The following is a 64,772-nucleotide window of genomic DNA, read 5'->3' as shown; positions in this document are numbered from 1 at the left end:
TTGAAAATCTTATGAGGGATGCAACATTTGACTTGTTTCATTCATGAATGACTGATATGAACGAGACATATTTTTGAGTAATAAGGACATAGTTTGTAAGCTGATGCTTTAATTTCAATGATGGTATAGAAGTTAAACAGCAGTGCAATGCAACCTTTTTGGCTTTAAGGAGAAAAAAAAAGTCTCACTTATTCTATAGACAAACTAATTAAACAGTTATTCATGGAATAAATCTACAGATTAATCGATGGAATCATCATGTTGCCTCTTGATTTGGCAGCATCATCAAATTAGGAAAGCTTTGCCAACCTGTCAGTGAGAGTAATAAAACATAAGTAATTTATTAAATTAACAAAGATAAATTAAAGTAGGTTATTTCCCCTTTTGATTTCCTTCCACTTTTGCAAGTTTCATGAGCCAAAATAGACCAGACGAAGCTTTTAGTTTTTGGAATTCACACATAATTCGGTACATTCCCGGTTATTTATGTCTTAATTTATAGATGCAAATAAATGTAAAGAAGCAGATATTTTGTGGGGGGGAAAGACAGTAGATTCCAGCTGGCAGCCAGTCAAACATCGTAAATAACAAAATTAATCGTGTTTCTTCAGACAAATTTTCTTCTTCTTCTTGAAATGTTGCCGTCTTCCGTCAAAGTGAAAATCTTGTTAGGAAGCCTGCCTTCCTGTTTTCTTATATCTGTTTAAGACAATTTGTACTTAAGCTTTACCACAATCCGTGAACAAAGACACCGCGCTCATCATGGAAGTGGATCCCGAACCACGGCGGTTGTACTACCATAGAAAGGGGAAATGCAGGGGCCAACAACAACAGCAGCGTGACTTTACAACTGTTCACTAACTAACATTAGCAAACAGACAAAACAGGTTTTTCTTTTCTCTGAATTCTGTGCCAGACTTTTTCTTAGCAAGTCACATAACATGCAAATAAATAGATGATCTCAGTTGTGTTTGTTCAGTTTGGTTTGCAGGTGTTGATATTTCTGAGTTGTGGTCTGGTGCTGCTAGATACGCTGGCTTCCTGTTAATGAGAGGCTACTGTCTTGAGCACTCAAGAGCTACAAGATTCTGATCGGTATTTAGAGAACACACAAGAATATGTGTTTGTGAGTTCACCTCAGACCAGCTGGTGAAAAAAAAAAAAAAAACAGGAAGTGATTGTGCAGAAGAGAAACTGTTTGGCCAGATCGGCAGACTGAAAGCATGAATGCTTCCCACCCTTTGCCCCGAACTATTTTTCAACTACGAGCCAGAAAAACCCCTCGACAGTAAACAAGCTGCAGAGTTGAATCTCGTAGCTGCCTGATAAATGCGCTATTCATCTCGTTTCTGATGGCAACTCAAGATTAAACTCAAATTAAGAAAGGATTAGAGTTACAGTTTCGATAAAACTGAAAGTATAGCCGTTAATCAAGCAGTCCAACACATGGCATAATAAAAAAACAAAAACCCAGTAACAAAGTTTAGACAGGAACCTTTTACAGTCATCATATAAACACATGCGAGCGCTGTAGTTTGATCACGTGATGTTCAGACGTGTGTGCCTTGTTTACCGTCTTTAAGCTTACCCACAGTTCTGTGGTGCATCAGGAAAAGGGTCTTGACTTCCTCTCTGTGCGTTCTTAAGAGCTCGTGCTTCTTTTTTTTATTCATAAGCTTTTGCTCTTATTGTCCCTCGACTTTCTTTCTTAATGGATTGTGTAATATACGACAGAGCAAGGTGGCTTGTCAATACTATCAGGTCCCCATTTCTGTGGTTCAGAGAAAGCCGCTGTTTAACATCGGTTTTGGCTCATTTATGCAGAAATCCCCACCAGTTTCACATTCAGGTAGAAAATGAAAGTTTTCTTCTTTTTTTTCAATCCACTAGAGAAGTCTATCACCTAGGTGTGATTAAAATGTAATGCTATGTGCTGAAAAGGAGTCGTGTTTTCCAGCTGGCATAATTTAGCACATTTGGTTTTGAGTTCACCCACGTTAAAGCACTTTGTTCGCCGTCTAGTCACGATACTCAGAGCTTCTTTGCATCACTTTGACTCATAAGATTCCCCAAATGGATCTGTCTTATTCTGTTTCACAGTCTGCAGCCAAAACTCTGCTGCTGCCCTTAAAGATCATCTCACGTGAGATCAGACACAGATGAAAAGAGATTTGAATGCTACCTGTGAGTTTCAAAGACTTCTCCAGACACCCAATGTAGTTTTTGTGGAACTAAAATTGAGTAAGAGATGAGAAGAGGTTTGAAGATGAGCCCAGTTTGGTTGCAATAGTTGAGTAAAACATTTTAAATAGAAGCGTAAAGAAGAGGAAACCTTACATTAAAGGTGTTGTATTTTGTATTTTGTATATACATTTTCATTTAATTGATTTATTTAAAGGGAACAGTGCATATTAATTAACAACAGGCCACTTTTCATCTGCAATCAGTGCCAGGTCAGAGCAAAACAATAAATAAGAAAGTTAACACAACATCAGACAATGTACAGCAGTATGGTTCAGACAGCAATACGTAAAATTACAACCTGAAAATTCACAGTACAAGAAGAAAACACATAACAACAAATAAATATAAAAACACAGAGCATCAAAGATGACACATAACAGTATAAAATTAATGGTAACAGATCTGATTCCTCTTTAGCCGATTCACTTGTTACAGCAGCACAAGGCACAGGAAGAAAAGGTTAATTACAGATATATTAGAAAAATAGAAGTAGAAAAAAAGACAGAAAAAAAGCCAAAATATTATATTATGTGCAGATGGTTACTATATCTAGTAATACATTATTTTATTACTGCTGGAATTTTATTCCAAATATTATAATAATAAACATTATTTGGGGGTAGGGAATAGGTGAGAGATTCTGATTAGTAAATAACTGGACATGAATCACTTATTATAGCTTATTATAGAATATACTACAGTTTATTAGGCAGATATATAAGCAGCTCGTTCTCTTTGTCATGACAGCACTTTCTTTAAAGATAAAACATTTTGTGGTGAACTTAAAAGAAAGACAGAGGTAAAATGTAACAGTGCGCTCAGAGGTCAATGTGACATGATGTGTGTCTGCATAAATGTGATACTTATAATCTCCATATAGCAATATCATTTTCTAAATGCTGCAAGTACAAACAAAGGCAGCATAGCTCATGATAGCACTTTTTTCAGTTATTAGGAATAAAACAGGATCCAAATTGGATTGAAATAAATAAAGGTAAGCACAATAGCATCAGGAAGCTCATCTTCTTGTTCTTTGGATGCAAACATATCTATTCGGTTTAGTTTAATTTAGTATTTTTCACTTGGCTGGCCCCACCTGCAGTTTCAAGGGGGCTTTTGATGCATGTATTTCACACCCTTTGCCGTGAAATTCATGCAGTGTGTCTGAATGATCTGAAAAAGAGGAAGCGTGCTGTGAAAGGATTGGACTTAAGTTTAATCTTTGAGGGAGTGCACAGGGGATTCCAGCAAAGAGGATGAGAAACTGCTCTTGCTGACTGAAAATGTTCTGTCAGGCACTGTAGGGTGGACCCACAGACCCCAACAGACAATCGGCGTGTCATTTATAGGACAGCTGCACAGCCAGTCCGGTGCTTTGCAATTAATATAAGTCCAGAGAAGTGCTGCGTCACGGGAGAAAAACAGCAGCATTAGTAACTAAAATTAGCTTTTAGTAATTTACAGAAGTTTCATTTCCTAAATCTACAAAATGTCTTAATATAATTCCAGTGACTCAAAGAGGGGTACTGTTGAAATGCATTTATTTCTAAAAGTGTCTGATCTAATGCAACCAGTCAGATTCTACCACACTGCTCTAGATGGAAAAGCTAAACATCTTAGCTCCAAGTGGAAGAACTGGCAATGACACTGTTGTACAGACATTTGAGTCGTCTGTTTCCCAGATAATTAATCTTACTAACCGCAGCAATCACCTGATTCTTCATCTCAGCTGGTGAAAATATTTCACTCTTCCAAAAATATTCAAAAACTGAAGATGCAATGCGATTCCCATCACCTCCACCTTACTTAAACTGCAGTGCTGCTTCTCATTTTAAGCATCATATCTGCAGAACATCAGCACATAATTAGTGCTCAAGTCAGCACAACAAACTTCTAGTGTTTCACAGTTGAAATATGTTGACTTGCTTCTGTATATAGCTTTTGATTGGATTTAAAATGATGAAGTCAGCTCAGTTAAAAAATATATTACTTTCATTCATGTTTTGCATGGAATAGGAAAGCATAACTTACAAATGGTGAATTGAAATAAAATTTTGTGGGTAGTTTTGTGTTTGTTTAAAAAAAAGTGAACATAGACTGTAATGCTGGGAGGTTAAACTCCTTTCATATCACGGGTCATATATGACGCACTTTGAGATATGTTATTTAGAAAATGAAGTGCTATTACAACACAAAGATATCTGTCAACACATCTCTTTGGGCTTAAATTTTAAGAAGTAAATGTTTAAAATGACAGAAATTTATAACTTATTTATTTTGGTGTAGTAGAACTGGTCACTGGGCCATCTTTATTAGTAGGAGAAGCTGTAAAACCTATGAAAATACAATTAAAAGTGCAAATTTTCTGTTCTCTCTCACATTTACTGAAGACGTCTGAATTGGAGTCTCTGCTTTAGAGGTTTCATGTCAGTTGCTTTCCTCTCATTTGTTCAATAAGTAGAGTGAAAATGTACTTCTGAGTGATGCCAACTTCACTGAAAAATGGTTGAAGTTAATAAAAAAATATTTAATTTATAAAACTCAAAAAGGAGAAAATATCACTTAAAACATTTGAAACAAGTTTGCACAATTTAATCTGTTTGATTAATTCAGCATTCAGGTTTGTAGAGTCATGGTTTTTACAGAGGGTGCAATAAGCAAGTTCTAAAAACAATCCTTTGCACATCTCGAACATGTTTTGCTGATGAACGCGAAGTGAAAAAAAAGTCACGCTTTTCTAGATTCGTTTACATTTGCCATATTTCATCATTTATTCTAAACAATGACTCAGTGTTAAGCTTAGGCTCCCTTCCTTAAGATAATAATGCGACTAATGAAGATTAAATGTGAGATGATGTGCAGAGAGGAAAAAACAAAAGAACTTATCTGACGTGAATGCCGAATGGGTCGTCCCTTCTCTGGAAAAAGAAAAAGGAAGAACCAAAAATAACATCAAAACTTAACTCGCAATGAAAGTGGAGGAAAAAAAAGTGGAGGAGTACAGCTCAGGGCTTAAAGGGAAGGAAATAAAGCCTTACGCAGAACTGATGAATAATAAGATATGAAGATGGCTATTTCTGAACTTTGGACAAGAAAACAACACATTAAGGTCAGAGTGCAAACATAATTCACGTTGTTATTATGTGTAAGTTATTTTAGAAAGAGTCATAAAGTTACCCATGATAGGTCAGAAAGATATAATGGCATGAATTATTGTATTATTTGGTCATAAACGATTGTTTTTATACCTAAAACCTTTTTAGAACTAATAAAAAGAAAATGTTCTGATGAAAAGAAGTATATAGTGGCTCTATAATAAAAGGGTACACACATTCACCCAAAAAACAAAAGATGCCAATCTGACCCATGGAGGAGACCCATCATGGTTATAGTGCAGTGAATTTGTGGCTATAAAATCGAAGTTTCCCTCCTACAAGACTCTTTCCTTCACCCTTGACCGCTTTGTCTGCCTGCAGTCCACTTACAGTTAATCTCTCGTCAGCTGTGTAAATTCAGCTTTTCATTGCCATAGCAACCCTTTAAACATATGATTATCTTTAACGATTCAGTGCAAGCTTCAGTTTGCTGAGGCGGGCCAGAGATCAGAATATTTAAAGACTCAGACAATGCCTAACAGTGCCAGAAGGGGGCGAGCTTAAGGTAGGCTAAGGCACAACATTTGGAAGCACACTGAACACAAGTGTTTCAATCACTTCCATGGCCACACGTGTATAAAATGAAGCACCTAGGTATGCAGAATATTTTCTCAAACTGTGGAAAGGTTTAGAGATGCCCCTTCCTCTTTCAACATGACCGCCATCACTGCACAAAGCAAGGTCTATAAAGACACAGATGAGCAAGTTTGGTGGAAGAACTTGACTGGCCTGCACAGAGTCCTGACCCCAACCCGAAACAACACCTTTGAGATGAACTGGAGTCAAGGCTGCGAGCGTGGCTTTCTCATCAAACGTCAAAAATTCCTATAAAACACTCCTAAACTTTATGGAAAGCTTTGCTTATGGATTAAGAATGGCATGCCACTCAAGTTCATGTGTGTGTGTGAAGGCAGATGAGCTAATATCTTTTGGCAATATTCTGTAACATGTGTTTTGATAGAGCAGGTGTAATTACACAGAGGTAATTAGGGAAAGAATTTTGTTTATTTATTTAAAAAAAGAAAAGAAAAGCACAGGTCCACATGAAACCACTGTTGTTCCACAATTACAGATCAAACGTGTTGCTTAGTACAAGGGCATAACAACCCATCAAACAGACAGTGAGAAAAAAACACATCATACTTCTTGTGAAAGAGTTTGAACTAGACAACCTCTGATTTTAAAAACTGATGATGCAGGCTGCAAAACAAAACAGTTAAATTCAAATACATGTTCAAACAAACTGACTTTCAAGTGAATAAAAATAATGATAGCTTGTCCATTCCAGAAAAAATTAACCGGGATTTAAGAAAGCATCAAGATTTTAGCACATTTCATGCTTTTTCAATGAATGAGTCGATTCAGAGACAGAAAAAAAAAAAAAAAAAAAGCACAAACATCTGCATACAACACTGAATGATTAAAATGACCACCACAAATCATTAGAAAGCTGTCCATTGATAGTTTTCTACAACTATTGCCAGACAAATGTAATAATCTATAACTTTGGTTCAAAGTAACTTTGCACAAACCAATAAGTAAACTTAATATTGCAACAAAGTCAAATTACTCACTTAATAATTCAATAATCACCTAAACAGAACAAAATCTTTCCAAATTTCATACGAGTTTTGTTTTGCATCACATGCAAAAGAAACACAAACCTGTTTAAATGCAGCTCGCGAGTCTAAAAACGTACAAGTTTCCGAGAATCAGCTGATTAACATGCACACAAATAACAACCAAACATCCGTCAATTTCAAACAATTTTTAAATCACGTTAAGTAGAACACGTCCGCCAATTCAGAAAAACAAGTGCAAAAATATTTCCAATCTGTAATAACGTACATGCTTGACTATGAGTAATAACAAAAGTAACGTATAAATTAGTTCACAGCTGAGTTGGCAGGAAAACTTCCCTCTCTGCGGCTTGCTTGTGCAGACTGAGAGAGACAGCAAACACGATTTCTTCCATATACTGGAAATGTTTTATTTTTATTTTTAAACCACACTTGACCTTAGGAGCCGTCACACTTACAAACTTGCTTATGAATAGCTTTACAGTAAGAAAGAATCGAAACTGAATCGCTTTGGTGAGAACCCTTTGTGTAGTGAACTGCTGAGAAATGTTTATGAGATGGAAATGTTAGGAATTATTTTGACCCTAAATAGGCCAACAATAACAGAGCACCACTTTTTACTTTCCTCCGCTGACATGTAATGGCATCAGTACAAATGCCAATAAAACAAAAACTGTAAACCACAAGAAAACATGTCGCTTAACGTTTACCAGTTTCTGGCTGCTGTAGAGATCCAGCGATGTTCAGTTGAGGGAGGTAATGCACTCGGTCAGTGTAAGTAGGCAAGACGCGACTTTGTGCCCAAGCAGCGTCGACTGAACAGTACATGTTTATTGCACAATTCACAGCGCGGGTTTTAAAAAGCCATCAGTGCAATTTCATCTTTTTTTGTTTTTTCCCCCCTTCTTATCATTTGCACCTGTCTTTGTGTAAGAGGAGCAGTGATCAAAAGGCAAAAACAAAACCCATTTCACGTTTGAGCACTAATGACTCACAAATATACGATCTGATTTCACTGCACAGTTCTTCTGACATCTGCAATTTGCACCGGCAAACAGTAGGTAAAGCACCAGAGAGGTGATATTTTCTTGCACTGCTGTATGTCCTCTCGTTGCACAGGAACAACAGGTTAGTCAACGGGCCAGAGGCACACTTGCTTTGTACGGGGCACGAGAGAGAGCAGCAGCTCTGTCGACATTCATCTCCAGTTGTTGTACAAGTAGAGGCAGCCGAAGAACAGGTTGGCAGTCAGGCTTGCAAACAAAAGCCCCGGCCATATGAGACGCTTCGCAAAATCTAGAGAGAAAAGGCAAACGTGAGCCATGACCACTATCATCAAACATCCTCATCTGGTTTTACATTTTGTGTCTGCGTCACAAAAGACTCCCCCCCCCCCCCCCCCCCCCCTTTAAATCAGAACAAATAGAGAAGAAGTTACAGAAACTACAATCAAGTTCATTGAATTGATTTTAATGAAGGAAAGACCCCCAGGTAGCAGTGTGTTAGCAGTGTGTGTTAGCAGTGTTCTTAATATTCTGTCCCTCATATATGGAGTGCTGCATTAGTTCCCGTCACTTAAACTGAAATTGCTTTAAGAGGGAATCTGTTTGCAGTCACTGTAGATATCTACAGAGATCAAAAGCAGCTTCAAATGATACACGCAGACATTCTGATGTATCAGCCCAAGCAGACAGATCTTTTAAAACCCAGTTAGCCAGCAGGCATGATACAAATATTAAATTTTCTGACATAGATACATCCATCTCCCTGCAGGGTTTAAATCAAACTGCTTACCTTTTGGAGAACGTCTGCCCTCTGGACACTGAGTTGTAGTACCGACCAGGCAAGCAGATGATCCCGAGGAGCTGCTTCGCTTCTCTTCCTCTTCAATAACACTACCGTCTCTTAACAAGGAGCTCAAATCTGCAAGGCCAATCAGGTAAAATCATTAAACCACAGACCAAACCATCTAAACATGTTCACAAGTTGATTTGTTTCAATGTGTGGTGGTTTTGACCCCCCAAAAAGTTTATATTGCCACCTGGTGGTAGTTTCAGGAATAACAGACAAACAAAATAAATATTGCCACAAGTCTTCCTATAACAGTCAGCCTTATGTATACTTGCCGTTTTGACTTTGAAAGGGTGACACGTCGGGTGAAAAGCAGCCGCTGTAAACCGAAGGGGTCGGCTCAGACAGGAAATGTGATGGAGACGCAGGTGGGAACATGAGTGTGGGTTCTGGCTCTGCTGAGAAAAGCCGGAGTCTCTGGCCACCAATGTTGAGACGAGCGGGGCTGATGAGGGGACGCCGTTGTCTGGCAGAACCTGAACTGGATGTAACAGAACCAGCTACCGAAGGAGTTGGGGAGGGACCCGGGGATGATGGGCGGCTCCCAGACTTGAGCGAAAAGTAGTCTGTGCCAAAAAAGAGAGCGGTGAAAAATGTTTTCACTAAGCAACGTCTTAGTGAAAAAAGCACTGAGCTGTTGCTTACAATGAAAAACTGAACAGAGGTCACAGCATCGCCAGGACTTTCAATACCTGAAGATTGTGAATCTTTGTACTGTGAGGCTGGTCTGCTTCCACTGAACAGGTAACCAGAATCTGAAAATTAAAAAATAAATAAATAAAACCTGTAGAGTCACACTTTTCACCACAACCACAAACTGATGTTTTTACTTAAACCTGTATCAGCCATCAGCATTTCTCATAAACCTAAAACTACACAACTTCATGCTGAGGCTCAGGTTTTAGTTTATCACATTCAAAGAAAAATCAATAGTCTTCACACTAAAAATCCACAATACTAGTAAATAGTGACAAATCTGTCAGATTAAGCAGCTGCAAATGGGCCACCTACTGTAGGACCACGACTGCTCCTAAAAACATACGCTTTTCACTGCAAACACGCATTTTTTAATTTTTGGATTTGAAATAAAATAAAACAGTTGTGCCAGAGATTTCTGAAATATCCTGTTAGAAATTGTCTCCATTGCATAGTGTCTAAAAATAATGTATATTTATGCAAACACTTCAGCATAAACGACCTAAATGACCTCTTGGTAAGAAATGCAGATACTTTAGATACGTTTGTGTCTGTAAACAGAGGCAATATTTCAGGTGATATTCCATAAAAACGGAGCTACGTAATTCTAAACCTCATGAGCATGCCAAGTGCTACAGTGTAACTAACTGTACAAACAAATAATTCCAAATAGTAAACCCAACCTACACCTGAAGCTACTTGATTAATTTGCACAAATGTGTCGGTTCCCTTTGCTGAAATGTTCCTTTTTAGCCGTTAGACCACAGATAAACGTCAACAAGCCATTAGAAGGATTACACAGAAATATCTGTCAGCATGAGCACAAACTGAAAGGGAAAACATCCCGCGCTACCTGTCCTGGTGAGGGAGGGCATGGTGCCGAGGCACAGGGCTCTGTTGAGACGCCCGGGCAGAGAGGAGGGGGAAGCCTTGCGCTCGTGACGACCGTGGTGGCGGTTGATGAGCTGGGAGAGGTTAGGGGGTGGAGTGGGGATGAAAGTGTCCGCCACATCTGTGGAGCTCAAAGGAGGGACTGTGGAGCTTCCTGCAAGGTATCTGCAACACAAGAGCAACGGAATGGTCTACTACCTGAAATTAAAGTTGTAACACAGCAGCAAAAACATACAAATACTTAACATACAGAATGTCTAACATAATACTTCTCAGGAGGGGAAATTGGGTACTGATAGAGCAAATTGTGTAAACACAATAAAGAATTTTACCTGCTTACTACCAATTAAACATATGCTGATTTAAAGACCAAGTACGAGAAGAAAACAGGGGACAAACTTAGAAATGAGCTGCTCTGACAACCCCTTAATGTCAGCACTAATGGAGGCAGGCTACGACAAGGCTCTCGCTGAAACGCTGCAGCAGCTGTGTGACAGCACGCAGCAGCTGACACACACACTCATGGGTCCCACGCAGAGCAGCGACATAAAGCTTCTTTGTATAATCAGGTCACTTCTGATTATTTCCACTGCCTCCAAAGTTGAGTAACAAAGTTATTATTTTACAGACTGGAAAGAGACATTCAGAAGGAGACAGGATGCTGGTGGAAAAACAAACAGAAGACATTTCCTTTTATCAGTTGTTTATTATATTCCATGTACAGCAAGCATTACCACAAAGCCTCCTAAATGGAGCCCATCATTAAAAGCAAGATACCCAAATGAACCATTTAAGCACCCAAAACGCAAAGTGTTTCATCGAGCATGTTGCAGGAAACCTTTTAGCAGGGATGGAGCTCCTTTCTGAGGCTGTTACAGAATATATAAACACATCGTCGGTGATCAAACTGTGATAAACTGTAAAAAAAGTATCAAGCATTAGCATAACAATGGGTCCTTTTTTTTTTTTTTTTAAAGTATCAAGTGTTTCTCCAACAGACGCTACTAAAATATTTAGATAAACATACTTGGGATAAATAGTAACAGTAGTATAATAATGAAGTACAATAATTTGTCACATATAGTAGCTTAAACCTACAGCTAACAGTTTGAACATAGTGCTAGACACTTGGCACAAAGAAGTCTACAGTCATACAGCTCATCAGGGAGAAACAGGAGTTCTCCAAAAAAAATAAAAAAATAAAGTAGAAATACTCAAACCAGACATTATGCAAATATCATTTAAAAAACATGCAAACTGTGGCTTAAAAGCAAACAAACTTTTGGATAGAGTATGTAAAACTTTGGCAGAAACAACACATTTTAAAGCTGTACCTTACAAACCAAAAGGTAAAAATACAATTACTCAGATATCTTTTTCTCTTACCCTTAGTACACACGATGGGTCCAAATACAGGGTGTAGCAAGACGAATCATTCACTTTCAAAAGGATTTATTTATTTATTTGTTCATTGTTTTAAACATTGGACATAAAAGCTTGAAGTAAATTTTAAACTCCATGGCTGAATATAAAAGGTTTTACATACAATGTGTTCCTCAATGTGTCCCCCTCTGGACGCATTGCACATGTCCAAACGATAGTCAAACTTGTCCCATGTTTTTGTGAGCATGTCTGGGGCCACTGCAGCTACTGGTGCTACCAGCGACCGCATTAAAACCGACAACCCTCGTCTTTTTAACGGTATGCGTTTTGGCCGTTATCCGTGAACGGCTGCAGGATTAAAGCGCCTTTGAATTCGGAATGGTTCTTTTGATACACCCTGTATGTCACACAACTCTAACCAATACAGCTAGTTTTGTTCTGTGATGAACGTTACTTTTGAGTTTAAGATGCAGTTTGTCACATGCGGAAGTTTAAAAAAAGCCTTCAAGTCATTAGCAATTAATGTCACAGTATAAACAGCCAGTATGACTTTTTTTTTTAAAAACTGTGGCACTATACAGCATTGCGTTGTGCTTTTTTGATGTTTATCAGGTGTGAAAAGTCACACAGGTTCAAAACTTGATCAATCATCTACTATCTTAGACTCAAAGCATGTGAAGTCTACTACACCACAGGCGATGGTTTGAGAACAGAAATCTCTCGACAGAACAGCGCAACAGTTTAAACCCACAGTTACAACACTACAAAACGGAAAACAAAACTTTGTAACACCTTATCACACTAGAGTAAAATAAATACCCCCTACATCCAACACAATCCAACAAAAGTAAAACAAAACTATGAAACTCAAATAAACAAGTTAGATGAAATGTTAGCACGTGCACTTAATACGGTCATTAGTGTTTATCACATATCAACTTGTTAAAATACTGGCAAAGGTAGCATTAGTTATAATGGAAGCTAATACAGTTGTGAGTGCTATAAGGTCGTCATTTTAGCTGTAAATCGCCTCATTTGAAGTTTGCGCAGGACAATTTAGGATTAATCCTGAGAAAAAACTCCAAGATGTTGCTGAGTGGAGCGCTTAATGTTCTGAAAAAAAAGCACCAATTAAAAATGAAAAGAAAAAAAAAAGGCCACCAGGAACTGATGCTTACACAAGATACCTCGAATGCTGAAACAAGCCAAGTACCTGTCAGGTAGTCACCTACAGGCTATTTTGAACTTGAGTTTTGAGCCCAAAGCTAAAAGCATCAAAATATGACACAAAGAAGTACACATAAATACTCTCCAAAACCTTTGAACACTTTGCATGTGCAGATCTTTATCATGCTGCACCATCAGAGAGGCCACTGACGGGCTCTGATCATTCCTCAATGTCACAAAGAGCCCAAACATACAGCCGGATACACTTTGTTAGACACACCTGTTCAACGGTCTGGGTATTTCAGAAACTGCTAATATACTGGAATTTTCCGAAATGACCATCTCTAGGGTTTACAGAGAATGGTGTGAAAAGAGAAAATGCCCAGTGAGCGCCAGGTCTCTGGGTGAAAAAGCTTTGTTGGACTCCAGAAATCAGAGATGAACAACCATAATGCTTCAAGCTGATAGGAAGGCAGCAGTGACTAAAACAACAATTTGTTACAACCAAGGTATAAGAAGAGCATCTCTAAATGCAAAACCCATTGAACCTTGAAGCAGATGGGCTACAGCATCTCTGATCTCCGTCAGCTAAGAACCGTAAACTGAAGCTACGATTCACATGGGCTCACTTTTTTTAGTACCTACTTGACCAGTATTCCAAGCGACCAGGGTTCTGAGGCGATTTGAAAATGTGATGTCAACAGACTGCATACCATTGATTAGCTAGTCAGTGGTGTCACATGATGAGTCATGAGAGCATCTCCTTCACTAAATTCAAAACCGCCATTTTTGAAACCCAAAAACATGGGAAACAGCTGCAAAGAAACAACACCGTGGTCCCAGAGTCTGACGAAAAGCCACAGGCCAAGCAGGTATCACATTGCCTCGACGTCCACCTTTGTTATGTCGCATTTAAATGATGTCATGGGATGTTCCACCGCATTGCTATAACGACCTCACCCATATTAGCTGGTACTCTTTAGTAATGGAAAACAAGTCGTGCCGAGTTGAGGAGGAAGTAATGGAAAAAGGCCTAATACTAAATGTGTTTATGATCTGCATGTTTGATTTGGCCAAGATTTTATGCTGGATGTCAATCCCTTTATGACCACAGTGCCGCCATCTTAACGGACCATGTCACAAAGTTCAAATAACCTCAAACTTGTTTCTTGAACATGACGGCGAGTTCACTGCACTCAAATCACCTCTGCAGTCACCAGATCTCAATCCAGTAGAGCACCTTTGGGATGAGGTGAAACGGGAGATTGTGTGATGTTATCATATCACTATGGACCAAAATCTCTGAGGAAAGTTTCCAGCACCTCTTAAATCTGTTTTGAAGAATTAACATGGTTCTGAAGGCAAAAGGGGGTCCAACTGGTACTAGCAAGCTGTAAGTAATGAAGTGACCAGTAAGAGTAACTAAAACTCAAGACAATGCAAGGAGCCCTGCTGATGAACGAATAAGCACCGGAGAGCACTGATTTCAATACTGGACTCAGTGTTAAGTGAGACAAGTAACAAAGGGAATCTACAGAAGAACTGATACAAGTTCTCAAAGAAGCTTTAAAAAAAACAAACAACCTATCTGCCAAGTACACTGAAAAACTTCGTGCTACTGTCTCAAGGTGAACTAATGCCATTGCAAGGCCAAATATTGGCCAATTCTGCATGATACTGTTCAAAGAAAATGTGTATTTGCAAAGATTGCTTACAGTCAAGATCATGCAACTTTAGATGAATACTGAATGTTCTAAAAGTAAATCAAAAGGGTACAAGGTCACAACAATAATGGAGACAGGAGAAAAACTGCAGAATTTGGGAATAACAAACTCGGGCAGCTAAATACTTAAACCGGTCCATTGTAAAATAAATAAATAAATGAATAAATAAATAAACTACAATAGTAAATGTCGATTAAAATTTGCAGATTTTGCAGGCATGCAAATTTTCTGTCAGCTAACATCACTACACATCATGCTCCACGTCACCTCCTAGTGCTGTCAAAGACACGAGGTAAAGACACCGGAACAGGCTGCATTAGAAAATATCCAATGCCAATAAAATTTGTAGGTGATGCGAAGCGATAGAGAAAGAGTGTGATTACGCAAATACCACATCTTATGTGTGGTATAAAGTGTTTACACAAATTAGTATTTCATGCAGTGAGTTGTAGTTAGAAACCCCACAGCTTTAACAGTGTTAAACAAGTACATTCAAAACACCTTCAAACAGTCTAGTAAAGTGTAAAGTAGCTAAAACCTAAAATGTTAACAACCCAATATACTGGTTGCAAAAATGAGCTTATTTAAACATCATTTTGTTCACATATATGGTGCAGTAATAAAGATGCTAAATAACTAATCAGTCAATTGAATAGAGAACACTAATAGTTTGAAATGTCAGAAGGTCCTGTAAAGTTTACTTGTTAACCTTCTTAGGACTTTATAACTGATAATAATTAGAGTGAGCTTATAAATAATACCTTTATGACATTTATGATTACTGAAATGTTTCCTCATTGCTTCTCTCAGTGAATAGATAAAAAACAATGACAATAACAATTATTCAAAGCAGAAGAACAAAGCACTACCATGAGGTAACAATATTATCTGATGCAAAATTGTTTTAACTGCCAAAAATTGATGCATCAAGCACTTGCTCAGCACATGACTGTGTGGCTGAAGGTGGGGTTTGGTAAGGAGAAGGGACTAGCTTCAGGCTGTGTGCCATATCTGGAGATTATCATTCAGATGTCAAAACATCACAGTCATTCTCACACAGAGCTGGAAGATTGAAGGTTTAAAACGGACAGTGACAGAAAAGAAATGACAACATTAAAAATACACCAATAACACTTGTTAGATTGATGCTTTTTGATCCGATGCTTGTGAATGGAAAGCATTCATGGAAAGACATGTTTTTGTATAATCCACGGTTTCAAATACAATGTGAACATTACTGCTCAGGTTCTGACCTTCGGTATCTGGCTCTCCGTGCGCCCAGCGGTTTACGAGTTGCCACGGCAGCAGCAAAGCTGACGAGGCAACAGAGGGAGATGCCAACAAGCTTCGTCGTGTACATCCAGCTCAAGGCATCAGTCATGTAGCTCTCAGCCATGTAGAGGCACAGGATGAAGAACCACAGGACAGAGGCTACAGCATCAATTCTCCTCAACCTGAAATGCAGCAAGATTTGTTTTTTTGTTTTAATTAAACTGGGAACTACGAACACCCCACCCAAAGGGAAACAAAATGGTGGCTGCTTACCTTGCAGCTCCTGCTAAGAAGATACCAGTGAGACAAGTTAACAGGCCAACAGAGACTACAGCCAGCTGGTTGTCCTTCCCATGCTGCCACGCAAGCTCGGCATTTTCTATGGCCTTATCTGGGATCAGCTCCAGCAGACTCTGCCACACAGGCAACACTCTGCTGCTGTTATCAGTGGGGGCAGACTCATTGTGGACTTGAGGCTTTGGAGGAGCAACCCCACCACTTAATGTCTGCGAGCCATCAGGTGACGAAGGCTGGTCTGGCAATTCACAGAAAATTGTGGCAGCAAGGAAAGCACATATTAGGAAGGCAAGGGCCCGCAAGAGTACGACTCCCATGGGAGAGGACAGGGACTGGGCACTCTGCAGGAGGAAAAAACAAACAAACAAACAAACAAACAAACAAAACAGGCCCTTATTGTGACATTTTCACAGCATATTGAGATTAATAGCATACAATGTCAACATAGTGTTAATAAAGTCTACAACAGGGGTCTGAATGCCAATTAAACAAATTGAAAGCACTGTTAGCTATAGTTCAGTGTTTTACCAAGAAACGGGTAACAGGACTGCACCACATTAATGAATCACTAGTGTGAATAGGAAAGTCAAAGTTTTATCCGTTCCATTAAAGCCACAGCAGTGGTTAAATATCATTCACTCGTATCCTCACACAACCTGAAATCAGACATGACGTCTAACGTCACAGATCACACTGGCGCAGAAGCGGAAACAATTCATTAATCACTTTAAATGCTGAAAAGTAGGACTTGATTGTGTCAAAGCGCTAATCCTTATCAGCAGACCCATGAAAATAAGAAACCTGTGGATCGCTTCACTGTTTGAACACTTGACTATTTTGTTTGAGTAGGTCAAAGAGGATCCGAATGCACATTAAACAGCTACTGATAAGGCATTATGTCATTAGGTGTAACGACAAAAAGCAAAAGGCTGAAAGTTTCCCTCTTACATTTCAAGATTAACAAATTATGTTAAACATGAAAAAGCAACAAGATGGTATCACAGAAAAAAAGTTAAAATTAAGGCAGTTTCCTTCTTGTCTCAGCTAAAATGATCATGTTATTTGGTAACTGGCTAAAGGTCAAACACCCTGCATGCTACAGCATTTGGTGATTTGGTGTCTTTTATGTGTGATTTTTTTTATTAAATAATTCACAATATTTGCCTGACTGGGTGAGATCCGGGACTCTGGGTTGCACTGACCTTTACAAAGCCCATGTCTGACTCCCGGGTGCGCCGCAGCTGATTATTAAGAAGCACCGTACGAAGCTGGCGGTTCTGATATTTAATGTAGTACTCCACTGCTGTCTGACATGGCCTGCATAACTTATAAGTCTGCTCCAGGTGATGCTTGTAGGCTTCAATTTCCTCATCGTAGTTCTCCTACAGGAGAAAGAAAGAAACGGCATTTGGTGTTATTTTTCAGAACAGCATGTTGGGCAATATTATGTGACAGAAACAAAATACATACATCATCCCTCGGGATATACGAGGCTAACTGTTTGATCTTTGCAGACTGGTTGTTATTACACTTCCGACAAAGCAGCATCTGACAGTTGACCCACTGCAGAGTCTTAGGTGTCTCCGATGAAGGAAGGCTTCCAGATATGCCATGATTTAGATGCTCCATGTACTGAGCAGGAATGGGCTTGTTGTAGTCCCCATTCTAAAAACACAGACAGTTTAAAAAATGTATATGCGTTAGAGAAAAAGAATGACCACAGTTAACAAACAAGTTTTTAAAAAACTGTTACATAGTGTATAATACTTACCTCCTGGAAGCCATTGTACTGGTCGCAATTGGGGCAATCCCAGCAGTTCCTGTTCCCATAGGGCACAACTGTGTTCTGATTACAGAACCAGCAGTTAACACTTGCATGGGTGGGCTTCTTTCTGTAAACAACAAGCGACAAGGTAAATCCAGCGTGTTATTCATGGCAACCGCTGCTGTTCAGTTATGCAAAAATACTTAACCCAGCCTGAGACATCTGAATATGGCCACTGTACTGATGTCACGTGATATTATAAATACTAACTGTAAACATCAAACAGGGTTAGCTAAAGCTGGACTCACAAAACTGCAAAGCATCAAGTTAGTTAGCGGAACAGCTGCTCTTAAAGTGAGCGCCCGGGCTAGCGTAAATACACCAATCACTCCAGAGGAGCAATAGGAGCGGGACAGGAAGCACTATTTCTTTAATATCACAATTAAAAATCAACTGGTGTGCTTCTTTTATTCCACACACATTAACTTGTGCTAGCGTGAATGTAGCGTTAGCTACAAACACACCGCCGCGGTGCCAGAAGTCGGAGAAGTTACCTTGTGGCAATTTTATATATGAGCGCTCCGCCGGCGACAAACGCCGTAGCTCCGACTCCGCTGTACATCAATTCAGGGTATTCCAGCAAAAGCTTGCTAAGCGTCTCCATCTTTTTTCGCAAAAATATTAAACGTAGTGTTTTAAGATCGCAAAACACGGCGCGAGCGCGCACGCGGCAAACGATTCCTTTTGTTCACGCCCCTGTAACGGAAACGGAAAGTACGTAAACACCTGGACGCGTTCCAATAGGGTTCATTAAATCCTTGCTGTCCACTCTAACGCTTACGATGCTGCTTTTCATTTGTGCAAAATAACACATTTTGGTGGCGGTGTTTATTAAAGTAAACCAAATTAAACGTGAAAGAAACCAAGCATGTTTTTCCTCGACAGTAAGTAAAAAGCTGTGCAGAGGATAAATACTATGATAGTGTTGGAATGCAGGACAGGGTATTAACCCAGATTAAAAAGCCTCTTCGGGACATAAAACTTTATTAACTGTTATTATTATTGGAACAGGAACAGCTGTCGCACTTTAAAATTCCTTTAATGTTAAAGCATTAATCTGTCTTTCATTAGTGGTATAAAAAACCGCTTCCGAACTTGTCTTAGAAATATCAGGTTTTCCTATATTTCCTCAGTATCAAAGTACTTCTGCTTGTAAAAGTTTCAATCACTTTACACAAGTAAAAACCTTCAATACTTAGAAACAGTTTAAATAAAGCATACAGGTCTATTAAATATTACAGCTACTATCCATTTTAAAACCATTTTAAAAGCATTTTCAGGTAGCCTCGCTTAAAATGTATGAAGTGTTCTACAATAATAATAATACTATTCATCATCATCATCATCATCATCATTAATAAATGAAAAATAATGATAATAAACAGGAGAGGGTGAAGTTTCTGATGCAAAAATAACTTTATTTGAACAAACGTGATGTATTTTACATCAAACAAACATTCACAATCGAGTGAGAAAACGGGTCAGTGCTTCAATGTCATTCATCTTTTATAGCAGCTCACACATTTGGATAAATCCGGAGAAAACAAATAAATAACGTTACAGCAAACGTACAGGCCTATTCAAAATTATATACCAATATAAAAAAAGAGAAAAAAAGAACAAATGTTTGCTTATTTGTAAGCCTATAACCCGCAGTAAAAAAATTACAAAAATAAAAATGCAAACCTCAAACCTCAGACTTGAAGTAAAATGACATGGTATACGGTAGACCTGCCGACTGTAATTTTTACAAAAAAAAAAAAAAAAACTTTATAAAAACTGTACAAAATCTATACAAACAAAATCGTCAACAGCATTATTTAATAACAGTCATGTGAAACTACCAAACTAAACCCAGTACCTGACAAACCAGTGACAGCCGAACTGAAATGGTGAAAGAGGCGAACTCAGATGTGAACTTGCCATCAAAGCACAGAATAACTCAAAAGTCCTACTGGTCCATTAAATAAGCCAGGGCTGGGTCCGCTGGCCTGCCGTAGGAGGTGAACTGCTGGTAGCTGCAAGCCACGGAAACGGTGCCTCCATCCGGGCTCATCGGTTGGGTCACCCCGCCGTAAGGATACCCGTTGTGGGGGACCAGCACGGGCGGGTGGCGGTGGTAAGCTCCGTAGTGAGGATGGTGAAAGTGGGGAGGAGGGGTGCAGTAGGAGGTCATGGAGGTGCCCGGGACACGCTGCGGCTGTGTCCCGTGATGACCGGAGCTGACGGATAACCTGTAGGCTGGGTCGAGCCGGGCTGGCACACGCTCCAGGAGCTGCTCACGTAAGGCTGCAGGTAGAGCGACTCAGAGTACTCCACGGGATTCCCGCCCAGGTAAGGCACACTCGGGGGTCTGTAGGGTCTCCGCACCCTCCTCCGCCGTCGGTAGTTTCCCTTCTCAAACATGTCCTTAAATGCGGGGTCCAGCATCCAGTAGTTGCCCTTTCTGTCCCCTCCGCTGTCCCTGGGCACCTTGACGAAGCACTCGTTGAGAGACAAATTGTGCCTTATGCTGTTTTGCCAGCCTTTCTTGTTCCTCTCGTAGTAGGGGAACTTGGACACTATATACTGATAGATCCCGCTCAGAGTCTGTCTCTTGTTCTCGCTGTCCTTGATGGCCATGGCGATGAGAGCCACGTATGAATACGGCGGTTTCTCTAGCTCCTGCGCACCTTTAGGCTCACAAGGGGGCGAGTTTGAGCCGATGTCCAGAATCTGCGCACCTTGGCCGCCGGGGGACTTCTCCTCTGCATCCATGACTCAGGTAAGCTGTCGGTTTGTTTGTGGGTCCGGCTGGGACTGCTATCTGCCCGGTAAGCAAGGCAGCTCTATGATTGTGTCTGCAGGTGCACACGGATACATACACACACTCCTCCCACAGGTACCGCGCAGCTGTTGTTGCCAGCTTTGATCTCACCGGGTTTCTCACACTGTTTATGCCATTGTGTGTGAAACCGTGGAGGTTGTTTAGGTTGAAGCAGGGGTCAAGAGACTGTGTGTTAACTGCAGTCAAAAATATTCCCCCCCTTTGAAGCAGGGCGATCAAAGACTTATTTAGGAGTACTGAGTTTATGTGAGTGACAAGTAATGTTCTAACACACAGCAATCCTAAAATCTTATCTACATCTGATCTCCACGACCTTAGGAAAGGCAACAGGTGGGAAAAACATATGTAATATTAAACTGCAGATTTGATCTTCCCTAAACTAACAACCCAAGAAAGCTGTTTATATATGACAATTTGCTAAAAGCAATGCTCTTCATATAGTTTTAACATTTTATTTTAAGGTGTGGAAGACGTCAAAGCATGCTGTGAAATATCACACATGTGCACCCACATTTATGCCAAAATGTACCAATAAAATAAGTCTTAGCAGCAGCACAAACGTGCACACATTTGCATTGATCTATAATCTGTTACAGGCAGCTGCCTTTTTACAGTTTTACACATTGTTTCAGCTCTGAGACACGTGGTGGTTGGGGTTTTCCAGCTCCTAATGTTGCTACAGGCACAGAGGTACTAGCAGCACAGGTATCAGAGCTCAGCATACCACCCACATACAGTGAGGCATGAACAGCAGGCCTGTCTGTCCGCTGAGGACAGTAGATAATGATCACCTGCTCTCACCAGACAGTCTGTCTCCCCTGAACTGATAGGGAAACACTGATCTCAATAGGAGAGCAACCAGTGGAAAGAAAACTAGTATGTGTTTGCAGAGGATTTGAGGGTATTTGAGTTGGCTTCTGTTGTTACTGTAAATCTATTAATATTTAATGAATGGTGCTTTCACCATTATATTTGTTTAATAAAGTTAAGTACACTCCTCATATGATATTTTGATTATTTATACTGTCTAAAATGTGCTTTTAACTCTCATAGTGCATATAAACACGACACATCTGAAGTTTTCTATTAAAAGTTATGAAAATATGTGTTACACTGAGCGACACTGAACGACATTTTGCACCACTAGATAGTTTGCCTGTATGTGATCGAATATGAGTGCAATCGATTATTAGTCAGTTAATCAATTAATACTTTACTTGGAAAATGTTAAATAGGTGCAGTGGTTTGTGCCTTTACTGCAGTGGCAGTGACTTTGGGATAATTTCCGGGCTGAAATATGAGGTCGATGTCGATCAGAGGCTTTCCAGATAGTACTGCACGGTGCATCAAAATCTGACTTTTCTTCATTTATATTTTCATCAGTTTTGACATGACCCCCAAAACCACTGACAGAGCCTCCACCCTGTTTTAAAGATGCCTTTAGACACTTGCTGTTGTACCTCTCTCCTGACCTCCAGGTGTTTGCTAGGCCTTTTTTTTAAGCTGTTAAGGACATGACTTTCAGATACTGTTAATCTGCTGTAGATAGTTTTTTTTTTAGGCCTGCCACTGGAGAACTATTGCTTAAAAAATTACAACAGTCTGGATCCCCAGAAGCAAAATATAAAAAAATGATGGGTAGTTCAAGTCCTTCATACTGTACATCAAACTTTACAGAAATAATTCTGTCAAATCTATGTACAAAATATTTGCCAAATAAATTGCAAGTGTTGATTGTTTACCTAATAACATACCCAAAAACTTTTACATGTTTAAAGATGTAAAATATGGTCAAAATCTTCCCCACTGTTTCCGTATTCACATAAATAATGCCTAGAAATAGTTTTTGGAGGTAAAAAAAAAAAAAAAAGGTAATACAATTACAATTAGCACTACTACTACCACTTCCATTAATAATAATAATAATAATAATAATTATAATAATAATATGTGTGAGTTCTTGAGTTATGATCATGTGTTTTGTGTGGTCATAATGAATTTGATGTTTAACCACTAATTTCTAACTCACCAGCCAAACACATGAACTTCTTGCAATTCAGGAAAAATCAGCTTGGAATATTCTACACCGTTATCAGTTTTTCTCCATTTTTCCCACACCTGGAAGTAATGTTTTTCAGATGCATTCTCAGTGTTGGAAATACTCCTTGTGTTTTAGGCAAGGTAGCTGGATGGATATATTGCGGAGGAGATAGCAGGCATGACTCACAAGGAGTGAATAAACCAGAATGTTAGCTGCTTGCTGCTCAGTTTGAACGTAGATTTAATCTGACATCACACAGACTTTCATTATTGCATACGCCGTCTTCAGAGACGTGTAGAAAAATTTAGGGCTGTGTGAAAATAGTTCAATCATATATTTTTTGACAAAATTAAAGAAATCCCCCAAAGGCAATTCTGAGGTGTTGACAGAATGGAGTTATGGAAAACATAATTATTGTGCCCAGGGCAGAGATGTAAAAACGACAAAGGGAAATTAGATTGCCTACTGTGCATTTTCTTAGAGAAAAAGATAGATTTACTTCCCGATGTTACATGAGCGAAGACAGGCGCCAGGCTAAACACAATCTGTGTACCTGAAACTATCTGAGACTAAAGAAGAATGCAAGAAAACTGCCAAAAACAAAGATCATGAACACTACTCTCAGTTCTGACCCAGAACAATAACAAAGGCAAAAATGGTTTAAGCCTGCACCAGAGAACTGCAACCATGTTTGCAAGTGTTAAACAGCCTTCAGATATAAAGTAGTATGCTTAAGTTGACTTTAAAATGAGATTGTTGCAGTCCGTTCCAACCGTAATTCTTCATTTAAAGCAACAAGTGTTGGTGTTTCACAATAGTTTATGATCCCTGTGCAGAGTACTTTCACTTTTTCACAATTCAGCTCTCTGAAAGATACAAATAGATATTAAGAGTTTGTTGGGGTATTAGATAACGTCTTGCTGTAAGCCAATTCAGCAACTTTTAATATGATGACTTTCTAATAAACAATAAATACATACATCAGTCAACAAAGTAGTAACAGCTATAAAAACATACACATGTAATAAATAATACTATCATTAATGTACCATTCACGTACGGGTGCGGAAGCATTACTTTAGGATGGAAAGCAACTAAGCAGATTTAATGAAGTGCAAAAGAAATTTTTTAAATTTTTTTATTATTATGTTTTCCTACGGTCTATTTATTTCATCTAACCCACGACAGAATTTCTTTAAATATGTGAGAAATGAAATCGAGGATGAACTGGTTTGAATTTAGTGGTAATAGATGAAGGTCACTGTGACCACCATGAAACACATTTCCGTTCTACGTGCAGCATGGTGGTGTAGTAGTTAGCACTGTTGCCTGAACGCAAGAAGGTCCTGGGTTCAAATCTACTAACTGTCTGGGGTTTTTCTGTGGGGAGTTTCCATGTTCTCTCCAGGAACTCCAGCTTTTTCCCACAGTTAGCGTGAGTTAAACTCTAAATTGACTCCAGATATGAACGTGTGCAATGGTGGCACTTAGTACTCTTGCCCTGTGGGATTGGTTCAAGCTATGTGCTGCTAATTATGTCCAAATTCCACACGAATGTCTAATAGGATAAAGTGACTAGCTATATTCCAAAGGCAAATTTAATTGTGACATAATAATTTTAGGAACAGAAGGACAGACGGATTATATTTCACATTTGGCTGGATGTATGGCCCTTCCCAAAGCCTCAGCGTCACTTCTGTTTAAAATTTGCCTAAAAGCAGAGTCCGTGCCAACAAACCAACTAATTTAAATCAACTCTACCAATTATTTCAAGAAGAATAGTCAAACATCAAGCGAGCATTATACGAGAAGCTTGTTGATGGGTGCCAAAAGTTTCATAGTCAATGTGTAATTTACTAAGGAACATTTAACCCAGTATTAGTATACTTTTGATCCTGTGTGGATTAGAGAAAATCCAAAATAAATTCAAAACCTTTTCACCCAGTTCTTGTGTTCTAAAGTCACTAAAGTTGTATTATGTACAATCTTTCCACTCTCATAAAAGAAGCGTTCAATTAAATTATTAAAACCTACAAATCACTATAAAATTCATGCCCATGATGACTGTCTGAAAACTTCTGACCTGTAACTGTATATGAGTCCAGACCAATATGGATGTAAACTGTAATTTGATTGATTAGTCTGTAAGCTTACTGAGAGGAGTTAAAGTTTTGTAATATAAAAAAGATGCATATTTTAACAATCTGAGAAAAGCTGGTCTTTCTCATTTGTGCTTGAAATTTCTTTCCTGGAGATCAGCAATGCAACAATAAAGAAAAGCCAAAGTCAAAGCAGTAAAGTGGTCGGAGCACTTTTGCATCGAAGCATTGCTCTGTAGAATGCTTCTGCCTGCACCGGTTTTTGGCAAGCTACTGTACCAGCAGCCAGGACAAGCACTTGAAAGAAAAACAGAGACTTTTCACCTTGCTACAATCAGGAACTCCCCTGCAGTCATACCATGAATACCTTTTATGCATAGACAGTGGCTACAGAGCTGCACTAGTCCAGAAAACCAAACTCTCATAACAGATCAGGTGGCTCAACACCTTTCCTCCTGTTCTTCCTGCATGCTGACATGGGTATAAAGATTGATTGACACATGGTACAACGCTGTACGTGCTAAGAGGCTAAAAAAGGTCTGAACCTGCTCAGGTTTGTGAAACACGATACTCTGAAGTTTATAAGTGAGATGAGTGATGTTCAGTTACCCACGTTTTCCCACCACTACACTTCTCATGCTGCCATCACTATTCATTCATTTTTACATACTTTAACCATCAATGCACGAGAATTGCTTTGGGCTATGGACTGTCTAGATAACCCTGCACAGCAGACCCCTTTTTCACACCTGATATTTTTGGTTTGCAGGAAAAACACAGACTCGCATTAGCGATCGCTCTGGGTGTCAGTACTGACAGAGTGACAGTGAGCCCTGAAACTAATTCATTAATTCACACTTGTGCTTTTTCTTTTCTAATTATTACCTGTCACCCTGAGAAAAGACAAAATTTTAAATGTGTAAACTGATGCTCTTCAGATTTGACAGGCTGTATATGATTTCATTACAAAAATGAGAATAGCTTTAGTTTCCATTAATAACTGACTTGTGACTAATTCATAACCATAAGACGGCACAAGGGGCTGACCACTAAACTGTGTGGAGAAAATAATGAGTGTTACGCGTGTCTATATTTGAGTACAGTGGGAAGAGCAGTTTGGAAGTGACTTGTCATTGGGGCACCTGCAAAGGTGCACCAGTGATGAAAGGAAATAACTGCATGTGTTGAGGCTTCTGTCTGAACACAAGCACATATGGTAGACCACAGCCTGCTCATTTACCTACAGTAGTCATTTCAGGCACCACTCCCAGACCTTCCTAATCCGCGGATTACAAGATGCCTGACTTTGCTCTGGTAGTGACAGACCAGACAATGTTGGCTCTCAAACGGACCAAAAAGTCAACATTTTTTTCAAAACTAATCAGATTCAGCAGTGCTAAATCAAATGCTAAATCACAAATGTAATACCACGTGAAACACTGATAATCCTCTGTGTTTAGAAAATGACTGTATGTGTCGTATGACAAGTGATAATTACCATCATGTCTTTCGCTCGTCTGCCATTGCTTTTTGGCTACATTCTCACACTAGGAGTGGCGTGCACTCAGACGGGTTACACCACTTCCCCGTTCAGTTCACACTACCACTGACCTGTACCACCTCCCAGAGTACATTGCTCTGCGGGGTTCTACATGACTGCCCGACAGCCAGCCCTGTGCCAGTCTGGTCCTGCAGCCCACATCTCCAGCAAACCACTCCCAACTCCAACCAACACTACTGAGTTATAAGTGAATGCCAGTGTTCTTGGTTGGTAAACACATACATATAGTTAAATCCATGATTTACTCTGGCAAGTATACTGGCAAATTTCTTTTACATTTTCTTTGTATCCCTTGGCTTCAGGTCTACAGCTAAATTAACCCCATTGAACCCTCCTGTCAGATATTACAATAAGAACTCTGCCAAGACAAAGTCAACATGAATACCTCAATGACAGATTGAAAGTAGAAACTCCTTTGTCACTGGGATGAGGCTAAAAGCCTCAGTGTAGCATTAAATAGTCTTACAGTCATATAGTTAGTGTTCAGCTTGCACTTGACTTTTCAAACCACTGAATTTCAAACTGAGATCGCATCAGCCATCTACAGGAACTTGTTAGTATCGGACCTAAAAAGTACTGGACTAAATCAAACTGACAACTGTCCTGTTTGACTTGTTTTCTTTCTTCTTTTCCAGATTAGCCTGCTGCCACATGTGCACTCTTGGTTTGAAGCTGTTTTTGCTATAGTACACTCACCTTTATTTTCCTTTTTTTTTTTTTACTTTCCACAGAAGAGCTACGACTACATAAGGCTACAAAATAAAAGCGAAGATTATGACATCTCACTGACAAATGATTTCTGCCTAACTCGGAGCCCTTCTTCGTTGGCATGAGATGAGTGATTGAAGTAAGATCTCACTTATGTGATAAGGACACTGCCAAATTCTAGCCATGGTTGAATGAACACTAAGCATGTTCCCACATGAAAATACTTTGTCATTTTTCCCTGTGCTTCAGTCCTCTTAGTGCTCTTGTGCATTACCTTAGTTGTCCTTTTTTGCAATTAAAATTTGTTCTCTTCTTCTTCTTCTTCCTTATTTTTGCTCAATTTCACTGCAAAAATAATTTGAGTATATGAAGAAAAATGAAAATGCTCTGAAATGTTAGTTATAAACATGCAATATGCTACCGTAAGTCTCCCAAGATGCAAACATCCACGAAAAAAAAGCAGCATATGTATACACAGTCAACAATAACAAAAAATGTATATCTCTACCTGCTGTACAAACAGGAGATCAACTTAAGATAGTACATTCCTCAACAATTAACACACATTCCTAAAGACAGGACTGCAGCACGTACAGGTAATGTAATACAAATGACCATTCAGCTTTTTTTTTTTTTTTTTACATAAATTTTAAACACATATTTGAAAAAGAAAGAAGAGTAAATCTCCATGCCTCAGTTCGGTTGGATGTGCACATGATCCACGTTTTCTGCTTTAAAAACCTTTAAAAAGCTTTAAAAACCTGGTCCTGGCACACACCAACAGGCATTCATTATCCTTTTTTTACTCTCCTTCGCCATCGTGTGGACAGATTACTGTAAGCAAGCTGAGGCAGATTTTTTTCACATTTTGGGTTATTTTGCTTTTTGCCTTTTTGCTTTGATTGCTTGTTCGGTATAAAAGAGAACTAAAAACAAGGGAGTAAACTATTATTGAAGTGTCAGGCAAGACTTAACTCATGAAGGATGCATTTACGTGGCATACCATGTAACCAGTTGACTACCAAACAGCTGACTTCTCATTTGTCTTTAAAATTGCAGAATGGAAATGTAAGGTCTGCTTAAACCCGCATTTAAGTTGGGTGAACTAAAGAGGAAACAACATGATCAAAATAATATGTAAAATTACTTACCCCAGAACCTACCTTTCCTTCTGAAAAAAAGCTTTTAATTTATTTTAAAATCTTTTAGCATTATCTATTGAATTTCAATTAAGACAAAGAAAGAAAAAGGTGGACATTTGTTCCAGTTTGGCCTTATATGTTAAACTGGTTTCAGTTAAACGTAAAGTAAAATGTCACACACTCTCTTTTATGCGTATTGGCTGTGAATACAGATATATATAACAAACACCAGACTGCACGTAAGCCTGTACTCATACCTCATCCAGGACAGTTTGGTATCATCCCTTCCACACTGTCCTTCAGTGGAAAGTGGAAAGTGAGACTGATACCTCTGTTTCAAGTGAGCTGGATCTTTTTAAGGTCTTTTTGAAGCACTAAACTTAATCAAGAATTGACTGTTTAATTGTACTCTCTGTTTATAAAAATAAGCACACATTGTAGTGTAAAAGCCTCAACTTATAATATCTAGATCAAACTCTTGGTTTGTGCAGAAACACAGTCAATCACAAAAATGTTCATTGACTAGCTGAATTTTGGGACACAGATATGTGCTAACCCTATCCCTCTGAGGGTTAGCACATGAGCAGATAGCTTCGAAAGTTCAGAGTTGTACCTTGTAGCTAAAATACAAATGTAGTCCCTGTCTGGATTACGTACGTACAGTGCACACATGACACCTAAAAAGATACGGACTCTAAAAATCCTTGTCTTATCCATAACCATTACAGCTACTTTCACTGATAAGTGCAGCTTTTTCACTGAACGGCTGAAAAGGAGAAGACAAATTATACCAAATTACAGCAGAGGTGGGATAAACGTGCTTGCCCTAACATAAATGAGTGGGACAATTTTCTATCGCCATCACCCAAAAGTCACCATACTCAGAGTTTGGGTCACTTTACAGAAGAGTACTATCATGCCTCCTTGGAACATGTTATAATAATAACCATGATATAATAAATAATAAAGTTTACGCAAAAAAAAAAATGTATTTCCATCTTTAGAAAGTGTTTACTGATCCACAGGATGGAAATTATAAAAATAGAACAGTATTAAATTAAAACCCCAATTCCAAGAAAGTCGGGACTGTGGAAAAGTAAGTTGTTTTAAAAAAGAAATAACTGGGGGAAAAATTTGCAAATAATTAGGTTAACTGGCAACAGGTCAGTAACATGACTGGATATAAAAAGACCTTCTGAGTTTCCCAGAAGTAAAGATGGGCAGAGCATCATTTTGCAAAAAGCTGTCTCTACAAATAGTGAAACAATTTCAGAATAATGTTCAAATAATGGAAAATTATTAAGACCTTGAATATGTCAATATCTGCTGTGCATAGTGTCATCAAAAGATTCAGAAAATCTGGAGAAATTTCTGTGTGCAAAGGGTTACGTCCAGAAATCAATATTGTATGCCTGTGATCTTCAGGCCTGCAGGCAACTCTGTATTATAAACAGTCATGATTCTGTCATAGAAATCACTGCACAGGCTCAGGAAGACTTCCAGAAATAATTCTGTGAACACAGTTCACTGTGACATCCACAAATGCAGACCAAGCTGTGTTCAAAGAATAAGCCGTATGTGGACATGATCAAGAAATGCAGCTTCTGGGCCACCAGCCTGAATGATTACCGCCCTGTGGCCCTCATGCCGGTAATCATGAAATGCTTTGAGAAACTAGTCCATCAGCACATCAAGGATTACCTCCCCCCAGAATTCGACCCCTACCAGTTTGCATACCGCGCAAACAGATCCACAGAAGACGCCATTGCCACAGCCCTCCACGCTGTGCTGAGTCACCTAGAGCAGCGGCAGAGCTACGTCTGAATGCTCTTCGTGGACTACAGCTCAGCCTTTAATACAATCATCCCGGACATCCTCATCACCAAACTGGTAACTCTTGGCCTCCCTCCTCTCACGTGTGCCTCGATAAAGGACTTTCTCACAAACCAGCCCCAGACTGTAAGACTCGGCCCTCATCTCTCCTCCACTCACACACTAAGCACCGGCTCCCCACAGGGCTGTGTGCTGAGCCCCCTCCTGTATTCTCTCTATACCCACGACTGCAGTTCAACCCACAACAACACTCTCATCATCAAGTTTGCTGATGACACCACGGTAGTCGGACTCATCTCAAAGGGAGACAAGGCAGCCGACAGAGAGGAAGTCCTGAAGCTGGCAGCATGGTGTTCAGAAAACAACCTGGCACTGAACACTAAGAAAACCAAAGAGCTCATTGTCGACTTCAGGAGACACAGCACTTACTTAGCCCCCCTTTACATCAACGGGGAGCGTGTGGAGAGGGTCCACACCTTCCGGTTCCTTGGTGTCCTCATCTCTGCTGACATCTCCTGGACAGACAACATCTCAGCGGTCGTCAAGAAGGCCCAACAGCGGCTGCACTTCCTGAGAGTCCTCAGGAAGTACAAGCTGAACTCCAACCTGCTGCTGACCTTCTACCGCTCGTCCATTGAGAGCCTGCTAACCTACTGCATCACGGTATGGTATGGCAGCTGCATATGTCAGACTAATGTGGGGAGGAACATCCAGATGTTTATTTTGGACGGTGTCTTGCTTATTTCAGCAAGATAATGTTAAAACACATACTGCTTCTATCACAACAACATGGCTTCATGGAAGAGTCCAGGTGCTGAACTGACCTGCTTGCATTCATGAGAATCAAATTATAAATCATGAAACAAAAGATGCAAAAAAGAAAACCCAGGACTGTTGAACAGCTAGGATTCTATATGAGACAAAACTGGGACAACATTCCTCTCCCAGAAGTCCAGCAGCTGGTCCACAGTTCCCAGATGTTTATGGGCTGTTGTTAAAAGAAAAGAGGATGTTACATAGTGGTAAACATGGCACTGCCCCAGCAGTCTTCTAAAAATGTTACATTTTCTCACTTTAAACACTTAATACGCTTTTTATGTACTTTCTGAAGAAAAGATGGGTTTATGAGATATGGAAATAATTGCATTCTGGTTTTTTTTTTTATATTTTAGCTAAAATCACAGCATTTTTGGAGTTATGGTTGTAAATAACCAAATAAATAAGTTGCAAAGAAAAAAAAATGCAAATCCTAACAATAAATAGGTAAACGTGCCATTAATCCAGAAGATTGTAGATGTACACCTGTATATAAGTTACGGCAAAGCCTGTAATGTAGATACTGATACATGACATAAAAAAATATCCGCCTCCACTGTTCTTCTAAACTCTGACAGCAGGGGGCAGCAGAGTGACGCTTTCAAGCCTGCAACGTGAAACTGGAACGTGACACCTCCCAGTACTTAAGGATAATGAATGTGCGGATGCTTTTACACTGTGAACTGGTTTATATATGTTAAACTGAGCCAAAAACTACTAATGCCATATAATATCTTATGCTTACCTACACAGCCTCTTAAAATAAAATCACAAAATATTACATTAAACAGCAGACTAAGATAAACAGAGAAATAATGCTGGAATATATCTTCACAGGCTTCAAACAAGTGACTGCAGCATAAGCTGATGCATTTTCAGGTTTATGAAAATACTAACTTCAGTCATCAAAAATAAAGATGTAGACGGGATGGAGCTTTATGCATGGATTGACTGTAGGTATAACTCTTCAGAAAGTTCATTAAAACAAAATGTCAAAGTCTGATTGCTTGAAATTTGTTTAGTTTAGTTTGCAGTCAGTTTAAATGCTCTTTGACACGGTAAGAAGTTTGGTAAGCAGCATCGAGCATTTGGACCTGTTGACCTCTCAGTTTCTTCATTCCAACACGTCCCGTTCCAAATAACTTTGAAGGCAAAGACAAAAAGAGGAAAATGTATCCCTGGGGTTTTTGGAATTCATGTGAGGAACCACAAAAACAACACTTCATCAGGGGCACCATTCAGACTGGTGATCAGCAATATATGGGGAAATTCAAATGAGAACCATTGTGTGGAGGGAAAGCCAAAGAGATTTGTCTCGTCCCTGGCCCCCTACTCCTTTTCTTTCTTTTATTTTTTTAACCATCTTCTCACGACTGACTTTGATGTAGATGTAGACAAGATGACTGAGAAACAAAGCAGCTCAATTCCACTGCGAGAATCGGTTAGTCAGATGAGTGGGTGGGAAGGCGAAGCAAACAGAGGAATGCAGTTTCATATGAGACACACAAGAAAATTACATTTCAGCCAGTGTATCAATCTGCTGAGGAGCGGGAGGGAGGAGACACGGAGCAGGGCAAAGTGAGCTGGGTGTGAGAAAAGGAGCTCCAGTTGATCTCTCTTTAGAAACCCCCCCAACTCTCCTGCTGGGTAGTGCTCAGCTCTTGTCCTCATGGTACAATGCTGGTGGAACGGCAGCCCCCCCAACCACCACACACACAACCTCACAACACCCCCAACAGCCCTCCATGTGCTGGAGCTACGCTGACAGCCTGGACCCCAGACCCTAGCATATGGAGGCCAGACCAAGCGGCCTGCTCTCCAATGCGCTCCACAGCTGGGTCTCTGCTGGAGTGGGCAGCAGTCTAATGCGACTACACGCTCTATAGTGAAGTTTAACCTGCAGAGTTAAACTTTTTGATGAACACAGACAAGTTGCTAACTGGCAGACTCATAAGGTCAGCTCATCCAGATTATTCCAAAACAAAAACAAACAATCAAAAAAGAAAACTTATTGTTTTATTTAAGATAAAATAAGATAACTTACTTACTTTTAGTGATATCAGGCCATGCTTTTGCTTAAACCGATTTTGAATCTGTCAGATTTCTGTCACATCTCCAATACAGAAGGTCTTTCTTAGAGCTCTTACTTTAGGATAAAGCACAGAAGGGAGACCACAGGGTGTACTTATAATAATAACGGCTGCGCTGTTGTATTCACGTGTATGCACAAAAATCTGAAAATAAGTAGGATAAATTCATAACCTGTTTGATTTACATCTGTTCTTCTATTCTATGACATATCAAATGTGGAAATGCCCATCAGAGGGAAGAGTTATTTAAAACAACACCAAGATCATTTGGACCCAAAGAGCTACAAGAAATGGTCAAGAAGTTCTAAATGTTTCTAGAGCCACCGATTTGTGTGCTATCGAGGGCAACGTTTGAAATCCGAACTTCATCCATTCATTTTCTTTGGCTCGTCCAGTTCGGGGCTGCATGGAGCTGAAGCCCATCCCAGCTGTCATAGAGTGAGAGGCAGGATACACCCAGCATAGAAAAAGCCAGGCAACCCTTCACATTCATACCTATGGCAGATTTAGCATTGCCAATTAGTCTAACATGTCTTTTGATTATGGTTGGGCAGCCGGAGTACCCAGAGTGTGCGGGGTAGGGGGCCAGCTGGTGGACTCAAACCCAGGACTATTCACCACACCATCGTGCTGTCCTTTTTTAAAGCCTTTTGGGGCAATTCTTTGTAAGCAAAATTAAAGACAAAACTATTTCATCCAAAAAGAGCTGGTATGTGGTATGCGTATTGGATGGCGGTGCAGTCTATTCTAGATCTTTCCCCCATAAAGACAACATTTGACGACCTCCCCTGTACCCTTAAGGACAGGTTTTGACAGTATGTAGCAATAAAGACTTGGTTTGATGACCATTAGAATAGTTTCCGGATTCTTCCAAGAGTAAAGCGCACTCAGTCATTTTGTTCTCTAAGCAGGCCTGAGATATTACAGAAATCACTCAGTCCAGAAAAGGATTTCGAGGGTTGCTCCTGGTCGGCTTTCAAGCAGTAAAGAGCTGGAGAAGCATGGATGCCTTGCTTGCCTTTAGCATTTTCCAGTAGAGTGTGTTTTACTTGGCTGAAGCTACTCAACAGGCCTTCATGTTGAATGCTTAACCTGTAAAATGTTTAGAAAATTAAAAGTGTGTTCAAGAGGTCAGATATGAACAAATATTATCAGGACATAATCGCCTGAAGTGGAAATTGGCTTTCATGTCCCCGTCACTAATATACCCCACCCCCCACAACCAACCCAAAAACCTGAGCAACAGTCATTTACACTTTCACACATTTACAAATCATCTAAGCCCCATGAATCAAACTATGAACAAAGTACACTTGTCAGTGAGAGTCGCTGGCCTGTCCTCAACCCCTCAATTCTGACACGAACTAATGTTGACTCATGGCAGAATATGTGGTCATTCTGATGCTAATGGCAGCTTTAACCACCTACTTAACCACATAGCCCTCACTCTCTATACAGCTCCACTCAACCTGATCCCTGTGTGTGTGTGTGTGTGTGTGTGTGTGTGTGTGTGTGAGAGAGAGAGAGAAAGAGTGTGTGTGCAGGAGAGGGAGAGCGAGAAAGGAAAAGAGCTTAGATGAGTATTCAGGAGAATCTAACTTTTGCTTGGTTGCACTGCAATAAGTTGGTGTCTCGTACAGTGATGACTGATTAAGGCCAGCTAAAGACACCTTATTTGATATTTTGCACCTTTGAGTTTTGCGTTTCCTGCACACTTGTTTGAGGTATTTTTGAGATAAGAAATGCTGAGAGTTGTTAGCCGTCTGCTTGGCTTTCACTGTCAGGCTTGTGTTAGTGGAGACAGAGGTCACCAGTTAGCACCATGACCCTGAGGGAGGCTTGCTGCTTGGCCTGGCATGCCACAACACAGTGCTGGAGCGAGAACAGGTGGTCATTATAACTGCTGTAATCCTCTCCATGAATATCTCATGGGCAAGGCGATGGAGGAAAGGAAGCAAAAGCTAGAGATGGGGAAAGAAAGACAAAAGGAAAGAGACAGATGTGGTAACGGGGACAGGGAGAAAGAGTTAAAGGTGGGGAGCGTTTGATGCTTGGACCGTGGGGCTCTTCAGCACAGTCTGCGGGCAGTGCTTCAGAGCGGATGTGTTAACAGTTTCAGGCTCAATGGAGGGAGAAATCCCCACAAAGGGAGGTGTACAAATATTGTGGGAAATCCGTCCGCTCTTTAATATTTCATGAAGGCCCACAATCTATTCATGGGACTCCATTCCTTTGGAGGGGCCCGCATTCAGGCTCACTCCGCAGTCTCAATGGGCAGCCCTTAATTGAGTGCCCGCTCATTCTTCGTCTCCCTGGCAGATTGTTCCCCATGAAAGCCCCTGCCTCTTCATCCTCCTCTTCTTCTCCCTAAGAGTGGCCAAAGAAAAGGGGGCATGCCTTGCTGGTGGTGTATATTGGAGGGTGAAATAAGTAAAGCGGGGTGAGTGTGGATCAAATATGATAATAGGGCAAGTGGGGATGGTAGTGCACAGGGAAGTGGGGGCAGGGGGCTAATCCTCATGGTGGGTGACAGAGGGGAGGGGGTTGCATTCCCCTAGGTGGCAGGAGAGTGTATCGTGGTCGCCTGTCTGTGTGTGTGTCCATAGCATAGTTTTCTAATGTCTAGTGTAGTCAAATCGGGCATTAAATGGTCTTTAACCTGCCAGCTTCCCGTTGTAGAGTCAGCGTGATGTCCGATTGTGCTAGTGAGAACAGAGGAGGTAATAGTCCCGTGAATTCAGAACAAGCAAATTGTCCCTCTGTGTTGCTTTCTGCATGCCTCCCACTGAGGCAACTCCCAGACAAAAATTTCCAGTAGTGAGACCGTTTTAGAAGCAGAGAATCTCCTGTTGTGGAGATTCTCAGGCCATCTGCGGACAGGGTGTCGACCTGATTCTCACAACATTGTCTGGAGTTCATGTGTGAAACCAGCTATTCCCATGCTCCCAGTGGGCAAGTGTATGTTAATCTTTGTATCTTTGTCTTGAATAATATAATAATTGTGTAATAAAATCATATAATAAATATGGAAACCAAAGAATAAAAGTAGACTGTGGAGACATAGGACAAATTACAAAATGTTTCTTTCTGATCATGAGCAGAAATCCATTAAATTTATGGACAAAACTAGAGCTGGGCGATATAAGATTTTTTCATATCATGATATGTTTTTTTCATTTCAGGCGATAACGATATATATCACGATATAAGCCAAATAACTATATTTGAAATAATCAGCAGCTTGTTTTGATTTAAATATTTATTTCCCATAATAAGTTCAACAGGGTAGATGTACTTAAGGAACATGAGACTTCAGTTTCAGATAAATAAAGGCAAATATTGCAAACTACACAAAAGGCAGCCGCTAAAGCGTTTAAGTTTCAAAATAGAACAAACAGAACAGACTACTAAATTGTCAATTCCACTTAGAAACAAAATATTAATTCTAAAAATAAATCTTAGGTCATTTTACAGAAGAACAGACAAAATTGACTAACTTTTGTCAATATCAAATAAACTGAGAACTAAAAGGAAATTCTCAATCTCTCCTTGTTGTATAGCTTAGCTTTTCAAACAGTTTTAACAGTTACTTTAGTCTGACAAAAGCCGAATGACGAATTAGCGCTTTCAGTCAGAGATTGAGCATGCACCGCTTTATTGTATTTCCTGCTTTCGGCACAATTTACAGTGCGCGCTACTCTGTTTTTTGTCAGACTTGAAATAGCTGAAATACCTTCACACTACGGAACTTCTATGGCCTTTCCGTTCAACAATCTCTCCGGCATTGGAACCATCATCTGTTTTCTCTTCGATAACCTTCGGTCACGCTCTCGGTTGATTTTTCTCTAGTCGGCACACTCATTTCCTCCATTACCCGGGCGGCACGGCGGCTGGCTGCTTCCCAAACAAATACACACGTGCGGCTTGGCACTTGTGCTGTACATAACAAGTCACGTGACGTGACGCTGCGGCTGTGATTGATTCGGCTCTGCGCTACTTAATTTGGATTGGCTGTTCTTTTTTTTTTTTAAGAGCGCAAGAGAGATGAGGCCTATCGCAATAGTTTAATTTTTCTATCGAGAAAAAGTTATTTCGCAATACATATCGTTATCATTCTACCGCCCAGCTCTAGACAAAACCAATTCCAAAAATGTTGGGACACTGTGTAAAGTGTAAATAAAAACACAATGTGGTGATTTGCAACTCTTATAAACCCATATCTTCACAACAGAACATAGAAAACAGGCATAGAAAACATTTTTCTTCTTCAAGAAAAGTATTAGCTGATTTTGAATTTCATGTCAGTAACATATCACAAAAAAATGGTGGACCTGAAGGAGCAGTTTGCAAATAATTAGGTAAACTGGAAACAGGTCAGTAACATGATCAGCTATCAGTCAAGTCAAGTCAGTCAAGTGGCTTTACTGTCATTTCAACCATGTGCACTGGTACAGTACACAGTGAAGCGAGACATTCCTCCAAGACCATGGTGCAACATATAACAGACAATCAACACAAGAGTACGTAAAGTGCAAGTGTGCAAAAATTGCAGAAATTGCAAAAAAAAACCAAAACAAAGACAGTGCAACACCAGACAGTGCAGACACAACAGTGCAACAATGACAGTGGGTTGTGCAAAAAGACTGAGCACTGTGCAAAAAGTAACTCGACGTATGAAGGTGTGTGTGTGTGTGTCAGTCCAGTCATTGAGTGTTCAAGAGTCTGACGGCTTGGGGGAAGAAACGGTTTCGCAGTCTGGCAGTGAGGGCCCGAAGCTCTTGCCAGAAGGCAGCAGGATGAAAAGTGTGTGTGAGGGGTGCATGGGGTCCTCCACAATGCTGGTGGCTTTACAGATGCAGCTGGTGCAATTGGTGTCTGTGATGGAGGGAAGAGAGGCTCCGATGATCTTCTCAGCTGTTCTCACTATCCATTGTAGAGTATTGTGATGTATTATGGTGCAGTTACCATACCAGACAGTGATGCAGCTGCTCAGGATGCTCTCAATAGTCCCTCTGTACACTGAAAAAAGAAAATAGTTGAACCAACTTAATTGAATTATTTCAATTGGTAACACCTAATTTAATTAAGTTCTTTGAAATGAAGTTAATACATTAGATTAACACAACTGATTTAAGTTACATGTACTTAATAAATTAATTGTTGTCAAATAAACATTTTTGCATTAATCCAACTTAAAATTAAGACATTTCAACTTAAAGTTTTCAGTTTTTCCAACCCAATAATTTGCATAACCCAAAAGTAAAATATTGCTCTTTGCTAACCTAATAATGTGGTTTAGTGTAAATTATTTTTTGTAGTGACTCTAAAATGAAATTTTAGTTTGTTTAATAAAGCTTAAATCAAAATTTTAAGTTGGCTGAAAATATTTTTCAAATATTCAAAATCCAATGTTTTTTTTTTAAAATACTTTATTGTATAAATGTAATAAAGTATTACCTTTATGGCAACCAACACAGCTTTTGGTCAAACACATTACACATTTGTCCTTTTTAAAACACATATGCACAAAATGCAAGTAACGCTTAGTAGGACCACAAAGTTGTCATCAAAGTGTAAAGTGCAACACAGTATTACACAAATATCAATCTCAACACATATAGTGTCAACTATGAAAAAGTGCCCCAAGAGTATACAGAAACTTCTCTTCAGCTATAGCCAATGAATAAATATCTGAACAGTGTAGCTGACCAATGGGGATGAAAAAATATAAACACTCCTTTAGAGTTTTAGAATGTCACAACAGTTTGTTGTATAACTGAGCACATCAAACCTGAAATGCAACCTTTCCCTTGAAACGAAGGCAAATATGTCTGAAAAAAAATTAAAAAATAAATAAAAATACCATACCAAGTATGTATAAAAGCACATTAAATTGTGGTTTGAGGTCTCTTGGAGCATAAAAAAGGCCCAACATCCAAAAGAGACTACATATTTTACATGCTATATGTCCAAACACAGTTGTTCCTTCGCATTATGGCACAAGGCCATTTGTTGGTCATTGTTCTGTGCCATTACTGGGAGCTTTGAAGTTTGAAATACAGATTTTGGACTTTGGGGGACATCTTGTGCTGATCAAGCTGCATGAAGATTTTTTGGAGCACTTCAAAAGTGAAGCGAAAGGGTTTTGGATAAGCTAGGTTGAGTGCATAGATCAAACCTAGAAGCAGGGCACAAGCTGAGGCAACCGAAGTTAGTTCATGCAACACTTCCACACCCTCAATGACAATGCCAATGTCTTCAGGTGGCTCCTGCAGTCCCTCCCCCTCCTTCCGAATCACATACACTGCCATGGTGACCTCCTCCAGGTCCCTCTGAACATCATCTGCTCCACAGTCCTACAGAGGGGTACAAGACACAAACACAAATCATCATTAGCCTCACTTCTTACAGTGATTAAGTGTTTGGGTGATGTACCAATATGTGTTATGTGCTGGGCTATTTCTTGGCTGGGTGTCATCACACACCAGAAACAGCAGAGAGAGGTGTATCAATCTGACTCTAATCAAATTGTAAGCAAGAAAGATAAGATTTCCCAACATGTCAAACTATTCCTTTGAACTTAAATAATCAAGTAAGCCCTTCTTACTTAAAACAAAGTCAATCCAATATGTAATGTGTTGTTGCTGGGAATTACATAATGTCCAATATGGTCATGATAATAAATACATGTCAGCAATCCAACTATGGTTCACGTGTTATGTTTGTTCTAACAGTTAACTTTTTTTGTGTCCCTTTGACAAGATGTGCTGACAAACTGTTGAAACTTACAAGGTATTCCTTGATCAGGCCATCTGCATCTTCTCCCAGGAAGATGGTGAGGGCTTTCAGCACACATTCCCTCCGATGATTAATGTCCACAGTCTAGAACAACAAATGTTGATTAATTTTAAACTCTAAATTTCATAAGACAGACATCCTTACTCTTATTGCTTAACTTACATGTACTTTATTTAAAAACAGTAATTCACAAGCCCAGAGATTCATTACAGAAAGAAAAGGGGATGAGTTCAGTGGTGTATTTTTTGAGTCGCTAAAAACATTCATGCATATGAAAGCCATGATTAGCATTGGCCTGCCCATACTGTCTTTATGAAGGATTCAGATATATTTTGACAGCCCTCTTAGTTACGAAGTATCTTGTTTGATGGTACAGATTTACCTGGTCCAATGTGTCCATGATGTTCGCAACCTTTTGGCGTGTTGCTCCTCCTTTGGCACGTATGACTTTGATCAGCTGACTTGAGTGCATGTCTAACTGGGCCATGAACTTCCACTCAAGAGGAACAGCCATGAGCCTCTGGAACTCCGTATTTATCTAAAAACAAAACACAAATGACAGTAGATATTGTATTATGGAACAAAATGCTGAAACTGATTGTATGCCAAAATGTCTATATCCCAAAAAGTATAACATATATGGAAATTCAAAATGTAAATTCTTTCATTAAGTTCAGTGTTATAAAATCTCAACCACATCAAGTTATGACCGATTCATGAAAGTTAACTGCAATAAATCCTGAAGCATACAGACTTCGATCACTTCAGTTCCATTCTTACCTCTTTCTGTGTGAAGAGTGCAGGCCATCTGTCCTTCAGTTCCTGAATGCTTGGTTCTTGGTTTACCACCTCATGTCGTCTGTAGGCAAACGTGTTAGCCATTTTGTCTGCGATGACCCTTTCATTGTCCCTTATCCCGATCTCTGTCAGAAGTTCTAGTCTCACTTTTTCCATGCTGTCCAGAGTCTCACCAGTAGGAAAGGATGGATAAAAGTTAGCTTCAGAACGTTTTGGCTTCTTCAATTTTTTAGCAGGGAAAGCATCTGTAGTAGCTTTAGATTTCAGTGAGTTTACACACAGCTCTGGACACCCCTGTAATTTCAGCTGGGTCCTGTAGTTTGCCATTTTGTACTTCAGTCGTTGTTTCCAACCGTAGCAGCCATTGAATGATCCAGGTTCTTTCAAACATGGGTGCTTTTTGATAAGGGCCTCTGCAGCTGCGCAGAAATGTGCATCCTCTGGATAGGCCTTGTAACGGTAAATTTCTTCTGCAACTCTTTTCAGGATATCAGACAGCATTCGGGCGCTTAAAGTCAACATTTTTTGGCTCACACAGTACTCAGTATTCCCCCTCTCTAGCTGTAGCTCTGTGTCATATGAAAATTGGGGAATTGCAAAGTCTTCTGGCCACTGTTGTGTTCGAGATGACATAGATTCAGGGGATGAGAGGATAATTGTGTCATTTGATGCCACCGAAATACCGTCATCAGACTCAAATGAAAGAGACAGAGATGAAGTGGACTGATCGGCACTGATCAAAGGTGGATTTGTTTGCTGGTGGATCACTTTGATTGTCCCCAAATTCCGAAGTTCGGTGGTAGAATTCAGATTGAAGAAGTCGTTGCCAAAGTCTTGGTCCATGTATTGCAGTCTGAAGTTACCTTTTAACCCAAAGGTAGTCTTTATCGTGCTGAGAAGGTCTTCAAGTGACTCTGGGATGCCATTTGGAAGAGTCAGCTTTTCAATGTTGTTCTCTCCTAAAATCACCTTCAGTCTTGCAGGTGTTGAACCAGCCATGGTGGTCTGAGAACAAAGCACAAGCACAGTTAGTGAGGATCAACATGTAAACCACTGACATTTCCAATTAGGAGAATTTAATGTCAAACTAGAGGAAAAGAGAGAAGGCAAAGAGAGGAGGAAAGGGGAGGAGAAAATGAAGAGGAGAGGTGGAGATCAGCTGAGGCAGCGAGGAGAGAAGGCAAACCGAAGAGGAGAGGGGAGGAGAAGAGAGATGGCGAGAATATGGGAGACATTGAAGAGAAGAGAGAAGGAGAGGAGGTGAGGAGAATATAGGAGACAACAAGGAGAGGAAAGAAGAAAAAGAGAAGCAGAAGGGGGGAGAGCATAGGATTAGCATTCACTGACTGGAATCCAGCAACCTGCATTAAAAAAAAAATGACATAACTGATGAATTGCCAATGACATCATCACACCACTTTGGCTTGCAGTATAAAATAAATATGTTCTGAGAACACATTAGTATTGTATGGGTCTGGGTTTTGTTTTCCCACTTAAGAAAATACTTTATCATATTTTGAGGCCTCACCCTTTAAACATGGACATATCTTTTCAAGGTGACAAGACGCATCCCTCTAATTTTGTAGTCTGCCAGTGGGTAGGTATCATGCAGTTCTTGTGGCTCAACAAGTTCCACTTCTTTGCTTGGTGATGTTTTGAGATCATAAGCTCTGTAGTGTTCCATATACCATCCGCTAAGCTTTTTCAGAATGAAGATTAGTTTGTCCTGCAGTATCACCATTTGGATGATTTCACCAAACTCTGGCAGTCCTCCCAGTGAGCCGTGGATCAAGATCATCCCACACTTGTAGATTAGTCCATTATATGCTACACTTTTAGCCAAGCACACATTGTCCATATCTGGAGACTTCTGTCTCAGTGCATTTGAGATGTCCTTGTTAAGAACATCAATGTGAACAGTGGAAACATCTGTTACTTCCAGTGGGGGTTTGGCAAAGCTAATTGCATGCAAATGATATGCAATCTGATACTGATGTCTCTGTGAAAGGGAAAGAAGTACATTTTTGAAGCATCTGATGTTCCTTGCAACTCTTTTAAAAAAAACTATGCTTTGCTTCGAATCGCATAGTCCATAGTGCAACCAGTGGCCCAAACTTACGGATCAAGTATGGATAATGTTCCAAGTAGTGGTGCTTTGGTTTAAGATTAACATCTGGGAAAACCTCTTGAAACTTGATTCTGTGCTCGGAGATCTTAAAACCAAGATATGCAATGGAGTCCTCAGTATGAACAGGACTGACAACAAGATCAACAATGTCCTTCAAGTCTGTTAAGATGTGCCAAGCAGGCTCCTCACACGGTACACTCTGCCCAACGAACAAAGGCAAAAATCTGGTAAGACTCCAGTTCTCGTGTGCATTCCCTCCTACACTTTTTTTGGATGCAAAACTGAGAGCCACAGGATGAGGTCGATTTGTTTTGTCAGCCCACTTAAAGTTGAAAGATGATATTGCTTCATTCAATGTACATAATGTGAAATACTTTTTTTTGATTAACAAATTGAGGCAAAGCGCAAGTTCAAAAGGAACAATTCCCTCAAAAAGATCATGTACAACATCAGGTGGAAACCCAGTGGTAACATCAAAATGTGAGAGGTGCTTTGACAAAATACACTTTGATTTCACACCATAATAACTGGGCAATTTGTTTTCCTCAATAATTCGTAAATGATCTGCATGAATGTCTTTTGTTCTTAAAGTAAAGACTTCACTTCTGACTTCAATAGTCTGGAACTCTGATGTTTCTGCAGTGCAAAATCTACATACGTATGTCCCTGAGAAATTTTCAAAGAATCCAGCAATACTGTGTGCACCAAGGTTGTCGGCAACAACACACTGAACAGTGCCTTTTACTGTTCTGCCCAACTTTGACAGAAATATCCCACTCTGTTCCAAAATTACAAGATCATTAATTACAGGTTTTAACACTTTCTCATACCCATAGCACTTCAGATCATTACTTTTGATTAAAGCAGCCAAATAGATTGAGGTTAAAGCAGAATTACAGCCTGGTGGCAAATTACCCAAAACCCAGTACAATCCACAAATTTTATGCTTCCTCCGTGATGTACCAAGGGGATTACATATTTCGAATTCATCAATGTATAATATCAATGAAATGCTTTCCTGCTTGGACAACAGTCCATTTTCATGGAAGAAGTCACCATCGAAGATAGTTTTGTAGTGCACAGAAGTTTTTTGAGGCTGATTATCTACAGTATTCAAATTAACAGCCTGATCCAAGATTGTCTGGCAGTCAAGAATATGCTGCAAAGACTTTAAAATTGAAATATATTGGAATGACTTGTTATTTTTTCGGTCAAGTATATATTCCACTGGTTCCACTACTTTAAAGTGGCTCTTATAGTATGCTTTTCGTCTCCAAGGACTGGAAAGTGGACCGTTATCTCCAATTGCTTTTTTTACAGGGTTTGTCTCACAGAGTACACTGGCTAGCTTTTCAACAACTGACTGGTCAAATTGGCATCCATTGTCTTGTAATATTTGGCTAATAGTCTTTTGGGTAATCGCCACAGAAACAGAACCAATCAAATAGTTTAACTCCTGCAAAAGCTCATCTACAGCTGCATTAGACACAAGAAAGATGTGTTCCAACTTAAGGAGCACTGAAGCAATTTTAAGCTCAATATCCTTCTCTAAGTTTTCAGAATACCCATTGTCAAAAGCAGAATTTAAATTTACATCACTCTCTATAATTTCCACATCTGAAATATCACTGGCAACACTGGCAGAAGATTCATCAACAGAACTTATTCCAGGCTTAAATGTGTTCACTGTACCAGAGTGTTTTCTGTATTTATGACTTTTGAAGTTCTCATAGACATTGGTTTTATATTCACAGTTTTGGAACGCACATGTTACAGTCTCCTTATTTTTAAGATGCTGATAGATATGTTGAAAATATTCTCTTTCTGTGGAGAGTTGATTATGGCCACAAATATGGCAAGTGAATGTGGACGCAGCTTTGGAGACTGCTTGTTGGGCAGGGTGATTTCTTGATAGATGGCTCAGTAGGGCGTTCCAAGTCTTGAACCTACATGCACAATTTAAATAAGTGCATGGATATGAGTGGCCTCGTCCGTAATGCCTATGAATCAGTTTGTAGTGTTTGAGCAATTCAGATCTTTTTGTTAATGTTGTCCCACAGTCCTTGCATCTCCACATGAAGCATAGCACTGGAGAAACAAAGAGACACGCTTTACTGGGTGTATATAAATAATTTGAGAAAAACACAGAGGGAGAGTTGGGCAATATTACAATATATCAATATGGTGATATGAGACTAGATCTCATCTCAGCTTTTTGCCACATTGCCCAACACAAAGCGAATCATTTAAACACAAAATGTATTCATCAAATGTAGCCAGCCCTCTCTAATTAGATTTTAAAGGGATAAGTTCAAAACAAAAGTTTAAAAACAAAACCCAAATGCCCATAGGTACATTTTTTTTTTTTGCAATTGTTTTATATATAAAGCCGATTCCTGTTCAGTGTAAAACTGAATTAAGTTTAAATGAGACATTACTATTTTGAACTTGCATACCTTTGTTGCTGATGAAGTGAAAGTACGCAAGTTCACAGGTAAAACGAGCTGCCTGGCACGCCTCCACACAGGAATGCCCCTCTTGAAGTAGTCACAGAGCTGAGAAGAAGTTAGGTCAGAAGGTGGCGATGGGGCATCACATTGGACACCAAGCCAAAGGTTGTGGCACTGTCCAGGGTTCCAACCAGAGGTGATGTAATCTTTCTGCCATCAGCAGACACCCCTCTGGAGAGGTTGACAGGAAGGAAAGGAAGCGCTACCCAAAGTCCTAAAGATTAAAGATATGTTCGAGTTAGTCTGTCGATCTTTCATCATGTTTACAGTGTTCATCTGCATCTATGTACTTATATATGTATTCAGACACAGACCAGAAGTGTGCTAGGTCTACAAGAAATCTGATGGCTGTATTTTCTGTGTTCAATAGCGTAATACTTTCTTCTATGATTTCTAATTTTGATTTTCTGCCGCACACCATCTCCCTCTCACACGGCTGATCCGTGCGTGTACGAGCGCTGCACGCACCCTTTCTCCTCGCCTTCTTAACGTCATGTACATTGAAAGCAATGCAAGCGGCAGTAAATGCATGCTTCCTGGAGCCACCACAGCTAAACTTTACCTCCTACATCACCCGTGGCCTTGACCGCATGAACTATTCGCGCCGACAGGCATACTGCGAACAACCACTCGTGTATAAATGCGCGCGCCCAAAGTAACGTAGTCTGAAGAGAACCGCGGCCCAGCTTGCCGCCATAATGTGCTAATGCTAATGAATAACTAACAGTAAGCCAACACCGACACACTGCATGAATACACAACTTTAAGCTAGCGTTACGATATTAAAACAAGAGAGTACCGCCGGCAAACTACTAACTTAACCTACATGTCCAAGCACAAACTACCAACAGGTCTGACATTTCGCTAATGTTAGCAGGGCTGAATGATAGCGGTTTGGTCAGGTCAGTTTACTAAACACTTAACAAACAATACAGTTGGAATATTTTTATATCTAATATATTAAAATATGTGTTCTACATTTGACTTACCTTCAAGGACTATGGAAAAAGTAATATCTTCGTTACCTTATTGACCAAATTGTTCACGAGGTCCTGCCTGCAGCCAAGTGCCTCTCAAAATGGTGGTCTCAACCGCAGGTAGAAAATTCTGGAGAAGGCGGAGACGTCATGACATCAGACGCACTGCGTCACGAGAAACCTAATTGATGCAGGTTGACTCTAATGAGAATAGCAGGTTACATGTGTACTGAGGGAACAACACGTAATAACAAGTTGATATACTCCACAAATGTAGACTGGCTCCACTAAAGCAGAAATCTTAATGAAACTAACTCCGAACTTTACGTAACTTCAACTACTGCTGAAATACACTTTTTAGAGTGTAGAAGGTGGCAAGAATGGGTGTTGGGAGATGGGCTTTTGTCAGCTTCTGCAGGAAGCTGTATGGAGTTGGTCAGGGATCATCATTGCAACTGACTAATCACAGTGATGTAATGTCATAGCTTTGCAACATAGGGAAAAGAGTTCATATAACACTCTCTTCTGGATCAACTGGTGATATTTATTTGCCAATTCATGCAATATAATAAAGAAATAAATATATTATAAACTTAGGTTCACTGTCAAATTCACAATACTCATGTTAGTTTGCTAGTGGTAGCTTATAATAGCCACAGCCAAATTCTTGGCTAGGCCTTTGGCTGTTGATCCTGGACCAACACTATTATGACGATATATGCACAACACCAACACAGGGATATCAGGCTGTACGTCTTCTCTCGGTCAAGGTTCATTTAAAATAGACTGAGGAAAAGTGGAAAACTGTTCTGTGTTCAGACCAACTGAAATTTAAAATTCATTTTTGGACGCATGCATTCCTCCTCCTCTAAACTAAAGCGGAGAGGGTGCATCTGGCTTGTTAGCATCACTCAGTCCCAAAGTCTGCATCTCTGATGGTATGGGGGACTATGGATTAGACCCTGTGGAACTGGCAGCTTGCACATCTAGAAGGACACCAATCAATGCTGACAGGTGTACACATGTTTTAGAGGAACACATGCTCCCATCCAGATGATGCATTTTGGAGGGAAGGCCTTGCATATTTCAACAAGACAATGCTAAACTGCATACAGCATCTATTACAACAGCATGACTTTGTCATAGAAGCGTCCCAGTGCCTGCAGTCCAGACTTTTCACTAACCAAAAGAATTTGGCACATCATGAAATGTAAAATGCAACAAAGAAAACCCAGCAGTGTTGAGCAGCTACAATCCAATATCAGAAAAGAATGGGACAACTTTCCTCCAGCAGCTGGTCTCCTCAGTTCCCAGATGTTTTGCAGACTGTTGTTAAAGGAAGTGAGGATGCTACACAGTGTTAAACATGGCCATGTCCCAATTTTGTGAGACTTGTTGCTGTCATCAAATTTAAAATTAGCTTATGATTGCATTTAAAAAAATATGATTAAAAGCAACTTCTATATATGGCCAAAACTTTTTCACTGCACTGTAGCTCAGAACCACTGTAGGTTGGGGCAGATCTGTGCTCGTTTTTGGCTATGTGAGCCTATGTGACCCAGCAGAGTATTCCTGGTATTCTCCTGTTGTATGTGAGGAGTTTATGTTTAAGGAGGCTTAATTGTTAATTCATTAATTTTCCACTTAAAGATCAGTTAAAAGGGTGATTCGTTTTTCGTCCTTTTCCTTTTTTTTTTAGCTGTGAACAAAAGTTTAACATCTTGTGAAATCTTGTAAGAAGCTTTGCAGAGAAAACTGGGCATTTAGGAGGAGTAACATGGAAAATGCATGATCTTTTTTTTCAGAGTTATGTGATTAAAAAAAAGTTTAAAACTGTCATCTGCACATTTGATTTGGATCATTCTTTGTTGCATGAGTCTAATATTAATATTAAATATAAATATGGTAAAAACGTCCAGTGTTAAAAAAACGGAGTACCTCTTTCAGTGCATCGAGTCCTTGAGAATTCAGTGTTGGCCAATGCACTGACCCCAAGCAGAGAAGCTTTCAGCACTTAACATCATTCAGTTTGACATCTCATCATTCCAAATGTCTTGGCACTGCCTTCAGTAGCGATAACAATGAAAGCAAGTTCACCCAAAAGGTTTCCACCAGTCACTGCCAGAACACTTGACTTATTGCTTTTGATCCTCAATTTTCAGATGTGAGCGGTCAAAAAGGCACAAAAGAAGGAAAAAAAAAGAGAGATTTAGGTGGAACCGAGTGAGACTGCTGGTACAACATGCTGCTGATGTTGTTCAGACTATCCGGATGAAGACTTTGCAGATGAATGTTAAGACTCTGTAATAAAAGTACACCTCATGCCTGCACTGAGGACTTCATCCGGCCTAAGTCTGCCTCAGTGAAGTGGCTCAAGGTGGACAGCCCAGCTGGTAGTATGACCTGGGGGCCTCGGCCATAGTCAGGGCTCCTGTGGGCTTCCAGCTGCAGCTCGGACTCTTGATCCCTGATTATAGGTCATCCCACTCCTTCTAAGGGCCTGTAAGACCCTGGGAGCCAGGCTCACTCCCAGTAACTCCCCTTCACTGCTCCGATGTGTGTCCAACAGGCTTATGCTGGCTCATGAGGGATGGAGAGGACCTGCAGAGCGAAGCCTCGGAGGGGGGAAAATCCTCCACATCCACGACACAAACCCACAGTCACACACGCAGAAAACACAAGCGAGGAATTACACACACAAACACTGGATGCATAATTTATCCTAGCAGTACCACGCCTGGTATCCAGCCGAAGCACCCCCCTGCGAGTGTGGCAAAGCCATGCTAAATGGATTCTGCAGAGGAAGAGATTTAAAGCTTTCATAGTTCTCAGTGTGTTCCAGGCGGCCGCATCTCAGGCCTTTGATGGATTGTTCTCAGGTTCATTCTGGATTTTCTAGAGATTTTGCAACAGCAGCAGTAAACTCAGCACTGCCAGGGCATCCGGGCATTTGTATGACCACATTCAATTCTGCTTTCTAATGAATGTCCTGTATTTAATCTAATCAATAAAGGGTTCAGTCACAGAGCTCAATTATTGCTTTTCATTCTCCATCAGCGCATAAGTCACTGTACTTAATCTGTATTTATCTAAAGAATAGCAAAATTTGTTCAAAGTAGCTAATCTTTCCATCACTCTCACGAAACGCACTGTTTTCAGGTTTAAGGAAGTATAAAAAAGAAATTACAGAAAGTTACTTGAATACATTTTATGACTGTACCGTGCTTGTTAACCTAACAAGTGTAAATGATTAAATTCACAGACTTAATCCACGGCGGCCCACGGGTTCTCAAACACTCTAATCCAGTCATCTCCGGATATGGGGCGCTCTCACCGTGCTGCTCCACTGGGCCTTTGTATCAGCAGGTATTAACACCACAAGTGCCGCCTGAGACTGAGATGGGCACATGATTAGGAGAACTATTGACTGGCTTGACTGAGTGCTCGAAGAAGGGGAGGGGAGGGATGGCTTTTTCATTAATGTGCCCCTTTTTTCTGTTTTCCGCGGTTAAATCTCAGCATATATTATCGCACTCTGTTACTTATCGGCCGAATATCCTCATTCTTGGCATTCCCCGCTTAAAATTTCCTCTTGAATATTTTTACTCATGTTGTCTGTGAAAGAGTGGCGAGAGCCTTTACGTGAATTGCTCCACAGTGTGGCCAAGTGTTGCCACAAAGTACTGGACTATAAATTAATTCTGCTAAGTGGCAGCGCACATCACCCCTCACCACCCTGATTATTTATGCTTTTACCATTGGTCAGGGTGTCACTTAGATAAACACAGTGGAGGTTCATCTCATCTGGTCCACAAAACACCAGAGTGTGCCTCTGCCAATGGCTCGGCTGAACTTTGACCCCGATGGGTCGCGAAGGGCATTTGTCCCTCGGTAATTGGACAGAAGGGCCCTTTCGCTCTTCATTTAACCTTTGGGGTCCAAATCTTTCTTCCTCATCTACCATAAAGTCCCCGGTCCTGACCCAGTGTTTTCAGGCCTATCTTTCCACCCCCATCATGGGTCTTTCAAAGCTGGAGAAAAGCTGGAGTGTGCTTACCCTGTCAGACACAATGGTGGAGTTAGTGACCCCTGACCCCGCAGACTGAAGCCTTTCTTCCTGGATCAGGCACTGCCTTTCGCTACGGTAGGTTATTGCTCCACAGCTTGGCAACAGAAAGAGGGTAAACACTTGTTAAGATTCTTCTTCTCCAGGCTCGCCCCCAACTTCTTTTCTCTTGTGGTCGTTCTGCTTATATTTTTCTCCTTTGGAGGGGGTTTTGTGGGTCTGTTTAAGGGTGGACAGGAGTTAAGGCAGGCTCCTTGTTTGAATTTAAGGCAGCAGCTTCATAATCTATCATTCTGACAGCTCTTTGTCACCAATCCAAAGGAGACAGGAGTCACAGTTGCTTTGGGCATGAAGGAAAATACACTAGCTAAAGTAATGTAAATGGTTTAGACATGCATCTGCTTTTGTTTAGAAGCAATTGGATTTTTCCTTGAAAAAAACACTTTTTTTTGGACAAAAGCTTTGGTGCGAGTGGTCCTTTTATAAACTGTCCAACTGTGACACTGATGCAAATAAATGTGTTACAAACACGTGTGAAGGAGTACCCTGAAAAAACAAAGAAATCAGAGATGATGTCCGAGGGTTTTGCAGTTAGGAACTTTGTTATCCACACTCGCCTTCCATCTGCAGCGCTTTAGAAAACTTTATTACACGTGTTTTGTCACCGTGTAGCCGACGTTCTTTTCTAATAAGCCGAGCTTGTTATTGCCATGGGATTCATTCGTGTTTGGTGTTTGCGGTGTGATTTTTCTGGCTCTAAATCCAATACAATCGGACTAGAAGTACTTCCTTTCCTTAATCTCTCGAGTGCTGCCCTGAATCCTTGTGTATCACTACTATGTTACCGGGGAAACCCTGCTGCCCTCCCCAGCGCTGCACTGGTCACTGCAGAGAGACGGTGGACCTTATGTGTCCAGATGCTGAGCATGCGGCCGTGGCAGGAGGAGCATCCTGTGAGGCACCCACAGACATATGGGTTGAAAAGGAGGACTCCTCTGGAGCGGCTGGCCTTCTCCTCGGGGACAGAAGCCCATTGTCCTAGCCCTGCCCTCCATGCCACTTAATGGTGCAGAACAGCATTGTACAGTATTGTAAATTGCTTTTTGCTCCTTTTTGCCCTGTCGGGTCCTCAATAGCCGGGCCCTCTCCCTCTTTCCCTCTCACTCCCTCTCACTCAGTGGGTGTTTTAGAGCCCTCTTCTTTCATCCCTTTCTTCAGTCCCCTCCTCCTTTTTGCTACTTTTGCTGGGTTTCTCAGTGTTCTCTTGAGTGATGGCCTAATTGTCAAGGAACAATTAAGCCATCTGATTTCTCCCCCTCTCCTCTGGTCATGTCTGCTTTGTTTCAGAACGGGGCTGCCTGAGTACAGGAAAGGGCTCCAGGTCACTTCAATATCTGTCTGGGCTTTTAATGTATCACCGTGTGCTCATAAATATCTTAAAACTCTCTGGGTAGAGGTCCATCCAAATGTCGAGTGTTTTTTTCCTTAACATTAATTTGCTCACAAATCTGTTAATGACTAATACTCATATGCATTCTGCCCCAATAGAATACTTGATATGCATGCAAAATGAAAAGTTTATTGGCTCCTGTCTAACAATCAAACAGCTGTAAAAGCCTCCCCCACCCACTCACCGACCCTTTAGGGCTAATAAATATGTTTCTCCCTGCAAAGAAGGGAAGAAATACGTTCCCTTTTAATAGACAGGTAAAGCAAGCAGCTGCGAGACAGCTTTGCTTGTCTGCACACTTTCACCCCTGCCATTCCTATTGTTAATGTAATGTCACATCTGTGACCCTGTCTGCTCCCTTCTCCCATTTCGCCTTTCATCCTCTTCTCTGCTCATGCTTTCCGCTCAATTTCATACTGTCTGGGTTCCTCCCAGCACGTGGAGGCAAGGCCCTGCGCAGCGGTGTTGCAAAGACGACCCTCCTCCGCAGGCATCCACCCTTACCGCATCGCTTTACTGTCACCTACTGCTGCTCCGATCACTTACTTTCAAAAAGCTTTTTGTAAACTTCATGTTTGTGGTGCATGTCTGCATGCTATAAGGTATTTCTGAAGGATATCAGCATGCTCAGTTAAGATACTTTTTATTTCCACGGCAGTCATGGAATTATTAAAATGCTGGAATTGCCTCTTGGTTTTTTTATGAAAAGAGAAACTTTTTGTTTTTCAATTGTGAAATTGCTTTTTTTAGTTTGAAATTGAAATTCTGCCAAGCATGCTGACTTTAAACAATTTAAATACATAAAATATTATATAAAATTGTAAATGTAATTTTCATTACATACTTTTATTGAATTAAACCTTGATTTGATATATTTCAGTTGCCTTTTACTCAAAATTATTGCTTCATCTTTGAGTGTGAAGAAAATTTTTAAGTGTATATGCGGATTTGTGATTTCCTCATTTGCATGATGCAGTTTTGCAAAAAAGCTGACATTTTAATCACTCACTTTCTTCAATTGTCGCCAACTACTACTCCCTAGATTTCCACATTATTAATTAATGATGCTTCGCTTTCACTGCAAACCATATATCTGATCCAGATGTCCCTTTTAACTAGATGGCACAAGCTTATTGTTTTTTGCACATAGAAAGCAATGAAGTAACTACAGCAGTCTTGAAACAGTGCCTGTGATTATCTAGATCCAAATTTTATTGTTGCATCACTGGTTTGCATGCATAATATGTTCAATACAGCACACAGGCTTGCAGAAAGAGATTTTTATAAGGAAAGTATTTTAAATGAGCCTTTTGACTTACTTAATCAAGTACCTTGTTTTGGATCCTCTTCCTTTATTTAGATCTACCAGTTATTGGTGCATCATAGGTGTTTTATATAAAAGAAATGACATATTTCAACTTTGTTATCTTTAGGGATGAATCTAACCCAACATAGCAGCTTTTATGTTTTAATGTGCAGCAGATTAAGCAGCTTGTGAAGGGCAGATAACAGTAAAAGTAACACAAACCATAAAACCTCTGGTGCTCAGTAGATGAGAACACTCTGTTTTTCCCCTTTTTAAAAAAAAAATCTCAGTCTATGTAAGATTCACATCCAAGCTAGCGGTTAATGATCTGCCTGTGAGGGCTCACCGTGTGACAGCAGTGCAGGGCACTGAGGTGCTAATGAGAGAAGAGGACGGCCAGGCCTGCCCTCCCACGCATACAGCCCTTTGTCTCTGCCTCTGCCCCCCATCATTAGCTTAATGTGGCCCTCTCCCTCAGCTAAAAAGACCACTGCCAGTTTGGCAATGGGTTCACAGATGCAAATCCCAGCCCAGTGCTAATGGAGGTAAATGAAAATTAATTGATTCTCTTTCAAAGGTCTTTTCAGATGCCTGTTCTCGCTCCGTGTTTTCTTAATATGCAGACCTCACCTCCTCAACAATCCTCGCTCGCCCACATCGACAATTCAACCATATTGCAATGCACTTCTCATTGCTATGCAGAGAGGAGAGCACAAAAGGAGCAAAGGGAGGGCTACAGCATCCTGACACCTGGGTATGTAAGAGATGACTATCTTTACTCTCTGACCCAGACCATAGCCTGGGGTGGGGCCTGCTTGTTAAACACATGAAAGGCAACCATTACATGTCTCTCATAGTTCCCGGGACTGTATCTCAAGCTTAACTTTTTCTTTTAGCTGCCAGCGTAGACGTTATTAGTCATTTTTGCACAACCAACACCTAACAGTGTCAGAGCTGTTCAATCACAGAGGTTCCTTTACAGCTTTCAGACGTGCTTTTGCACACGCACATTGTCAAGTTGATCATCCAGGCATCTGTATTTGATGAAGCCAGAGCTTGGCTCCAGTGTTACAAGAGAATGTGCAATAAGTGTCTGTTTACCCACCATGCATTTGACGTGTGCTATTTTCACTAACTTTGATCATTCATATAAATATGGAACATTATAACAATGTGAAAATGTTACACAATTCTTAGTCAAGTTCAGCAGAGCTTTAGCCTGGAGCTGCTTGTAATTCCACATTATAAACACCTCTTATCATCTAAGTTATATATAGTTACTGGGGCCAAGACACTATGACACATTCTCAGTCACATGTGAAGTTTAGGTTACTCGTGTTACACCTATAAAAAAAAAAGAGTGTTTCTGCGGTGATTGATTTACAAATAAATAAAATAAAAAATAACCACGGAGATTTAATTTTGATCCACATTTTGTTTTGATGAAATACACATGTTCCATATGAGCTGCTCATCAGTGACTATCATGGTCCTTGGATGTGGTCCTGGAGGATCTTTTTCTTTTTTGGATTATAAAATAATATATTTGAGTCTTGGCTCATGTTTGGTGTTCTTTGTCATAGTGAGGTTTAATTTTTGCATTTGGTGAACTTTGGATCCCTTTATTATTCTAGTAGAATATGAGATTTAGTTTGACATCATCATTATTAAGAGGTTTTGCTTTTACCTTAAGGTTATCAGTTTGGGTTCCAGTCTTGATATTTATCAGTGGTAGTTTTGTTCCTTCGGTGTTTCCTTGTCTGTCTGATTCCTCCGTCCGTGTAAATGGTCCTCCTGTGTTTCGTACTCTGATCCCTTGTTAAGGGTTAATAATCAAGCCTGTGACAAATGACCATTGTGCAGCTTTCAGCTACTGTCACTGCAGGATTTGGTATAGACCACCTTTTTTTCTTTAAATTTATCAAACATTTCATGTTAATAGTGAGGATCAGTAGGGAATTAGTAGGGATTGTCAGTACTGACACTTCCAAGCTTACATGTCACATGACCATGGCTAACTGTCTTTGTGTGATTCACCTCATTTTTGACAGGTGACTCACCGCTGCTTCTACCTTTGATTGAACGAGTGTAGAACAAAACTAATGACAATCCAAACTCACAGAAAGCTTAAGAGTCATCAGCAGCAGGACCTGCAGCAGAAACCACTGCAAACAAATCAACAGACAGTTCTTGGTAAATGTTTTGTGAAACCCCAAATATCCAAATTGATGATGGACCTGTAGAGATCAAAAGGTCCCTCACTGATGTATTTGTTTGAAGTGGACATGATCCAGTAGGTTATCAGCAGGGATGAGTATAGCCTACCAGTTATAGTATAGCTACCACAATAAACAGTTTTCTTTGATTTTTTTTTAAATAAACGTGTTTCTTGTGCACTGGACTGAATTATTAAGCCAATGAAACACAAAAGGGAAAAATAAAATTTGCTGACACACACTGTGACTCCTACTGTCCAGTAGGAGTCACAGTGAAGATGGGTTTCAGATTATTTTGAAACCTCTATACAGCTCGAGCACAGCTACTTCTGCTGCTGATGAACCACATGTGGTTTAATACATTTGGCCCGGGGTGTTTCCATGCTTCTCAGAATAACTTTGCGTATTATGTGTCTCTCCCAGAAGCTTTAAACTGGGTTCAGACCCCCAGGGACACGCTTACCTGAACACCCTGGAAAGGACACAAGGCAAAACAGGTGAGTGAGTGCCACACCATGATTCCTCTTGGAATAAAATCAGCACTCTTATTCACAATAATCGCAAAAACACATTTACCCACACCTTTCCCCGCAAACACATAGTAATCCATTACATTTCTTGCTAGTCCTGACTTTTTATCTTGCAGCATCTGTCTACTGTGCACTGAAAAGCTGTTCAACCTTCTGGAAGACAAACTGATTTAAAAGCTCAATAAATATATGCAATAAATATCAATAAAAATCAATAAAAAAAAAAAAAAAAAAAATATTAAAGAGTTCTCATGTGCAGCTTTATGCTTTGTAATATGCAGAGTGCTGATTAAAGTCCCCCCAAAATTGTTATTACTATTAATATTATTTATTACTTATCTCCTCATTAGGTGTCATGCCTCATTCTGGATTTAACTCCTGTCTCTTGTGATACTCTTTGCATTTCTGTCATGGCACTTTTTTGTGAACTTTTATTTTTGTGTGGTTATTTTTTGTTTTTTCTTGCATCTACATATGTGGGTCCTCATTGCAGCCTCATTATGACAATATTAATGACCCTCATTAGCATGAAGCAATAAGTTTGATTAAACTGCAGATTAAATATTTAAAATAAAAACTTTATTTATTTAACAAAAATCATTAAGGATAATATGCCTTATGTAAACAGCATGTTTGCCAATCGAGTAATTTTTATTTGATCAGATTCCTTTACATTTATTATTTTACTTATGTAACAAATTAGATTGGAAATTTACATGTAATCCAGTGACTTAAGTCTGCATTTTGGGCATAAATATTCTTTCAAGTGCACACAAAGAAGCAGGAAAAAAAACTTTCTACTAAGAAATTATTTTCCATTCTATGTTTGTGGAGGTTTAAAACTTTGTCCTTATGTTTGCAATGTTTTAAGGTTTGAAAGCAGGCATTTAAGTAGTGGTAATCATCCCCATCAAACCTCTCGACCCAGCTCTGATAATAAGGTATGACGGATGGAGATGCCACATGTGGAAGATAAGCAGGCCCGGGCTCCCGGGGCCTGTTTGTTTACCAATCAATCGATCAACCTTTGTTTTCCTTTTGTGAATTACCAAGCATCCTGTGCTGCAGGTCCATCTCCCCCTCTCCTGCAAGCTGAGTAGCAAAAAAAAAAAAAAAAAAAAAATTAGAAATGGAGGACTAGTGAAACATTAACCAGACGGAGGAGAAGTGACAGTGATGAAATGAGCCTGGAGGGATGATGCCGATGTTATCTGCCAATGGGACGATTGTTCCTGAGCCTGTAAACCGCTACCCAGGGTCAGCTGAGGGGTCACATTTTCAGTCGGGCTTTATCTGCTGATGAGACAGGCGCTCATTATACTGATATAGGAGACCATAACAGACAAATATATGACTTTAGAGATGAAGAGACAAAAGTAAATGCAATGCATTGTGGGCTCTTTCTGAACAAACAGGATGCTACTTGCAGAAGAACCGATGCAAAGATTCTCAAGCGGGAGCCGAGCTGACAAGAAAGGATGTATTGTTATAACTGTGTGAAAGTCTCATCACTGTGTATCTGAATTTATGGTAAGCTGTGAAAATTGCACACATGGTGTTTACCTCGCTGAGTGAAAAAAAAAAAGAAAAATCCTACCGACCTCCCAGGAAGTGCCATTCATATAAAACTGAATCACACTGAATGGTTTGGGCCAGTGACAGATAGCTTTACATCATTCCACGGCCCCTGTCGTGAGACCACGGCACCCATCAATTTAACAAGCAAAAATGTACAAAAATGCACCCCCCACCCACCCTCCTCGGCTGAACACCACCAACACACCCATATACACAGACACCACTCCGCCCTGCTCCATAGTTCACACATACAAAATCACACAAAAACCAACACGTTTCAGAATCCCAAACCAATCAAACCCAATAAAACTAACAAAGCTGGGCAAAGGGGTTTTTTTGAGTAGGGTATGAAAGAAAACGAGAGATGGCCCTACAATGAAAGCCAGTGAAAGGAGGGCCATTTGCTAAGCTATCATTCATGAGGTATGGGTCCCATGCCTGTACAAGCTTGCTCCCAGCTCTGCACACTTGTTGCCATTGTGACACGCTGGCAGAGAGAAGCCTCTGTAGTCCCGGGGATCAATTCAAACCCTGACAACACCACACTAAACCAGGGTGCCATTTGTTCAGAGGAACCCCCCGAAACCCCTCACCCCATCTGTCAGGGGGCCCTCCGAGGCATTTTGTGTCCGTGTGTATGTGTGAATGTGAGTGGGTGGGAAAGGAGGAGTGAGAGAGGAGGTTAATCAAGATTTGGATGTGGATGGGTGTGGAGGAGGAGGGCCTGCGTGGACAGAGAGTGTGTATGCAGTGTGAGAGAGTGAATGTGTGGCAGGAGAACACGGTCATTATGCTGATTTTCCTTTTTTTTTTTTTTTTGCTTTCAAGATGTTGGAAGAATACTTTCTTTTACTTTCCTTTTTCCTTCAGCCAGGCTGTCTTCTGCCACCTATGCTGCCCACTTTTATGCTACGGCAAGGGTGGTCAGAGGAACAGAAATCTGGGAATCAGGTCAATTATGGACGGTGGCTTGCTGATAAGAGTGAAAGAGCGCAAGCAAGAGAAAGAGGGAGTACCAGGGGAAAGGAGTGAGACTGCTGGTTTTTTCTCCACCTTTGGTTGAATACTGCTGTGCCAGTGCAGCCAGCCCGGCCTGACCCGACCGCCTGTTTTGTCACATCTGTTGTGACGCTCCTAACTAGATCTGTTCTCACACAGACCTCCCCCTTGAGTGCCACATAAACTTTTCTTTTTTTTTTGAATGGCAGCAGTCCCTCCAGTAACTTCACACGCATCCGTGCACACCTGCAAATTCTCAAACCGCAGCTTTATTTCTCTATTTGTGTCCGGGCCATTGATGACGCAGAAAAGAAGCAACAAAGCAGGACAGCTATTTGTTCTTTACTTAATTAAGAAACCCAAAGAGTCCCTTTCAAACGCTTCCGTGCAGCAAGCCACCTCAAAGCACAACTCCTGTTCGGTTCACACATCCGTGGCCCTAAAAACCAACCGGGCACTGTTTCCTGCTGACCGCAGTATTCGATTGGGGTTCATGTTGGTTCTAGCTCACAAAGGGACAAGCACTGACCTCTGGCCTTGGCACTGACCCCCTCTCTTCCAGGGGTTAGGTGAGGAGACAGATGTGGGTAAACTTCCCCATGTGAACAAGAGAATAGGGGCCCTCTTTTAAAAAGACTGTTTTCTCACTCATCTTGGAGTAAGTAAACCTCAAAGTGGAAGGTGGGCCTAATTGGGAACGGTCTGGATATGGGGTTCAAATAGCAGTGGACAAGCTGAAGTGACAATGGTTATCAGTGGGGGACGCATGAAAAGGGCTTGGTACCTATGCTCCTAATTGGTGGTATAAACGTGCAAATGCTTTTTATTATTTCTTGCAACTAATTGCTCACATTTCCAGAAAAATAATGAAAGAAGTTTGCTGCAACAACTGAAAGCATTTCAAGATAATGCATATTGTATGTGTGGATAACCTGGTCGGCTGACTCCAGATATAAGTTTTCATGTTTTTATGATGTGACACCAGTAGGTGGCACTCCAGGCCTGAAGGCTGTAAGGCAACATAAGCGAGCTGGAGGTAAATGAGCCCCTGCAAAGGATCCCTCTGAGGTCAGACATCGAGGCTCATCATCTATCTGAGTTTATCCTATCCTTCACAGACATATCTGAGCTTAAAAATAATCTGGAGAAACAATAAATGGTTTATTTATATAATGTTAGTATTTGCAACATGTTGCCTAGAGTTCCTTCTTTTCTGTCAGAGTGGTGCGTGTAGAGTGACCAGATATCCTTCTTTATATGGGACTGGACAGCATTTTTATTCCTTGACCCGCTCTCCCACATTTTTTTCCTGCATTTCTCACATCTGGCTTTTACCCAGTCTATATGAAGGGAAGGCTTTGTGTTATAGTCAGAAGAAGGTCAGCCTGTCTGATACTCACTGGGAGAGTCACCAAGAAGTCACAAGCTTTGCAGATTTTGCTAAATGTGATGAAAACTACCACAGAGAAAATTAAGTGGCTGTATAGTCAGAGAAACAGAGTTTTTGTATTTTTTTTAGTTATTTTTATATTTCCTGCAGGAGGGAATATTTGGTGGTTATTGACACATTATATGTGTTTCATAAGTGGATCAGAATGGTTAAAACTGTCAGATCTGGGTAAAAACAAGAAGTATGTTGATCTATGGATACATCCAGACTAAAAAAGTGAAATAAAATTCAGACATTTAGATGATCTAGATTACGTTAGATTTCATAGTTTGTCTGAAAAAAACAACAACCCAGCGTCTGCCCCACAATTCGTTTGTTGGGATTTGGTCACCCTGGGTGTATATATGATGCCATTTAATATATACAATATATTAGGTTAGTTTTTGTTTTTTACTATGCTTTCTTTCTGTTGCATTTAACCACCGACTGAGTATTTTGAAATTGTGATCATTCAATTTTAATCACCAAGTTAATTTAATTAATTAGTTGCTAGTTAAAGCCTAAAAAGGAGTTTTAAGTGGGCAGAAATCTCCAGCAGCACTCTGTTTCTATTTTGTCTTCAATTTTTTTTAGATTGTTCTCATTGACTTCCTGCTTTTGTTGTATTTAGTTTGATTTTAATTAATAGTTAGATCATTTTAATTATTCTTATTACATGATGTCTTTTGGGGAAATGAGAAAAGTTGCACAAGCACGATTATATGCAGTATATGCTAATAATACTCTTTGTAATAAAAACTCATCACAGCTTGTTAAAAAAATGCTGAAACTGCTCATTCTTTGTTAACATTATTGATCCAGCCTTCACTTTAACACGATTTACTTTCCATATTAAAATATTGCATAATTAAAGCATAAAATGTTTTCATATTTCTGAACTTGGTCATTTCTTCCTAATAGTCACTTATCAGTGATGCTCAAAAGCCAACGAGCAAGTAAGACTCATATTCTCATTTTGGTTGCCCCGGTTATCAGTAGTTATTTTTTACATGCCAGGGAAATACCACGCCAGAATTTTGCTGGCTCCTGTGTAATGAGCACTGGTGAAACTAATAATTAAAGGCATCATAAGACAGGTCTGCCAGCGGAGAGGCAATGGAGAAGAAATGCAATAACAGCCCATTTAAATCACCCCAAATGGGACAGCGTGGTTGGATTCAGGGGAGACCTTTTCTTTAGCCCTCCAGACACGGCCCAAAAATGTGAGGGGTGTGAGCCGAGAGCAGCATCTCTCTCTGAGAGTCAGTGGGAGCACAAGAGCCCTGAGCGGCCTGAGCGTGAACCTCTCATTTTTTCCCTGGCCGAAGAGTCATAAATGTCTTGTTCCTATTGTGTGGGAATTCATCTCGGACATTGTCCCTGTGGCTCTGCCCACCAGTAGCCAATAAGTGGAACATGGTCTCCTATCGAGCAGCAGTCTAGCATTCCTGGCATTTCCAGTCGGCTGTCTGGCATAAGGTCGGAAGAGACACCACCGAGCCGACTGGAAACCTTGTTTTTGTCCATTTTTTTGGTGAGGAAGGTTTGGTTGTCTCTACGCTGGAATGCTATTGTCTTCACGTGTGTTTTAAAGTAATAAAAGCACACTTGTTTTAATGTGATGGGGAGACTGAAATAGTAATGTATTCAAGATCTGGAGTGTTATAACAGGAACTGACAAAGACAAGTGGGCTAGAGTGTGTTAATATATACGTACATGTTTAATGAGGACTTCTCAGCCTCATTCACAGGTTCTTTTTGATTGGCTTTTAGTATTAAACCACTGTGCCAACATCTTTAATATTTTTTAAATACCCCCAAACACACAAACAAACTTTTTAAATTAAAAAAAAATTAGCATTACACTGGGTACACTGTGGCCAGCACACAGTGCAAGAAAGAGCAGGATTAGTTGGCAACAATAAAATGCATGTGGGGTTTAAGAGTTGTTTGCTATTATGCATCGGGCTTTTCACAGACCAGCACTCTGTTAGGGCACAATAGACAAGAGAAAGATGAGTTTTTCCATCTCAGTCTTCATTAGATATTATTTAGTATAAATATTTAAAAATGTTGTGCTCTTTTCTTAATAAATGCACGAAAGCTAAAATATATATATATATTTCAGGGGTTCCCAACCCGGACTGGGTGACTTACAAATTAATTGGAACATACTAGTCATGTAAATAAACTATATATTAGTTTTTCAGTTATTGACATTGACTTTAGTCTTTTAGTTTAAGCGATTTAAGACAAAGGATGAGGTGGAGTCAGTCAAACTGCTCAACCTGTAACAAGCAGACACACTGTAACACTTCTGGAAGCTTAAGTGAACTCTTGATGATCAGCTGATGTCTATCTTCAGAAGAAGCTCGTTCATGTTAAGTCTGAACTGCTAATGTGCAATCAATTAAACATCACAGAAGGTGAGGTTTGTCATCAGGGTGGATTTCCTTTTTGAGGCCAACCTTAGCAATCCAATATCTTCCATCTCTGGGGATCCTTCCTGCCGCCACACTGCTTCAGCCGAAATTAAATGAGCACAAGCGACAGAGGGTGCAGCAACCCGGGCAGTGTCCTTGTTGAGCATGAATTACAGTGAATGAATAAACTCCCTGGAGGGCAAGAGATGGGACTGACGCTCGGTCCCGTAACCCAGTGAAGGCATCTGCTTAATCAGCGGGCCAGTGGGAGTCCTTTTGGAAACTGGTAACTTTTACACTGGTGCCTTTTTGACTCGCGCTTTTATTAAAAGTCTCCACAAAAGAAAAAACAGGCCACGCAGCACTCTTTGGTACAAGACAAAAAGGTTTGAAAAACTGTATAAAATGTTTGTCAGGTTATAGGTTGCATCAATTTACAACGCACTACACAAATGGGGAACAATAACTCTAACTTGTAATGAGAAACAATGTAAAACACACACACACACACACACACACATTTTCTCAACTACAGCTCATATTACTTTTGCTAATCTGCGATGCAGTAGAGACATCTTTGCAGTTTGTGCTAAAGACTAAAATCACTCAAGAAAATGAGTGTTAAGTAATCAAGAGTCACCTCCAGGTCTGAAAAATGAAGCCACAGTGGAAGTAAAGAAACAAACAATTAAACAAAAAAACCTGCAATTCCTTCACATGAAATAATTGCCAGAAAATTGTATTTTTTGATAATTGAGTGTTTATTGAAACTTAATTTAATTAAATATTCATTTGCACGTGAGCCTTAATTTGTACCATATTTCCTACATTTTTTGCAATTTATTGCTTAAAAATATATTATACAATTTATTTACGGGGAAAGAAATCACTCTGATTATGTAAAAGTCTCAAAAAGTCTCACAAAAACACATGCAGCAAATATAATACACTGTGATACACAGTGTAATACACTCTGCATAGGCCTGAATCCCCTCAGCGAGATCACTGACAAGGCTGGCTACAGATACCGGCTATGGAACGGAGCAATCGTCGGCCACCTACTCTACATGGACGACATCAAGCTGAATGCCAGAAGTGAACAAGACATTGATTCACTGATCTACACCATCAGGAGCTACAGCAATGCCATTGGAATGTCATTCGGACTGGAAAGGTGTAGTTGGATGGTAACAAAGAGAGAGGAGATAGTCAGAGCTGAGGGGATTGGACTACCAGAAATCACCATTGCAGACATCGAGGACAGCTACAAGTACCTGGGAATGACATCCAGAAACCAGTGGCTGGACAAAGCTGGACTGAAGGACAGCGCAGAGGCACTGATCATGGCAGCACAGGAACAAGCTCTGAGCACACCATCCATGGAGGCTGGGATCTACCACACCAGGCAAGACCCCAGGTGCTGGTTGAGTAAAGATGACCCTGAGACACATTACAGCAGGGTGCAAGATGCTAGCAGGCAGGGCATACATGGAACGCCATAACCAAGTGGCCGGCATAGTATACAGAAACATCTGTGTCAGTTATGGCCTTGAAGTCCTGAGGTCAAAATGGTGGTTGATAATGACTTTTGCCTCAGTGTAACACATATATAAATATCAGTGACTTTTAACCTCTTACCACTGTTGAGATCCTTGCAGACATTTTTAGGATGCCCCTGAGATTCTAGTTACCGTCTCACTTGCATTTGTGCAGTCTCTGCCAACTGTCACTAAATCCTCCTCTTTGCTCGCGGATAAAGGGAAAGTTGATGAGGAACATCAACTCTTACTTGCAGTCATAAAATAAAGTGTTAAAGGCAAAACAGCATGCATTGTGTGTTAGTGAACCCCAGGGCCCGGTGTTTTACCGCTCTGGATTTTAAGTCTCGTTACTGGGAGATTATTAGACTTAATCTAGTAAAGAGGAGCGTGACGTTCCGATCACCCTGAAGGCTTATGAGCGCCTTTTGAAACAGTAGGGGAATTCATCCACCCTGGCCATATGCTGCTTCTCTCAAGAGGGGGGAGAGGTGTGGCTAATTCTGGAGTGAAGCCATTCAAACATCACCTGAGGCAGTGAGCTGGCAGGTAGCGGTCAGAGCAGTTCTATGTGTTATGAATGGGCTGTAATGGTGTTGATGAAGCATTGGATCACCCGTGGTGTGGAGTAGGGTGAGCTTTGCCTCAGGGTAAGTTGTGGCTGGATAGCAGTGGAGCGGTGAGGTGCAGAGGGTGATCATCATGGGAGTCCTTTGAACTGCAGGCTGCAGGTGGAATGCGCTTAGTCAGCAGGTCACTTTTTTTTTCATCCTGCTTTAGGGCTGAGCCTGGAGAGTCAAGCTAATGCTAATTGTCCTTGATGT

General features: G+C 40.3%; 3 protein-coding genes across 8 annotated transcripts; all 3 read right to left on the bottom strand.

The window, feature by feature from the left end:
- Positions 1–6,382: 6,382 nt before the first annotated feature.
- tmem201 (transmembrane protein 201) lies at positions 6,383–18,804 on the bottom strand. The gene is made up of 11 exons (XM_003444908.4): positions 18,580–18,804; positions 18,032–18,152; positions 17,731–17,925; positions 17,463–17,642; positions 16,237–16,601; positions 15,945–16,145; positions 10,380–10,582; positions 9,523–9,585; positions 9,106–9,396; positions 8,774–8,902; positions 6,383–8,275 (listed from the first exon to the last, which is right to left on the bottom strand). Exons 1-11 carry the CDS (start codon positions 18,687–18,689, stop codon positions 8,178–8,180), a joined length of 1,956 nt encoding a protein of 651 aa, XP_003444956.1. The 5' UTR covers positions 18,690–18,804; the 3' UTR covers positions 6,383–8,177.
- A 678-nt stretch (positions 18,805–19,482) lies between these two features.
- On the bottom strand, positions 19,483–20,966 carry foxl2l (forkhead box L2-like). Its single transcript, XM_005478201.4, is given in 2 exon segments — positions 19,483–20,275; positions 20,278–20,966. Coding segments are annotated over 2 exon segments (804 nt in total). The 5' UTR covers positions 20,843–20,966; the 3' UTR covers positions 19,483–20,036.
- A 17,657-nt stretch (positions 20,967–38,623) lies between these two features.
- On the bottom strand, positions 38,624–46,774 carry LOC106098216 (uncharacterized). Of its 6 annotated transcripts, none has more exons than XM_019350200.2 (5): positions 45,383–46,746; positions 40,781–41,803; positions 40,383–40,538; positions 39,992–40,084; positions 38,624–39,558 (listed from the first exon to the last, which is right to left on the bottom strand). In XM_019350200.2, the coding sequence occupies exons 2-5, from the start codon at positions 41,795–41,797 to the stop codon at positions 39,235–39,237; spliced, it is 1,590 nt and encodes a 529-aa protein (XP_019205745.1). In that variant the 5' UTR covers positions 41,798–41,803; positions 45,383–46,746; the 3' UTR covers positions 38,624–39,234. The 6 variants fall into 6 exon arrangements, with proteins under 6 accessions (XP_019205745.1, XP_019205746.1, XP_019205744.1 ...); XM_019350201.2 differs by lacking the exon at positions 45,383–46,746 and adding an exon at positions 42,327–43,059; XM_019350199.2 differs by lacking the exons at positions 38,624–39,558; positions 39,992–40,084; positions 40,383–40,538; positions 40,781–41,803 and adding exons at positions 42,327–42,797; positions 42,918–45,014 and having other exon boundaries at positions 45,383–46,774.
- Between the last annotated feature and the right edge of the window lie 17,998 nt (positions 46,775–64,772).

This window comes from Oreochromis niloticus, linkage group LG20 (assembly GCF_001858045.2).
Source record: "Oreochromis niloticus isolate F11D_XX linkage group LG20, O_niloticus_UMD_NMBU, whole genome shotgun sequence".
NCBI classification, from domain to species: Eukaryota; Metazoa; Chordata; class Actinopteri; order Cichliformes; family Cichlidae; genus Oreochromis; species Oreochromis niloticus.
Note: the sequence above shows the minus strand (reverse complement) of the source record. Positions and strands in the feature narration are given on the sequence as shown.

Coding starts and splice junctions, on each gene's coding strand:
- tmem201 (XM_003444908.4), bottom strand. CDS start 18,689: ATGGAGACGCTTAGCAAGCTTTTGCTGGAATACCCTGAATTGATGTAC. Junction 16,602..17,462: donor CAGACATGGGCTTTGTAAAG/GTCAGTGCAACC, acceptor TTCCTCCTGCAG/AGTGCCCAGTCCCTGTCCTC. Junction 8,903..9,105: donor ACCCTTTCAAAGTCAAAACG/GCAAGTATACAT, acceptor TTGGCCTTGCAG/ATTTGAGCTCCTTGTTAAGA.
- LOC106098216 (XM_025901905.1), bottom strand. CDS start 45,003: ATGTGGAGATGCAAGGACTGTGGGACAACATTAACAAAAAGATCTGAA.